The 72,089-nt window shown below is 39.0% G+C and overlaps 1 protein-coding gene and 1 pseudogene across 1 annotated transcript; both read left to right on the top strand.

Annotated features, from left to right (window-relative positions):
• Positions 1 to 34,600: 34,600 nt before the first annotated feature.
• LOC127121616 (uncharacterized) lies at positions 34,601 to 37,029 on the top strand (annotated as a pseudogene).
• Positions 37,030 to 42,467: 5,438 nt separating this feature from the next.
• Positions 42,468 to 43,397, top strand: LOC127121051 (uncharacterized). The gene has a single exon (XM_051051667.1). It carries the CDS (start codon positions 42,505 to 42,507, stop codon positions 43,276 to 43,278), a length of 774 nt encoding a protein of 257 aa, XP_050907624.1. The 5' UTR covers positions 42,468 to 42,504; the 3' UTR covers positions 43,279 to 43,397.
• Positions 43,398 to 72,089: the final 28,692 nt, after the last annotated feature.

Here is a 72,089-nt window from a genome sequence, read left to right as displayed (position 1 = left end):
ATTCACGGTCTGCCGGTAATGAATAATATATCTCATGCACTCTTCAGTCGAAGCCTTTTGCGTTTCCCCGGTCGAGTAAGATTCGTTATTTCCCTTTGTGGAGTCGAATATTCTTGTTGTCGGATAATTGCCGGATGCTTGCAATTTATCCTTTGAGTTGTCTTTCGTTTACCCGTATGCTTGGTATCGATTGTCTCTCTTTTTGGTTAGTCACCTATTATATACCCAGTAACCGGTATCTCTGGTGTCTTTTCCTTTCGAGTGTATTATTCACGGTCTGCCGGTAATGAATAATATTTCTCATGCGCTCTTTAGTTGGAATCCTTTGTTGATTTTCCCCAACTGAGCAAGATTCGTATTCTTTGTAGAATTGAATGTCCATCCTTTAACCAGTTTGTGTTTTGGATGATGAGTGTTTTGGAAGTGAAAACCAATTCACGTCTTCGGATTTTATCCTATAAACAACCCAGTAACCGGTTCAGGATAATTTTCCTTTCGAGTATATTATTCACGGTCTGCCGGTAATGAACAATATGTCTCATCTGAGTATTCTATCCACGTTCTGACGGTAATGGATATTATATCTCGTTCACTCTTGGGTCAATCTTTTGATTTGTTTTCCCCTCAGAGTAAGATTCGTATTCTTTGTAGAATCGAATATCCATCCTTTAAACAAGTTTGCTTTCGCTCACTTCAGGATGATGAGTGTTTTGGAACACACACCAATTCACGTCTTTGGTCGGTCACCTATTATATACCCAGTAACCGGTATCCTTGGTGTTCCCTCCTTTCTGCTCCCTATTATGACCTCGGTCCCCCTGTGGAGTCAGATTTTCCTGAGTTTGTTACCCGTATGCCTGGTAACATCTCATTTTCCTTGTTGCTTTCCCTCAGTGGAACTTTTTGTTGCTTCTCCCCAGGAGTCAGCTTGTGTCTTCCCAATGGATTTATTTTCCTTTGGAATTCTTTTCCCCAGTGTGAGTCCTTCACTCCCCAGTGAGTCCTCCAGTCTGTTTTTCTGTTTTCCTTAATCAGAGTCGTGTTTTAATCACGTTGTGTCAGTTTTGTTTTTTCCCCAGTTTAGAGTCGTGTCTTGTTCACACATTTCTTTTTCTTTTATTATCCCCATAGAGTCTTGTTAGAGTCTCTGTTCCTGGTGAGTGTATTACTCCGACGGATCGTCTTTTCTTCTGTGTGAATCATATTCCCCACAGAATTTGTGTCTTTTGCACGCATACATTTGCATCATGAGGTCTCTTAGGGACCAAAATTTGTCTCATTACTGTATTTAAGCCCATTCTACCGCGTCGAGATGAAGATTTCTAAACTTCACTTCTCCGGCTAGAATGACCTTAAATAGGGGCATCTGTAAGACCCCAATTTTGGGCCCTAAGATCCCTCATGGCCCATATCATTCATATCATGGCCTCAAGGATCAATGCATGCCTTTGTTTTCCTCTTAGTGGATAGATTGCCTTGTGGGTTTGTTTCTTGATCACCAAGCATACTTTGCATTTGTATATCTTTGTTTTCATATGTTTATCATTCAAAAAGTACAAAAATATTGTCAGTCTAACCTTTTTGCTTGCAGTTAAAGTAATCATCAGAAATTAGGTCAAAGTCAGTCATAGTCAGTCAAAGCAATGGATGGTGGCCATTCTTGCAGAATTTGGGCATCATGATCAATAATCAAGAGTTCATACAACTTGAGACATCATTTGAAAACAGGTTCTCAAGGAATTAGGGTTTGGAATTCATCAGAAGCGGTCCAGTCATTCAAAACCCTAGAAAAGTCAAACTTGGTCAACTGTGGATTTAATCAGTGATTTGATGGATAGAATTGATTTGAAGAAGTTCATTCATGCTTATATAAGTCTCATCTATCATGTTCAACCTCATCATGGAAGAAAATCAAGTCAATCAGAAATTTTCCAGAAATAGAAAGTGGACCTGTAATTTCAACTGCCAAAAATAGAAACTTCTTGATCCTCAGCTTACATCATGATACAAGCTCCAAATGAGTTTTTGCCCAACATGGAAGTTGAAGATCTTATCTTCCCATTTTCAAAAAGTCCAAGAACATCAAAATCCCATGTGTGGTTGTCAAGATATGATCAAATCATTTTCACCATTTTTTGAACTTCAACAAGCCATATCTCTCAAACCATAAGGCCAAATTTGGTGGGGTTTTTTCCTACAAACCACATTTTTCATCCTCTTTCCAAAAATATAAATTTCATGACCTAAAACCTTACCATTCAAAATGGCATTTTTGGACCTTTTGCATTTAAATTCAAAGTTTGACCAAACTTTGACTTTTTGAATTAAGATTTTTTTCATCAATTGGCCAATTGGGAAAGGTTTAAAATCACATTTGAAACTTGCCTCAAGTCCTAATTCATGCACATTCCATCATCATACCACAATTTTTGGACCAAAATGCAAAATTGACAAAATTGGCAAATGGCTTCATGTAGACAAAGCAAGGTACAGCCTTTCATGTGCAACCAAAAACAGCAAAACATGTTATCCTTCTGCAGCATTTCACAGGCCCAGCTCGGCCAGCTTGCACCTCCTTTTCACTTGTGCACACAATTAGCAAAATTGCAAATCATTCCATTAGAGCTAAACCAACTTACCATTTCTTAAACCAATTTAAAACAGACAATATAAAGTGCATTTTTCTGACATTTAGAAACCCTAGACACAGCAGCCATCACAGAAATATACACATTCTCTCATTCCCCATTCTGGCTCGATTGCCTTTTTTGTCAAAAAACTCCAAAATACTCGAGCAGCTTTTGATTGTTCCATGACCTAGACAATATCTTGAAACATTTTCCAAACACAACTCATCACCTGCAGCCATTTCTCACTCTGTTTTCTCATCAAGCTCAACAATGGCAGATGGTTATTTGTTTGTTTCCAAGCATCCTTGAGTCAAGAGAACTTCACCATCCAACATCTCCAAGCATAAGGGCCACCTGTTTTGAGCTTTGAAGGCCAAGGAAGCACTGCATCATCACTGAACTTCAGTTGTGGTAAAATTTCGATTCACACATTTTTCCAAATGATGCCATGCTTTAAGTAGTTTACATCTTGCTGATTCCAACAAACTATAGATTGCTTGATTTGGTTGACCATGTTGCAAGAAATCTGGAATTTCATTTTTCATGAGCAAATATATGTTTCTTCGATTTGGCTTGTTTACCAAGATTTAGTGAAAAGTGATGATATATTTGTGATGTTTGAAGTATGTTGATGCTATTGGTATGCATGATTTGGATTTCTGGACATTTCGAAATTTCCATGTTTGAACATTGAATGATGAATGCACTGTTGTATTGAACCCTACCCTGTCCAGGATTTTTTCCCATGTTTATGTGTGTTTTGCTGTTGATTAATGTTGCTTCATGGCCATGATTTTTGGTTGATGCTGTTGTTCATGTGTTGGGTGATTTAAATGATGAATATGATGATGAATGAATACTGCTGCTGTTGTTTGTTTTGATTGCATGAGCCACTACCACTTGCTATGCCATATGCCTTGCTGTTTATTTTTTCAATTAATGATGAGTTTTCAATGACAATGTGTATGCTGTTGTGATTGCTTAGATAAACTAGGTTTGAGTTTTGATGATGAACATAAGCTGCCATGCTAGTAGAAACCCTAAAGTATGCATGAGAACCCAGAAAAATTGTGAAGTTCATTGGCTGTTGTTGCTTGTATTTGTATGAACATATTGTTATTGCTGTGCTGTTGGTTATGCTGTAGACTGATAATGAATTGATACTACTGCTGTCCAAACTTATGCCCTGTCCAGAATTTTCTCAGGATTTTGTTTGGTTTGTTGCTAATGATGCATAATGATGTTCCATTGGCCATGCTGTTGATTGTGCCTGTTTGAAGTTGTCTGTGTGATGATGAACACTGTTGATGATGAATATGCTATGCTGTTATAATGGCTGGTCGATTTTTGTGTTGCTGTTGATTGCTAATGCCAATGCTGCTGTTATTTGAACCAAACATCATGACCAGAAAATCCATGTGAAATATATTGAATGCTGTTGTTTTGATGGTTACATGATGATGATGAATATGCCTGCTGCTGTGTTGCACCCCTTATACTTTCTTCCAGAAATCCATGTGAGTTGTGTTAGTTATGTTTGGTTTAGGGCTGCTTTGGACATTACATGAACTTTGTCAGTGCCTTGTTGATTGCCATTGCCTTTCGAATTTTTGGTTGAGGATGTATATTGATGATGAACTTGTATTGATTACATGATACCATGCTGTGGTGTGATTTGCTGTTGTTCTTGTTGTTCGAAACTGGTTTTATGATGTGTAAATCCTGCTGCAGTTTTGAAACCTCCTTGAACATTGCCCTAAAAATCCATTTGATTGTGCTGTATGTTGTTGATTGCCTGCTGCTACACATTGCCAAATGCTATGCTGCTATGTGCTGTTGTTTGTTTTGCTTGATCTGATGATTACATGATGATGATGGATATGCTTTGCTGCTGTTTTGAACTTGCTCATAAAATCCACATGCTGTTATTTGTTTGCTTGGTCGATTGTGTGATGTTGCTTGAAGCTTGCTCTTATGAGCTGAACATGATACCAATGCCATGCTGTTGTTTGTTTTGTTTCATGATGATGATAACATTGAGAATGCTGAGCCATGCTGCACATAAACCCTAGGGTTTTGTTAAACCCAGAAATTCATTCCATTGGGCAATTTACTGTTTCATTGGGCAACAGCCAATGAAAACATTTCATTTGCCTTGCCCAAAACGCAGCACTTCAATAAGTGACTGCAGAATTACCCAATTGCCACGGTTGACCTTGGTTTGACCCCATATGCCATGTCATCTTGTTCATACTTCATTCAATTATTCATCAAACTTCCATAATTCATTTCAAATTCATTTTAACTCCAAAAATTGTGGGATTTTTTGCATTAAACTCATGAAGGTGTCCTCTATTTTGTTGTGAATTTTAATTAATTTTCCATGTTCTGGATTTTAAATGATAACTATTTTCTTGACATGTATGCCAAAATGATACATTGTGCCATTTCAATTGTGAAATTCTCATGACATATCCTTTGAGCTTGAAATTTTTTGTGGTGAAACTAGACACATTGACCTTCATTTCCATATAAAGTTTGTGCATTTATCATTTGTGGATTGAGAGTTATGATTTTCTGAAGTTATGTGTTACATTTGGTGCTATACCATGATCATGTATTTTCCCAATTTTTGTTCACATGCTTCCTCTTATCCAATTGACCCCAAATTTTGCATGATTCATCCATTACATGTCTAGTTGGTGTATGAATTTTCTTGGAATTAATCTTGCTGTTTTCCATTTATGTGAGAATTTTCTTCCATGCTTAGTCATTTGTTGACTTTTTGTGATACACATTGCCAAATCTTTTGTGAAATTCTCACATCTTATTGTATGACCATGAAATTTCATATGTGATAACTAGACATCTCAAGCTTTGCATTGGTGTTAATCTCATTCATTTCTCTTCTGTTTTCAATTTGATATGATTTTTTGAAGTTGACCCATGTTTGTTGACTTTCACCATGCTTACTTGAATTTGATTTGACTTCATGATTTTACTTGAGTGCCCTCCTCTCATCCAAATGCCATGAAATTTGACATGTATACCATGTTAGATGTTAGGATTGAGTGTGATTTATTTCATAATTTTTGAAATTGTTTGAGTTGACTTTTGAATGAAGTCTTTGCTGTTGACTTTTGTATGCTTCTCTTGCCATGCTTTGCATCCTTTTGCATGTGAAATGACCATGATGCATGATATAATTATGAATCCAATTGAGAATGCTTCTTGAATGTTTAAACTTGGTTTGGGTTGACTTTTCCTTGCTGCCTTGACTTTTTCTTTCATCTTTGACCCTAGGCTAGTCCTAGTGGTCTTCTAAGCTTATGTTGAGTTCATCTGTTTCAGGTTAAGCACCAATGCCTTGAGGATCACTCAAATGTGTTTTAGTTTGATTGTTTAATGTGCTAACACTTGTTTTGTAGGTTGACTCATGTAACTTGAGTCTTTGTGCCTTGCACAATTGGTCCCTCTGTGGTTGACTTTTGGTTCATTTTCTTTTGATTTTGACTGTTGAGCTGTTTACTAATGAGTTTGACTTTTTCAGGTACTTTAGTTGCTTAAGTTCTCTGAACTTGCTTGCTTTGCTATTTAGCATTTGCTTTGAGGTATAATTACTTCTTCTTCATGTAGTCTGGAGACCCGGTCTGTTATTTGACCGGGCAAACTGTCTGAAGTCCTCCTTAAGAGGCAATGCCTGTGTTTGTTTAAAATTGTCCCAAGCAGGAAAAGTCCTTCAAGTAAGGCAATTGGTGGAAGGTAGGGATAAGCAATCTATCCCCCACTATTCAGTGTGTCCTCTCTTTGCTCCCATTACATGGTTGAGCATTGAGATAAATACCCAAGATCTAATCGAGTCAATAAAGGGGAAAGAGTTCCATCATTCTGAACTCCCCCACTTTCTATTCTTTGATGCTCTCTCTGATATGAGATTGAAGCAATGAGGCACACCCCTCATGTCCTATTCATCTGCTTCACCTTAGCCTCTCAATGGCAAGGTTAAGAGCGACCTTCACCTATTACAGTGGACTTTCAAAGTCAAACCCTCTTGTGTGAGCCCCCATTGTTTGGCTATAGAGTGTGCTGTTTGATATTCATTGATTGTTTGATTGCTTCATATGCACTTGCCTGCTTGTATGTTATGCATTTATCATCATCAATTGCCATTAGTGCATGATCATATCATTTGTCTGTGTGACTTTTATTGTGGTTTACCCATTGAGGACAATTGTAAGTCCATTGCTTTGGCATTTGCTCCTGTGATATGGAAGGATAGAGTGTAAGACCTCATTGGTCACTCATATCTTCTGTTTTATTTGTTTGTATGTGAGGATACAGTTATAAGTCCCTGTAAGTTGGCATCTGTTATCCTGTGATCATAATTTGATCTGTTTGATTTGTATGTGAGGTTGCAGTTATAAGTCCCTGTAAGTTGGCATCTGCTTTCCTGTGATCATAGTTTGTTTTATCTGTTTGTATGAGAGGTTGCAATTATAAGTCCCTGTAAGTTGGCATTTGCATTCCTGTGATCATATTGTTGCTTTTGTTCTTGTATGTGAGGATCCATTGTAAGTCCCTGTAACGTGGCATTGGTATTCCTATGAGCATATTTGTGGAGTTAACCTAAGTCCAGACAGATTGGCAGTTAGCTTCCGTTTCTCATCTTTGTTTTTCTTTTGAGGAGATTAGTGTAAGTCCATTGAGTGGCATCTGATATCCATTTCTGTTTTAGGAGACTGGTGTAAATCCATCTATTGGTATCCGGTATCCGCTTTTTATTTCTTTGCCTGTGGAGATTAGTGTAAGACCATTGAGTGGCATCTGACATCCCGTTTTGTTTTAGGAGATTGGTATAAGACCATTGATTGGCATCCGATATCCGCTTTTCTTTTGCTTTGCTTATTATTATTCATTGCTATTCCAAAGGACACACTTGAATCATCTCCCATATGATCTCAAGAAGTGAACCTTCTAAGAAGTTTTACTATCCATTTCATCCATTCATCATTCATTATGTCCTAAACCTTTTCACACTTTATCTTTCAAACTTGACATAAGTGTTGTGCAAACATCTTCATGTTTTCTAACTAAAAACCTGGACCCCAAGTCCTTGACTTTTTTTCAAACTTCATTTCATAATACTTCTCTGAATCAATCTTAATCATACTTTGACTTCATTTTCATAATCACAATCAATTAACTTCACTCATTCACTTGTTTTGGCTCTGTCCATTGTTAATCTTTTCATGCATTAGCCATAGGCTTCAATTATCTTTGTGGTTGATGTAAATCTTGCCTATCCTTAGTGAGTCGACAGTAAGATTTCCGTACTTCAAACAGGGCTAACCCCTCTAGTACGTCGAAGCTATCCTCGCATGGTGGATGTTGTTCTTGGTCGAGTGTTCTCCCATTGATAATGAAAAGCCTCAGTGCTTGTGTTTAAAACTGAATCCACCAACTTTTGGAAATCTTTTAGCCGAACTACGGCGTTCTGATCCTTACCTTTGATGGAAGGTACGTAGGCAACGGGTTCATCCGTTCGAACCCAATAATCCAATAAAAAATGCATATTCTTTTCTCATCATCCCAATCATGTTTGCACAATCTTTTTGTCATAACAAATAATAATTTTGCATAACAAGTGTGAAAAGGGCTCCCTAGGAGTACCTAGGACGTAGTGGGTGCCTAACACCTTCCCATTGCGTAATTTACCCCTTACCCAGAATCTCTGATCTTTTTATTAGTTTTCTACGTGTAAAACTTCTTAGGCTTTTGTTCGCTTTTTAGCCAATCCTTTGGATAAATAAAAGTGCGGTGGCGACTCGAAAATTTCAATGTATCTCTTAGCTTATGATTTAATCGATGGATCATATAGCGACGAATACACCGCTACAGAAAAGTGGCGACTCTGCTGGGGAAACCTCTCACCAGAATCTCTGGTTGTATTGCCTACTTTTCACCCTTGTTGTGCTATATTATTATTTGTCAGTTGACATATTTTTGTACGATTTGGGATGACTGTATTGATTGTAATGTGTGAATTGCTTGATATACATTGCTGTTTGCTTTGGTGATCTGTGAGATGAGTTCTATACCCGAACTCGAGTGCTCTCTAGGATAGGAGAATGGCATAGTCTTGTTGACTGGTGTGGAGTAGTCCTTAGCCAGTTGACTTGCGAGTCCATTCACTTGGTGGAGGTCATGTTGAACTAATAATGTCACACAAGTTATTTGTGGTTAGGCATTATTCTTTCAATCATGTTCCGCAGAAGCCAAGGACCTTAGTTTACCAAACCCATCTTGGCCTATTTTTAGGACCGTAGTGCGGAGGTCGTTCAGATGTCAGTTCTGATACGATTGTTACGCGATACTACACTCATAAGAGTTTCTCTTGAGAATATTCTTGGAATACGAGTATTCGTTCCTCCGATAATATTCGAAAGATGGAACGATGATTATGGGAACCTCTGATAGAACATGTCTGGCAGGTCTAAACCCTAGTACACTCCCTTTGGGTGGTTCTTAACCGAGACCCCATGCTCGTGACTCTCAACAAACCCGTGATTCGTGGTTGAGTCGTTCAAACATTGTTAATATCAATGGATCCCGGATCAGGTGAAAAACCTAAAATCCATCAAAGCGGCTGGTTGATATTAAGAATGTCTGAACCGGTTCATGTACCGTTAATATCAATGGAACTTGGGTGTCGATAAGGTGAAAACCTAAATCCACCAAAATGGATGATTGATATTAAGGATACATAGAGCTTTCCCACGACCTTTGTTTGGTGTGCTTTGTTTGATCCTTGAGTGTGTTTGTTGCATTCATGCATTCATGCATTCATCCGCATCCATATCATCAGAAAAAGAAAATTTTCAAGGAACTCAAAGGAGTTTATTTGCAAAAATTTTCAAAACATGAAAAAACCGGGAAAAATTTTTCACCTGATATATCTGATGAGATATTCTCATGTACGATCAAAATGCTTAAATATTTCAAAGTTTGCAAATAAAACCCTCGGGTTCCTTTGATAAAAAACAAGCATATGCACAAACACTTCATGCATCATTTGCATCAACAGGTGTTTTGTTCCGGTCTCCCGTCCTGTGGTTTGACCCTGCGATCTTCATTTATTTTGAAGACGCACGTTGCCGGTATTATACCAGAGCCGATTCTGCCAGATTGATGGATCATCCTGAGCAAGAGAATTGTGAATTCAGAGAGGATTTTGCCAGCCTAAGTGCTTTTGATGGATTTATTCCTGTTGATGGATTTATTCCTGTTGATGGATTTATTCCTGTTGATGGATTTATTCCTAGATAGCCGATCCCGGGCTGGCATTGGCTACTGTTCTGGGGCATTCAAGGAGCAAGGTTTGTTCGCAAGTGGAGGATTCATCCATGCTGATCAACCCAAAAGAGGCTGCTACTTTCTTAGAAGAAGACGCAGAAGACTTGAACAATTTTGTCATTCCTGGTGGTGTCTGCCACAATTGGGTCGCTGCGGATGTTCCTACGGTCATTCATAAGTCAGCGTGGTTTGTTCATTTTGTTTAAAACCCTTCTCCCATGCCAAAAGGAGAAGTGATGACATTGTTGGCAGCATTTAATACAATGATGTTTTCATTCAATTAATGCATTGCTTAAACATTTGTTTTTCCATTTGTTTTCACTTTTTGCTTTTGCATGAAATCAGTGATCACAAAAAACCCTGAAAAACAAAAACAGCATTTTTCATCTGCATAAATGATTTGCTTGTTTAAATTCAAAAGCTTTTCATTATCCAGAATCATTATGCAGGGATTTCTAAACCCATTGAACATAATGATCCAACGCCATCTCCCAATCTTGAAGTCCTTGTATCTGAGGCAGAGGAAGATGATATTGAAGGGGATTCCTGACGAGATTACCCGCCTTCTTGAGCACGAAAGAAGCTCATTCAGCTGTATCATGAGAATCAGTAGAACAGTCAAACTGGGGCATTGCAAATGCAATATATATAAAAAAAAAAAAAAGAAAAAAAAAAAAGAAAAAAAGAGAGGGTGAAAAAATAAAAAAAAATAAAAATCAAAAATCAGCAAAATTTTTCCAAAGGAAAAAAGAAAAATTATACCCTCAAGTCCCTAGTTGACTGATGCTGAATGGATTCAGAGTCGTTATGACCAACTGAATTTGATCGAAGAGAAGCGATTAACTGCCATGTGCCATGGTCAGTTATATCAGCAGAGAATGAAGAAAGCATTCGACAAGAAGGTCAAGCCTCGCGTGTTCCGAGAAGGTGACCTCGTGCTCAAGAAAGTTTTGTCTTTCGCGCCCGATTCCAGGGGCAAGTGGACTCCAAACTACGAGGGTCCATATGTTGTTAAGAGAGCCTTTTCAGGCGGAGCTTTGATGCTTACAACAATGGATGGGGAGGATTTCACTCGTCCTGTGAATTCAGATGCAGTTAAGAGATACTTTGCCTAGAAAAAAAAGTATATGCAAATGAAAAAAAAACAAATGAAAAAAAAACAGAATTGCTCGCTAAGTTGAAAACCCGAAAGGGCGGCTTAGGCAAAAATGAGCGTCTCGGTGGAGAACCCGCAAGGGTAATTCAGGCAAAAATTAGAGACTTGAAAAAAGAGATATATTTGCATCCCGCTAGATTGAGTACCTCACTCTGGGGCAATCTAGGCAAAAATTAGGGATTTGGCAAGTGACTGCATCCTGACAAGACTTTCTGTTTCACAGTCGTCATTTCGTCAGAAGATTCTCGATTCGTCGTCAACCGAAGCTTCGGATACATCGAGATTCAAATTGGTAGAGAAAGGATCATTATGTTCAATGTAGCCCTCTTCCAATATATATCACTGATTTCAAATTTGTACAGATCTATGGAGTCTTGCCATTTGCAGGCTACCATTCCATAAAATCAATTTGAGCTTTTTATCCAATTATTTGCACTCTTATTTGGTTCAATTCAACAAATGTTTTGCATGTTTTAAATTGATAAAATGTCATTGTTTTAAACAAATCAAATTTTTTCAAATTTTTTGTTTTAAACAAAGTGAACATTCACAAGATTGAAAGGATACTCAAGAATATCTCAGTGCTCTCCCGAGGGTGGCATGATTTCCAACAGATAAGACATTTGTTCATATTCCTGGTTTGGTGGTATCTTCTTTCTTCAGATCTTTGTTGAGGTTGTTCCTCAGACAGAATTTGGTGGGGCTGTTCCCCAGTACAGTCGTAAGCAGAGTGTTGTTGAAGACTTCGTTCTCTCCAGCAGCAGTTTCCCCTAGCATGGGTGTTTTCTTGTAGAAGTTTCGGTGATTGATGGTTTGTCATCCTGGTGCCCCGTCACTTTCTCCAGTGGGTCGTATCCCCAGACTTCATTTGTCTCCTCAGCACAGTCATGAGTGTAACTGATTGATTGATACTCCCCTCGGAGTCGCGAGTAGAACTGTCATTAATATCCCCACCAGGGTTGCAAGTGGAGTTGTTACCGCTTTTCCCCATGCAGTGTGCCAGCAGGATTTGTCTGTTTCCTCAGCACGTTTGTTTTCTTTTTGAAGACTTGGTAGGTCAGTGGTTTGATACCCGGTACTTTACCCTTTCCCCGGCGAAGTCGTCTGTGGAGTTATTGCTATCTCTCCGTCAGAGTTTTATCTCTTCAGCAGAGCAGGATTTATTTTCCTATGCCGTGGTTGATTGGGTTGGTATCCCAGTATTTCAATCATCTTTTCCTCAGCATAGTCTGCAGAGTGTTTGTTGTGGCAGTTTCTCCTGTTGAATACCCCTTCAATCCCCGGTATGGTCGGATGATGGCTTTGGCCTCCAGTAAACGGATTTGATTTCCTGACTGTTTGTGATCCCCAGTAGAGTGGCTTATATTGCAGAATCTACTTGTTGTGATCAGTTTGCTGTGTATTCTCCCCAAGTGGAGTGGTTCGTTGCAGAATATACTTGTTTGATCTGTCCTCCCTCAGTGGCATGTTCCCAAGAGAGTAGCCGACAGTTTTCCCCAGTAGAGTTGCTTATGCAGTTAGATTCTATTTGGATGATATCATTCTCCTTCAGTGGGTTGTCCCCCAGCGGAGTTGTGTGGATTTGCTTCTACAGCAGTTTGTGCAACGCACCATTCGTTTCTCAGTTAACACTGGGATCCCCTGCAGATATACTTTGGGACTTTTCTTGTTCCCCGACAGATTCGTCTTGGTGGCTGTTATGCCCGTTGTGACTTTCTGTACCTTGATTGGGTTGTGTCCTGATATCTCCGATTCTCTGCTTCTTCAGCAGTACTCGCAAATCTTTGCTTTACAGCATGTGGATCTCCGCAGAATGGCTCTCCAGCTGGTTTTTCCCCTGGAAGTATAATACCGGACGTTTTGGTTCCTGGACCTGTTTGTGTTAGAATTGTCTGTTTTGTCAGCATTCATCAAACATAAATCACGCATATTCATGCATATTCATAAACATTCAGATATTCATGTTGCATTTCTCGCCATGTATCTTTTGTTTGTCGTGTCTCCTGCTATGGTGATATAGATATCTTTACAGATCTCCCCAAGCAGATGTTGGGTGTTTAAAATCTCTCCATTTAGAGTCAACCCCATAAGCAGAAAACGTTTGTCTTTCCTTCTGCAGTTCCCCACTGAGATATATCCTCGTGGATGACGGTTTCTTCTGTTTCCTCCCAACACATATATTGGGATGGATTTTCCTATTTGAGTTACATCCTCATTAGGACGTGTCTTTATTCAGTTTGTCTTTTCGGATCATTCCCGAATTGGCTATTTGTCAGATATCTTGTGTTTCCCAGCGGGTTGTTCCCCAGCGGAATGTTTTTGGGCCTCTGCCTACAAACCAGCAGTTGTAAGTCCTACTTTTCCTGGCTTTCTTAACAGAATTTGTGGTTATACACCTTTTATTCTCCAGCCAGAGTTTTTGGTCTTCTACCTAGTACCCGGTAGTTGTAAACCCTATTTTCCTGCTCTTCAGCAGTTTGTGGTTTGTTATAAACCCTATTTTGGTTTCCCGTGCGGATTTGTGATTTGTTCTATCCCCACGCGGAGTTTTTGGTCTTCTACCCCGTATTCGGTAGATGTAAACCCTAATTTTGTGGTTATCTTCATTCAATATTTGATGATGATTTTCCTTTGCTGGTATAAGTTGCTCAGATCAGCACTTATATCCCTAGCAAGTCTTTTGTGGATAATTGCCGTATGCTAGCAATTTTATCCCCAGTGGGTCTTTTCACCGTATGCTAGTGATTTGTTCCCCGGATCATTGGTTGTATACCAATGCATCCCCAGCTAATCCCTGTCGATAATTGCCGGATGCTTGCAATTTATCCTCAGCAGATCGCCTTTCATTTACCCTTTTGTCGGTAATGTCTGTTGCCCTTTTGATTGGTTATCATTATATACCTAGTTTGGTATCCCGATGCCTTTCTGTTCGGTTGATTTATCCTTTATTAACCCAGTAACCGGTTGTGGATAATCTTCCATGCGAGTATGTTATTCACGGTCTGCCGGTAATGAATAATATATCTCATGCACTCTTCAGTCGAAGCCTTTTGCGTTTCCCCGGTCGAGTAAGATTCGTTATTTCCCTTTGTGGAGTCGAATATTCTTGTTGTCGGATAATTGCCGGATGCTTGCAATTTATCCTTTGAGTTGTCTTTCGTTTACCCGTATGCTTGGTATCGATTGTCTCTCTTTTTGGTTAGTCACCTATTATATACCCAGTAACCGGTATCTCTGGTGTCTTTTCCTTTCGAGTGTATTATTCACGGTCTGCCGGTAATGAATAATATTTCTCATGCGCTCTTTAGTTGGAATCCTTTGTTGATTTTCCCCAACTGAGCAAGATTCGTATTCTTTGTAGAATTGAATGTCCATCCTTTAACCAGTTTGTGTTTTGGATGATGAGTGTTTTGGAAGTGAAAACCAATTCACGTCTTCGGATTTTATCCTATAAACAACCCAGTAACCGGTTCAGGATAATTTTCCTTTCGAGTATATTATTCACGGTCTGCCGGTAATGAACAATATGTCTCATCTGAGTATTCTATCCACGTTCTGACGGTAATGGATATTATATCTCGTTCACTCTTGGGTCAATCTTTTGATTTGTTTTCCCCTCAGAGTAAGATTCGTATTCTTTGTAGAATCGAATATCCATCCTTTAAACAAGTTTGCTTTCGCTCACTTCAGGATGATGAGTGTTTTGGAACACACACCAATTCACGTCTTTGGTCGGTCACCTATTATATACCCAGTAACCGGTATCCTTGGTGTTCCCTCCTTTCTGCTCCCTATTATGACCTCGGTCCCCCTGTGGAGTCAGATTTTCCTGAGTTTGTTACCCGTATGCCTGGTAACATCTCATTTTCCTTGTTGCTTTCCCTCAGTGGAACTTTTTGTTGCTTCTCCCCAGGAGTCAGCTTGTGTCTTCCCAATGGATTTATTTTCCTTTGGAATTCTTTTCCCCAGTGTGAGTCCTTCACTCCCCAGTGAGTCCTCCAGTCTGTTTTTCTGTTTTCCTTAATCAGAGTCGTGTTTTAATCACGTTGTGTCAGTTTTGTTTTTTCCCCAGTTTAGAGTCGTGTCTTGTTCACACATTTCTTTTTCTTTTATTATCCCCATAGAGTCTTGTTAGAGTCTCTGTTCCTGGTGAGTGTATTACTCCGACGGATCGTCTTTTCTTCTGTGTGAATCATATTCCCCACAGAATTTGTGTCTTTTGCACGCATACATTTGCATCATGAGGTCTCTTAGGGACCAAAATTTGTCTCATTACTGTATTTAAGCCCATTCTACCGCGTCGAGATGAAGATTTCTAAACTTCACTTCTCCGGCTAGAATGACCTTAAATAGGGGCATCTGTAAGACCCCAATTTTGGGCCCTAAGATCCCTCATGGCCCATATCATTCATATCATGGCCTCAAGGATCAATGCATGCCTTTGTTTTCCTCTTAGTGGATAGATTGCCTTGTGGGTTTGTTTCTTGATCACCAAGCATACTTTGCATTTGTATATCTTTGTTTTCATATGTTTATCATTCAAAAAGTACAAAAATATTGTCAGTCTAACCTTTTTGCTTGCAGTTAAAGTAATCATCAGAAATTAGGTCAAAGTCAGTCATAGTCAGTCAAAGCAATGGATGGTGGCCATTCTTGCAGAATTTGGGCATCATGATCAATAATCAAGAGTTCATACAACTTGAGACATCATTTGAAAACAGGTTCTCAAGGAATTAGGGTTTGGAATTCATCAGAAGCGGTCCAGTCATTCAAAACCCTAGAAAAGTCAAACTTGGTCAACTGTGGATTTAATCAGTGATTTGATGGATAGAATTGATTTGAAGAAGTTCATTCATGCTTATATAAGTCTCATCTATCATGTTCAACCTCATCATGGAAGAAAATCAAGTCAATCAGAAATTTTCTAGAAATAGAAAGTGGACCTGTAATTTCAACTGCCAAAAATAGAAACTTCTTGATCCTCAGCTTACATCATGATACAAGCTCCAAATGAGTTTTTGCCCAACATGGAAGTTGAAGATCTTGTCTTCCCATTTTCAAAAAGTCCAAGAACATCAAAATCCCATGTGTGGTTGTCAAGATATGATCAAATCATTTTCACCATTTTTTGAACTTCAACAAGCCATATCTCTCAAACCATAAGGCCAAATTTGGTGGGGTTTTTTCCTACAAACCACATTTTTCATCCTCTTTCCAAAAATATAAATTTCATGACCTAAAACCTTACCATTCAAAATGGCATTTTTGGACCTTTTGCATTTAAATTCAAAGTTTGACCAAACTTTGACTTTTTGAATTAAGATATTTTTCATCAATTGGCCAATTGGGAAAGGTTTAAAATCACATTTGAAACTTGCCTCAAGTCCTAATTCATGCACATTCCATCATCATACCACAATTTTTGGACCAAAATGCAAAATTGACAAAATTGGCAAATGGCTTCATGTAGACAAAGCAAGGTACAGCCTTTCATGTGCAACCAAAAACAGCAAAACATGTTGTCCTTCTGCAGCATTTCACAGGCCCAGCTCGGCCAGCTTGCACCTCCTTTTCACTTGTGCACACAATTAGCAAAATTGCAAATCATTCCATTAGAGCTAAACCAACTTACCATTTCTTAAACCAATTTAAAACAGACAATATAAAGTGCATTTTTCTGACATTTAGAAACCCTAGACACAGCAGCCATCACAGAAATATACACATTCTCTCATTCCCCATTCTGGCTCGATTGCCTTTTTTGTCAAAAAACTCCAAAATACTCGAGCAGCTTTTGATTGTTCCATGACCTAGACAATATCTTGAAACATTTTCCAAACACAACTCATCACCTGCAGCCATTTCTCACTCTGTTTTCTCATCAAGCTCAACAATGGCAGATGGTTATTTGTTTGTTTCCAAGCATCCTTGAGTCAAGAGAACTTCACCATCCAACATCTCCAAGCATAAGGGCCACCTGTTTTGAGCTTTGAAGGCCAAGGAAGCACTGCATCATCACTGAACTTCAGTTGTGGTAAAATTTCGATTCACACATTTTTCCAAATGATGCCATGCTTTAAGTAGTTTACATCTTGCTGATTCCAACAAACTATAGATTGCTTGATTTGGTTGACCATGTTGCAAGAAATCTGGAATTTCATTTTTCATGAGCAAATATATGTTTCTTCGATTTGGCTTGTTTACCAAGATTTAGTGAAAAGTGATGATATATTTGTGATGTTTGAAGTATGTTGATGCTATTGGTATGCATGATTTGGATTTCTGGACATTTCGAAATTTCCATGTTTGAACATTGAATGATGAATGCACTGTTGTATTGAACCCTACCCTGTCCAGGATTTTTTCCCATGTTTATGTGTGTTTTGCTGTTGATTAATGTTGCTTCATGGCCATGATTTTTGGTTGATGCTGTTGTTCATGTGTTGGGTGATTTAAATGATGAATATGATGATGAATGAATACTGCTGCTGTTGTTTGTTTTGATTGCATGAGCCACTACCACTTGCTATGCCATATGCCTTGCTGTTTATTTTTTCAATTAATGATGAGTTTTCAATGACAATGTGTATGCTGTTGTGATTGCTTAGATAAACTAGGTTTGAGTTTTGATGATGAACATAAGCTGCCATGCTAGTAGAAACCCTAAAGTATGCATGAGAACCCAGAAAAATTGTGAAGTTCATTGGCTGTTGTTGCTTGTATTTGTATGAACATATTGTTATTGCTGTGCTGTTGGTTATGCTGTAGACTGATAATGAATTGATACTACTGCTGTCCAAACTTATGCCCTGTCCAGAATTTTCTCAGGATTTTGTTTGGTTTGTTGCTAATGATGCATAATGATGTTCCATTGGCCATGCTGTTGATTGTGCCTGTTTGAAGTTGTCTGTGTGATGATGAACACTGTTGATGATGAATATGCTATGCTGTTATAATGGCTGGTCGATTTTTGTGTTGCTGTTGATTGCTAATGCCAATGCTGCTGTTATTTGAACCAAACATCATGACCAGAAAATCCATGTGAAATATATTGAATGCTGTTGTTTTGATGGTTACATGATGATGATGAATATGCCTGCTGCTGTGTTGCACCCCTTATACTTTCTTCCAGAAATCCATGTGAGTTGTGTTAGTTATGTTTGGTTTAGGGCTGCTTTGGACATTACATGAACTTTGTCAGTGCCTTGTTGATTGCCATTGCCTTTCGAATTTTTGGTTGAGGATGTATATTGATGATGAACTTGTATTGATTACATGATACCATGCTGTGGTGTGATTTGCTGTTGTTCTTGTTGTTCGAAACTGGTTTTATGATGTGTAAATCCTGCTGCAGTTTTGAAACCTCCTTGAACATTGCCCTAAAAATCCATTTGATTGTGCTGTATGCTGTTGATTGCCTGCTGCTACACATTGCCAAATGCTATGCTGCTATGTGCTGTTGTTTGTTTTGCTTGATCTGATGATTACATGATGATGATGGATATGCTTTGCTGCTGTTTTGAACTTGCTCATAAAATCCACATGCTGTTATTTGTTTGCTTGGTCGATTGTGTGATGTTGCTTGAAGCTTGCTCTTATGAGCTGAACATGATACCAATGCCATGCTGTTGTTTGTTTTGTTTCATGATGATGATAACATTGAGAATGCTGAGCCATGCTGCACATAAACCCTAGGGTTTTGTTAAACCCAGAAATTCATTCCATTGGGCAATTTACTGTTTCATTGGGCAACAGCCAATGAAAACATTTCATTTGCCTTGCCCAAAACGCAGCACTTCAATAAGTGACTGCAGAATTACCCAATTGCCACGGTTGACCTTGGTTTGACCCCATATGCCATGTCATCTTGTTCATACTTCATTCAATTATTCATCAAACTTCCATAATTCATTTCAAATTCATTTTAACTCCAAAAATTGTGGGATTTTTTGCATTAAACTCATGAAGGTGTCCTCTATTTTGTTGTGAATTTTAATTAATTTTCCATGTTCTGGATTTTAAATGATAACTATTTTCTTGACATGTATGCCAAAATGATACATTGTGCCATTTCAATTGTGAAATTCTCATGACATATCCTTTGAGCTTGAAATTTTTTGTGGTGAAACTAGACACATTGACCTTCATTTCCATATAAAGTTTGTGCATTTATCATTTGTGGATTGAGAGTTATGATTTTCTGAAGTTATGTGTTACATTTGGTGCTATACCATGATCATGTATTTTCCCAATTTTTGTTCACATGCTTCCTCTTATCCAATTGACCCCAAATTTTGCATGATTCATCCATTACATGTCTAGTTGGTGTATGAATTTTCTTGGAATTAATCTTGCTGTTTTCCATTTATGTGAGAATTTTCTTCCATGCTTAGTCATTTGTTGACTTTTTGTGATACACATTGCCAAATCTTTTGTGAAATTCTCACATCTTATTGTATGACCATGAAATTTCATATGTGATAACTAGACATCTCAAGCTTTGCATTGGTGTTAATCTCATTCATTTCTCTTCTGTTTTCAATTTGATATGATTTTTTGAAGTTGACCCATGTTTGTTGACTTTCACCATGCTTACTTGAATTTGATTTGACTTCATGATTTTACTTGAGTGCCCTCCTCTCATCCAAATGCCATGAAATTTGACATGTATACCATGTTAGATGTTAGGATTGAGTGTGATTTATTTCATAATTTTTGAAATTGTTTGAGTTGACTTTTGAATGAAGTCTTTGCTGTTGACTTTTGTATGCTTCTCTTGCCATGCTTTGCATCCTTTTGCATGTGAAATGACCATGATGCATGATATAATTATGAATCCAATTGAGAATGCTTCTTGAATGTTTAAACTTGGTTTGGGTTGACTTTTCCTTGCTGCCTTGACTTTTTCTTTCATCTTTGACCCTAGGCTAGTCCTAGTGGTCTTCTAAGCTTATGTTGAGTTCATCTGTTTCAGGTTAAGCACCAATGCCTTGAGGATCACTCAAATGTGTTTTAGTTTGATTGTTTAATGTGCTAACACTTGTTTTGTAGGTTGACTCATGTAACTTGAGTCTTTGTGCCTTGCACAATTGGTCCCTCTGTGGTTGACTTTTGGTTCATTTTCTTTTGATTTTGACTGTTGAGCTGTTTACTAATGAGTTTGACTTTTTCAGGTACTTTAGTTGCTTAAGTTCTCTGAACTTGCTTGCTTTGCTATTTAGCATTTGCTTTGAGGTATAATTACTTCTTCTTCATGTAGTCTGGAGACCCGGTCTGTTATTTGACCGGGCAAACTGTCTGAAGTCCTCCTTAAGAGGCAATGCCTGTGTTTGTTTAAAATTGTCCCAAGCAGGAAAAGTCCTTCAAGTAAGGCAATTGGTGGAAGGTAGGGATAAGCAATCTATCCCCCACTATTCAGTGTGTCCTCTCTTTGCTCCCATTACATGGTTGAGCATTGAGATAAATACCCAAGATCTAATCGAGTCAATAAAGGGGAAAGAGTTCCATCATTCTGAACTCCCCCACTTTCTATTCTTTGATGCTCTCTCTGATATGAGATTGAAGCAATGAGGCACACCCCTCATGTCCTATTCATCTGCTTCACCTTAGCCTCTCAATGGCAAGGTTAAGAGCGACCTTCACCTATTACAGTGGACTTTCAAAGTCAAACCCTCTTGTGTGAGCCCCCATTGTTTGGCTATAGAGTGTGCTGTTTGATATTCATTGATTGTTTGATTGCTTCATATGCACTTGCCTGCTTGTATGTTATGCATTTATCATCATCAATTGCCATTAGTGCATGATCATATCATTTGTCTGTGTGACTTTTATTGTGGTTTACCCATTGAGGACAATTGTAAGTCCATTGCTTTGGCATTTGCTCCTGTGATATGGAAGGATAGAGTGTAAGACCTCATTGGTCACTCATATCTTCTGTTTTATCTGTTTGTATGTGAGGATACAGTTATAAGTCCCTGTAAGTTGGCATCTGTTATCCTGTGATCATAATTTGATCTGTTTGATTTGTATGTGAGGTTGCAGTTATAAGTCCCTGTAAGTTGGCATCTGCTTTCCTGTGATCATAGTTTGTTTTATCTGTTTGTATGAGAGGTTGCAATTATAAGTCCCTGTAAGTTGGCATTTGCATTCCTGTGATCATATTGTTGCTTTTGTTCTTGTATGTGAGGATCCATTGTAAGTCCCTGTAACGTGGCATTGGTATTCCTATGAGCATATTTGTGGAGTTAACCTAAGTCCAGACAGATTGGCAGTTAGCTTCCGTTTCTCATCTTTGTTTTTCTTTTGAGGAGATTAGTGTAAGTCCATTGAGTGGCATCTGATATCCATTTCTGTTTTAGGAGACTGGTGTAAATCCATCTATTGGTATCCGGTATCCGCTTTTTATTTCTTTGCCTGTGGAGATTAGTGTAAGACCATTGAGTGGCATCTGACATCCCGTTTTGTTTTAGGAGATTGGTATAAGACCATTGATTGGCATCCGATATCCGCTTTTCTTTTGCTTTGCTTATTATTATTCATTGCTATTCCAAAGGACACACTTGAATCATCTCCCATATGATCTCAAGAAGTGAACCTTCTAAGAAGTTTTACTATCCATTTCATCCATTCATCATTCATTATGTCCTAAACCTTTTCACACTTTATCTTTCAAACTTGACATAAGTGTTGTGCAAACATCTTCATGTTTTCTAACTAAAAACCTGGACCCCAAGTCCTTGACTTTTTTTCAAACTTCATTTCATAATACTTCTCTGAATCAATCTTAATCATACTTTGACTTCATTTTCATAATCACAATCAATTAACTTCACTCATTCACTTGTTTTGGCTCTGTCCATTGTTAATCTTTTCATGCATTAGCCATAGGCTTCAATTATCTTTGTGGTTGATGTAAATCTTGCCTATCCTTAGTGAGTCGACAGTAAGATTTCCGTACTTCAAACAGGGCTAACCCCTCTAGTACGTCGAAGCTATCCTCGCATGGTGGATGTTGTTCTTGGTCGAGTGTTCTCCCATTGATAATGAAAAGCCTCAGTGCTTGTGTTTAAAACTGAATCCACCAACTTTTGGAAATCTTTTAGCCGAACTACGGCGTTCTGATCCTTACCTTTGATGGAAGGTACGTAGGCAACGGGTTCATCCGTTCGAACCCAATAATCCAATAAAAAATGCATATTCTTTTCTCATCATCCCAATCATGTTTGCACAATCTTTTTGTCATAACAAATAATAATTTTGCATAACAAGTGTGAAAAGGGCTCCCTAGGAGTACCTAGGACGTAGTGGGTGCCTAACACCTTCCCATTGCGTAATTTACCCCTTACCCAGAATCTCTGATCTTTTTATTAGTTTTCTACGTGTAAAACTTCTTAGGCTTTTGTTCGCTTTTTAGCCAATCCTTTGGATAAATAAAAGTGCGGTGGCGACTCGAAAATTTCAATGTATCTCTTAGCTTATGATTTAATCGATGGATCATATAGCGACGAATACACCGTCACACCCAAACATCAAATAATTCCACTTCAAGCATGCCTTTTTGAGGCATCTGATTCTTTCTAGAAATATTTCCTGTCCATTGGCATCTGTCACATTCCTTCACCACGACTTGGGCATCCTTAAACAACGTGGGCCAGTACAACCCGGATTGGAGGACTTTTGCAGTTGCCCTGTCTCCACTAAAGTGTCCCCCATAATCTGAGTCATGACAAGCCTTTAAGACTTCATTTTGTTCTTCCTCAGGGACACATCGACGAATTAGCCCGTCTACCCCTTTCTTGTACAAGAATGGTTCGTCCCACAAATAAAACCTGCAATCATGAAGAAACTTTTTCTTTTTGTTATAATCAAAGTCGTCAGGAATTATACCACCTACCAGGTAGTTTGCATAGTCTGCAAACCAAGGAACACCCACCACCGCGAGGATTCTTTCATCTATAAACTTGTCCTTTATGGGATGTTCCTCTTCCGTCTCTTCAATCGGAGACATTCGGGACAGATGGTCAGCAATGGTGTTTTCACACCCCTTTTTATCTCGAATTTCAAGGTCAAATTCTTGCAACAACAAGATCCATCTGAGCAGCCTTGGCTTCGAGTCCTGTTTAGAAAAAAGATATTTCAATGCAGCATGGTCAGTATAAACAATTACCTTTGTTCCCAACAAGTATTGCCGAAATTTGTCAAAGGCATAAACCACAGCCAGTAACTCCTTCTCTGTGGTTGCATAATTCATCTGGGTTGGATTCAACACATGGCTAGCATAGTAGATGACGTGGAGGCGTTTGTCTTTTCTTTGCCCCAAGACTGCCCCTACTGCTATATCGCTCGCATCGCACATTATCTCAAAGGGTAGAGACCAGTCAGGCGAGATTACTATAGGAGCAGACACCAATTTATTTTTCAGAGTCTCGAAGGCTTCGTTGCACTTTTTGTCAAACAGAAACGGAGTATCCTTCACAAGCAGGCTAGTCAACGGTTTTGCGATCTTGGAGAAATCTTTGATGAACCTACGATAGAATCCTGCATATCCCAAGAAACTCCGTATACCTTTCTCATTCACAGGGTGAGGGAGATTGGCGATCACTTCCACTTTTGCCTTGTCAACTTCTATCCCTTGATGGGAAATTTTATGACCTAGTACTATCCCTTCTCTCACCATGAAGTGACACTTTTCCCAATTCAGAATTAGATTGGTTTGTTGACACCTTTCCAGCACAAGTGACAGGTTATACAAACAATTTTCGAAAGAAGATCCAAAAACCGAAAAATCATCCATAAACACTTCCATGTGCTTTTCAAGCATATCAGAAAATATGGATGTCATGCACCTCTGAAATGTTGCAGGTGCGTTGCATAAACCAAATGGCATTCTTCTATAAGCAAAGATTCCGTATGGGCATGTGAATGCTGTTTTTTCTTGATCCTCAGGAGCCACCGCAATTTGGTTGTACCCTGAGTACCCATCCAGAAAACAGTAGAAATCATGACCTACCAATCTTTCCAACATCTGATCGATAAAAGGTAAAGGAAAATGGTCCTTCCTTGTAGCGGTGTTCAGTCTTCTATAGTCTATGCAAACTCTCCATCCTGTAACAGTACGGGTGGGGATCAACTCATTTTTCTCATTTTTTATCACAGTTGTCCCTCCCTTCTTTGGTACCACATGAACTGGGCTCACCCACGAACTGTCAGATATTGGGTAAATTAACCCCGTATCTAAAAGTTTCACAACCTCCTTGCGAACAACTTCTTTCATAGCTGGATTCAGTCTTCTTTGAGGTTGGACGATCGGTTTCTGATCATCCTCCATCAAAACCTTGTGCATACACATTGTCGGGCTGATTCCTTTCAAATCGTCCATCGCCCACCCAATAGCACCCTTGTATTTCTTTAGGACTTTGATTAGCTCTCTTTCTTGGGTCTCTGTTTTTCTTCTCCTCTCTTGCCCTGCCTGACCAACAACACGGGCAGTGTTGTGGCACACGGGTGCCCGTGTTGACCTGCTGTTTCTTCATATTTTTGCCTTTCAGAGTGTCCATAACTTCACCATTCTTGCTTTTAAACCCGTGCAATGGCCTGTAACAATGACACTACCAAACGAAGCATAAACGAGATCGTTTTGACATAAACTTGTAATTGAATGCAATGCGATACCAAATCAACAAAACATGATAATTGACTCCAAAGCAACTAAAAACAAACATAAATCTTACCAAAGTGATGAAAAGATGTCGGATTAACGGCGGGAATTCAATGGAAATGGTGGCCGGTCAGCTTCCTAATGCTAAGTTACACTCATAATAGTCAATTATCAATTGTAGAGAGGTTTACGATGACTTGTTTGATTAATTAGTGAATCGTTACATTGAATGTGGTGATGTGTTATTGTTTTTGGGTGGAGTGATATGATTGATTATCGTTGAATCATGTATGATGACTTGCTGCTATTTGTCGATGTTATGGACATTATAACCTGATATGATGGTTGCATGATGAATGATGTGATGCGTAAATGACGAGATGTGTGTGTGGATCCTTTTGGTGAACCTTGATGTGTTAATGCATGTTAAATGAGAGTCATGCATCATGGTGTATGAACTTCGGTCCATTTTTGGTGAGCCTCGATCCTATGGTGATGGATCGGGTGCAGGTAGCTAATTCCTATTATGGGGGATTAGTGAAGCGTTACGTATGATGATGGTAGTGATTGGGTGTGCTCCGGTTCCAAGAGGGAATATGATCCTATGGTGGGGATCGGGGAGTGAGATGAACATGAGCGTTCATATTTGGTACCACATGCATGTTGATTCGATGTTAAGTATATTTCATAAGTGTTGAATTTGTGTTAATTGTTGGTTGATATGTTGTTCGATGAGAATACTTAGTATGTTGGTATTGATTGAGCAATGTGTATGATAATTTTATGCGATAATTTACTTCTGCTTGTTTGCATCGTTAATGATTGAAGTGTATTCTCACCCTTTCTATTTGAATGTTACCTTTACATGGATATTGTGCATATACTCAAGAGTAACTTGCTGCAGTAAGTGGAAGGTAGCTCTTGGAGTGGCTTCCTATTAGTTGTCGTTCTTTTAGTAGGGTCTTTCTTTGGTAAATCTAACATCGGGCTGGGAACGTTTGTTCTAATTTCCTTTGTCTTGTTGAAATTGTTATTTGTGTTTGATGAGGTTTTAAATGGTGATGGGTTGAACATTACAACTCTGGTTAATATGTTATGAAGTTTGACGTTATGAGTTTTAATTTCCATAGCATACGTTTTTGGCACATAAGGGAGTGTTTTCAAGCTTGGTGTAGTGGAGAAATAGAGTGTCGTAAATGGAAGAAGATGTTTGGAGGTAGAAGATGAAGTTTGTCTAAGTTGGAAGTTCATCTAAGTTTTAGGTTTCACGCGGATCAATAATGGTAGTGTCTTGAGCGTTGATACTCACTAAATGGACGACAAAGATTTGTTTAAGAACGGTGAAGAAACTCAATAAATACGCTTACTTTAATATAAAAAAATTGTAAATATTACAATGATTACTTTAAACAATCGTTGTTGTATGTCTCACCATATCACAACAGTTACTTTAAACGACCATTGTTGTATATCTTTTAATAAATAAATAAAAACAAAACGGTAGGTGCTAGGATTCGAACTCATGACCATACGCCACTTTTCACGACGGTTGGAAGATCCAACCATGGTGAAAAATGGATTAAAAATAAATAAAAATAAAACTATAGGTGCTAGGATTCGAAATCATGACCAAACGCCACTTTTCACCATGGTTGGTACCTCTGACCGTTGTGAAATGTCTTTTAGTAAATACAAAAAGAAAATCTCCCAAAAAAATTATTACCACGGTTAACATGAAGACCATTGTAAAATGGATGTTACGAAAGGTCTATTTTGTAGTAGCGCCACCACCTTCCATTTCTCTTGGTTTGGGGCCCTTTGGATCATATGTTTCATCCATTCTCCCTTGGGTAAATTGTTGGGGGAACTTAAGTCTTCTAGTAATTTCTAGAATTCCTTCGGAAGCTTTGGTTCCTTTGTGGAACTCCTATTTTGTCAAAAACGAATCTTAATGTCGATCCACCCTTGTTACTCCTCATTAGGTATGAAGGTCTGGAAGTTTAGACCTCCTTCATAGCTTTATCGTCGAAGACTACGATGTACCTAGGGCATATCATAACCTTTGAGTTGCTCAATTTGCAGAGATTCATAAAGTCGACAAGTTCCTCTTTAGCTTTGGGTAGCACCACTTTCATCTTTTCGACCATGCCTTATGCAGTTTCCTACTCCACTTTTTCGACCTCCATGTCCAAGCCATTAACAGCTTCGACCATCAGGATGTTGATAGGTTCAGCAAAGTTCGCCACTTCGATCTGAAGAGGATCCGAGTCCACTTGCATTGAGGCTTTCAGATTCTCTCCAAATTAAAGTCATCCTTCCTTGAGTGCTTTTTGTACCAAATCCCTGAAAAGCACACATTATGAGGTTTTATGACCCAAAAAGTTATGGTACCTACAAAACCCTCTCTTTTTTCCTTTTTTTCTAATGGGGGAGTTTTAAGGCCTAGAGGCACTATAATATGCCCATCATTAACTAACAAATAAAATATTTCGTCACATTTTGTTATGTCAAAACTATATGTCTTAGTAACGAATTTATCATTCTTGTTGGGTTCAACGAGATTTTTCCCACGTAATTGTTTTAACAATTTGTAAACATAATGGGGTATTGGCTTTAATTCTACCACATGGACCACACTCTCTTCGACGTATTCGTCGAATGAGTCAGACTCCAAACAAACATTTGTTTCTACATAGGCAATCTTTTCTTTCTTATTATACTTATTCGACCTAGCCTTCTCGGCTTTCAACCGCTCAAACTGGAGAACTCGATCTACATATTAGGCCGTGGCCCTTAGGTATTGAGTGTCTAACTTCTTCCTGATGGAATAGTATAAAACACCCACGACCATTTCGACCAACTCATGTTCCATGACTTGCATAAAGAATATTGCTTTGAGAAGCATAAACCTGTTCAAGTAATCATCTATTGACTCATGCATCTTACGCCTAACACTGGCCAGTTCCTTAAGACTAATTTTGAATTGACCCATGTATAATTGGTCATGGAACACTCTTTCTATCCGACTTCAAGTATGTATTGAACAAGGAGTGAGTGTGATGGACCATGTCAAGGAATTTTTCTTTAGAGAATTTGGAAAATACTTCATTTTCAAATCTCATTATTGGTTATGTCCCTTGCCTCAGTTTGGTATCTGGCTACATGTCCGACTGTAGACTTATTTGTCTCCTTGACAAATTTGGTGAATTTGGAGACTTTCCATCCCTTGGGAAGTTCTATCTGTTGAACGTACTCTGATAGAGGTGACACAAAGTTAGGTCTGTGGAGGTCAACATTTAGTCCATTTTAGATAAGGATCTGTTCGACCATATTTGCTATATTGTTTTATCCTGCAAAGTTATTCTGTTGGGCATTTATGAGTATTTCTTCTGCATCTTGGTTTCGATTCACCATTATGGGCCTTGGGCTATTTTTACCTATATATTCCCCATCCTCTCATTTTAAGGGAGGTTCTATATGTCTAAGTCATCCTTGTTGATGACCTTGGTTAACAGGGGCTTGCCCATTGTTAGACGTTTCTACTTACCTAACATTTGAGATTTGAGGAGTAGGTCTCGGTTGGACCTGAGGAGCACCGAAGAAATCGGTTATTCGCCCTATTTTATTTTCTAATATTTCATAACTTTGATTAGTGTTTTGAATCAAGGGATTAAACATTGTGCCTATTTTTTGGGTCAACATGTTAACCATTTTGTGGTTACTCTCGTCCACTTTCCTCCTCATCGACATAAGAGATGTCATATTCAACATCGATACCATTTGGGGAACATAGTCTGATCCCCCTAGTAAATGCATTATTCGACTAAGATTATTCGTTGTCGAACTTGAGACAGGGTATGGATTATAGGGTGGCATGTTCGCCATTGTGTTATTTGCATAAGTTGACACATTAGACTAAAGGCCTCCCATCGTTGTTGTTCGCATACCATATGGGTATTCTCTATTTCCCATATGGAGCATAAAACTTGTAAGGAATGACATCCTAGGGTCTCACAAAGTTGGTCTTGCGATAGCAAGGTTAAATGGTAGACTCTCTAATTGTGGTGGGGGAATAACCCCTTGTGTAGATATCGACGAAACTGACATTGAGGATGCCACAAGAGCGGTTGTTCTAACAAGCATTGAAATAACTACATCTTCAACCGTCGATCTGACTAGTTAGTTTACTACATTTTGAGGATTTCTCATTAGATTAGGTTATCCATAGGAGGACGCGCCATTTTTGGTAAAACGTTTCCACTTCTTAAACGCATACAAATATCAAATACATTTCATGTATGAAGAACAATTTGTAAAAGCAAACTACACTATTTAAAATGGAATTTATTTAGCACAAGGTCCCACTAGGCGTGCCAATTAGTTTACCCCTAAATTTGGTAAACAAACGCTAGTCTCTTTGAAAAAAGTTTACTTAAAGGCTCAACTAGTGAATCATATGACATAATGCTTAAATTATCCATAAAAGATGTTTGATTGTGTTGTAACTGTAAAAGAACTTCTAAATTTGCAGAAAGGTAAAAAATTAACTTGTAAAAAGTAAGGAAGTAAAGGGATTTTGACGGGGTTAAATCCTTGCTAAAAATGAAGACGAAAAGTAAGTGACTTTCTGGGTAATAAAGGTAAAGAACAAGAAACATAATAAATTGCATCAAATATGTAAGTGGTGTATGCAAAATCATACATTCTCTCAGTGACTTGTTTCTCTCTATCACTTAGGTACTTTGAGTGGTCGAGTATTTGTATAATAAAATTTACACCCAGAACCCTAACACTAGAATCCTTATTTATAGTAATACATGAATAACTGCCTATAACGGCTATAATCCTACTAATTGACACATGGATCAATTTGCTTGATTTCAACCTCACCAGCCTGTCTCCATGTGTCTTCGTTGCATGGATAAGATTCTCAAACAATTACACGATCATATTGCAACGTTTTACTTTGAACGGTCTTCGTCGAATCTTCTGAGAGCTAACTCAAAAAAATGTTCTAAATCTTCAGCTTTAAACCAATATAGACATTTTGACACCCTTGGGCTAAAAAATTCTAACTGTCAAAATGCTAGCGTTTAGCTCCATTTTTTTGAAGTACTTTGCTGGATCTTTAATGTTGAACCTATGATGTCGAAATTCCATGCCAACACATGCACCAAACAGAAATAGACCTCCTAGTGTCTGGAGAACCCTTCCAATCCATATCACAATAGGCCAATAAATTAACAGACGAATTGGAAGGTAAAAATAAGCCTCAATCAGAGGTACCTTTCATGTAATGGATGATACGACGAATAATAGTCAAGTGAAGGTGGCGAGGAGTGTGCTTGAATTGACTAACTTGTTGTATTGTAAAACTAATATCTAGACTTGTAATAGTCAAATAGTTAAGACTACCCTCCAATTGGTGACACTTTAAAGCATCATGCAAGATATCACCTTCGTCACGATGGTATTTAACATTTACTTCAAGAGGAGTATCCATTAGGGTAGTAGAGTGAAGGCCAACCATAAATATTAAAATTTTAATATATTTGTGTTGATTGACAAAAATCCCTTTGGAGTTAGAGTAAAAATCCAATCCTAAGAAGTAATGAAGAAAACCTAGATATTTCGTAAGAAATGCAACATGGAGTTGCTCTTTAAGTCTTTGAAAAAATGCTTGATCAGATCCTGTAATGACCATGTCATCAACATAAATAAAAAGAAGAGCAATGACACCATCAGTGTGATGAATAAATAAAGAAGTATCATAATGAATATGGGTAAAAGAGAATCCAATAAGAGTTGATTGAAATTTCCCAAACCATTCTCGAGGAGCTTGTCGTAAACCATATAAGGAATGATTTAGTTTGCACACACCATAAGAAGGGGAGAATAAGCTTGGAAGAGGATTCATATAGATATGTTTTGCCAAGTCACCATGAAGGAAGGAGTTCTTCACATACATTTATTAAAGAGAACATCCTTTAGAAGCTGAAATAGAAAGGATAGTTCTAACTGTAGTCATATTTAGCTACAGGTGTGAAGGTCTCATCATAATCCACTACTTATTCTTGTTTATTGCCTAAGGCAGCAAGTTGAGCTTTGAAATGATCAAGGGAGCCATATGAATTGAATTTCACATAATACACCCATTTTTAACCAATGAGTTTAGTAGTAGGTAGGCAGGGAACAACATCATAAGTATAATTCTCTTGAAGTGCTTGCAACTCTTCTTGTATTGCCTTTACCCACTGTGAGTCTTTAGATACATGTAAATAACATGTAGGAATAAATATACTAGATAAAGTGGCACTAAGAGAAGTATATTAATCATCTTACCTTTTTGGTGGATGATATATAATACTGGATCTTCGTGGTTCCATTGGTGGAGGATCAGGAAACGATTCACTGTCGAGAGGAGCCAGAGGAAGCTTCCGTCTGACAAAGACATGCCCTAGCTTAAAATGTTCTATGAGGCGAGGGACCTCCAAAATACTAGGGAGTGAAACAAAACCAGGAGAGTCTGAAGACATAGAAGGAAAAAATTTAATATTCAAAGAAAACCACATTCCTAGAGATGCAGAATCGCTGGAAAGTTGCATCATAACAAAGGAAACCTTTATGAGTAGAAGCATAACCCATAAAGGCACACCTTAAATATTGAGCACCCAAATTGTAATGTTCCGAAGGTGGTAAGTGAACAAAATACACACACCCAAAAGTGCAAAGATCATGATAATCTAGTTCTATTTTACTTTGAAGAAAGAAAGTGGAATCAAAATCAAGAAACTGAAAAGGAATGCGATTGATCAAGTACACCTCCGTGGACAAGGCTTCAACCTAAAACTGAGATGGAACAAAAGCTTGAAGAAGGAATGTGTGGGTGACATCAAGTAAATGTTGATTCTTCGGTTCAACAACTCCATTTTGTTGAGGCGTTTAAGGACAATAATGTTGGGAAATAATACCTTTTGCTTGCAAGGCCTCTTGAAATTGTTTAGAAATGTATTCCCCACCAGAAGTTTTACATAAACATTTGATGCTTGTATGGAATTGATTCTCAATATAAGCCAAAAATTTCTTAAACATGCTAAAAACCTCAGATTTAGAGCGGAGAAAATATATCCATGTAAATCTATTCAATCATTAATAAATGTGACAAAGTATTTATATTTTGAATGAGATAAGATTGGTGATATTCCCCCAAACGACACTATAAATAAGATCAAAATACCTATGAGCATGATGCACATTAGATGGAAATTTTAATTTTGGCAAGTTTGCACACAAAACAATCAAAATAGGAATTAGAAATTGAACTTTTATTATTTAATAGTTTATTTTTCAATAAATGAGACAAAATAGTAAATTTTGGATGGACTAACTTTCTATGTCGATCCATAAACTTATTTGGTTCACTACTACAAGCAGAAGATAAAACTTTAGGAATGGGAAATTAGATTGGAAATAATCTGCCCATTTTAAGCCCCCTCGCAATCACTTTCCTTGAAGCCTGATCCTTCATAGAACAACCATCACGAGAAAAATTAACATTATAATTATCATCAACCAATTTCCCAATCGGAGTTAAATTCAAAACAAGTCAAGGAGAAATAAACACGTATCGGAATGAGGAACTAATGTCTACGACAAAAAAAATAGATAGAGTATTTCCATAGGAAATTTTAATGTTTTGGGCTCCGTTGTAAGTGTGAACATTATGCAAAATTTTCAAGGACCCAGTCATATGATTAGAAGCTCCAAAATCAACAAACCAAGGTTAAGCAACAACATTACTCTTACCTTGAACGCCCTAGGCAAAAAGAGAAGACAATACCCTTTGTGAGGAAGTGGACTTCGATTCAAAAAAGATGTTGTTTATTAACTCGAGGGGCCATGTCACATGACAACAACCTAGATTTATAGTAGGAAGTGGACTTCGATTCAAAAAAGATGCATGCACTACTATAAATCCAGGTTGAAGTTTCATAAGAAATTGATCTCGCTCGTTAACCTTATAAATGTTTTGAACACCATCGAGTGAGTCTTAAATCGAAAGATTTCCTTGACGTTAATTCATAATTTCAAGTCCAACTAAAACCATTTATGAGGCATTTTCTTGATTATAAACGCGCTTCAGATAGTTCCACATTTCCTTAGCAATAAGAAAGGAACACATATTATTAAACATTTGAGGATCAATCGAAGTTATAATCCAAGTTATGATTTAAGTGTCCCTTGTTTTCCATGATGTCAGAGTAGCATCGACACTTAGTGTAAAGGAGGTTCCATCTATATGGTCCCACAAGCCTTTACCTTTCACAAACATCTTGAATTGAAACTCGCACACTGCATAATTTTTGTTAGTAAAATGAACATAAAAAATCTCTTTTTCTTTTACTGTCAACAAGATGAACGCCTCAACAAACCACAAAAAACAGAGAATCCAATAATAGCAAGAACTAGACAAAAACAAAAGATCGAGATGGCGAAACAAGGGTGAGCGAAAACGAACAAGACAAGAAAAAAAACATGAACCCAAACAAGTGTTTAAACAAACCTTGAGCCAAGAACACGGAAGACCAAGATTGTTACAGACTTGTGATACCATGCTAATAAATTCTAACTTCTTATTATTTCTTTCATTATATTCACTTGTATATATAATACAATCATCATTACAACTATTAGTGACTAATATCACCTAATGCCTAATTTATACGGGTTAAATAGAAATTACAAATATATACAATTATTGTTAGACATGGCCGATTCTTTTCATGTGCAAGTTGTGCAGTAGTACAGGGCCTCACTTTTTGTGGGGCCTCAAATTAACTATTATTAGTGAATATAAAAAAGTTAATAAATAAAAATATTTTTGTATCACATATAATAAATAAAATATTAAATACTGAAAAAATAGGATATTTGGAAACCAAACGTTTTTTTCTCCTTTCTCACACGTTCTCACTTCTCTCTCCTCTCAAACGTTATTCTCTTCTCTCTTTCTCTGTTAGAGTTGTTTGAAACCAGAAAAAAAATCTTATTTTTCCTTTTCAATCCTCTCTTTTATCAGGTTAGTTTATTCAATTAGTTACTTTCCATTTATTTTTATTGTGATTATTTGCTTTTGAAGGTAGAAAAAATAGTAATTTTAGATTTATTTTAAATTTTAGGGTGAAATCCTATTTTAGTTCCTGTATCAATATTGATTTTAGATTTTAGATTTTAGATTTTATGGTGGAAATGAAGGTAACTTGTGTTCTTTATAAAATTATAATATATAAATAAATAAAATTTTAGGGTGAAATGGGATACTAATATACTGTATATACTACTCAGTAGTATCAAAATTCAAAACAAGAATACTGTTGGTGTTGGTGACGATTTTTATACCTACTTTTTCTCATAAGACCAAATTGCAATTTGGAATCTTTCAAAGCAAAATTAGTATGTATTAGTATTGATATTTTTTATGATTAATTTATAATTTATTTAATTAAATGTAATTTATTTTCTTACTATTAACTTATAATTTGCTTTTAATTTATAATTATTAATTTTTTATGGTACTATATTAGAGAAGAACACAACATAATAAAATATAATTGAATATTAATTAAAGTCTTTTCTCCATGATTTAATTATTAATATTTTTTGATGATTAATTTATAATTTTTTTTATTTAATGTAATTGATTTTTTTTGTTATTGATGTAGGAACACAATTTCACAACAGGATAATTAGTAGATCATCGACGGGCACAAAAGACATTGTGAGAAATTTCAGATTTTTCTTATTATGCCTCCTAAGATGCCTCCTAAGAATAGAAAATTTGAATATGGAAATGATAAACGTAAGAAAAAGAAAAAAATTGAAGAGTTAATTCAATCTCAAGTAGGAGCTCTTGATAAATTTTTAATCAAAGAACCACAAGTTTCAAATGAAAGTCGTTATGTTGATAATATTGATAGTTTGCCTATTGAAAAATGATAATCTTGATAGTGTGCCTATTGAAAATGATAATCTTGATAGTGTGCCCATTGAAAACGATAATCTTGATAGCGTGCCCATTGAAAATGATAATCTTAATAGTGTGCCCATTGAAAATGATAATCTTGATAGTGTGCCAATTGTTGATGAAGTTAATAATGATGATGATGCCGATGATGATGATGATGATAATGTTGATTATGATGTATTTGATCCAAGAAATTGGGATCGTCTTCAACCTAAACTGATTGATTTATTAGTTGTGAAAGGTCCTAAAAGAGATAATTCTATTGTGAAGGGTTCTAGAGATAGTTTGAATAGACGTTTTACGGCTAATTTGTATACTAGAGCTTTAGCAAATGGAGAGGTGTGTGATAGAGATTGACTCGTTTATTCGAAAGAGCTTGATAGAGTATTTTATTTTTGTTGTAAAGTTTTTAAAAATGGGATTGTTAGGGGACAATTAGCAAATGAGGGTTAGAGTGATTGGGTACATGTTGGTGAAAGAATTAAATAGCACGAGTTAGGCATGGAACATGTTAAAAATATGACTACTTGGTATGAGTATCGCAAAAGGCTGCAAAAAAATTTAAACTATTGATAAAACAACTCAAAGATTAATTGAGAAAGAAAAGGATCACTGGAAAAATATTTTAAAAAGAGTTATTTCAATAGTGAAATTTCTTGCTAAACATAATTTAGCCTTTCATGGTTCTAAGGAGAAATTGTACGAAGATAGTAAAGGAAACTTTTTGGGTTTGATTGAAATATTAGCTGAATTTGACCCAATCATCCAAGAACATGTTAGACGTGTTACAACTCAAAAAGTTCATATTCATTATCTTGGGCATAACATACAGAATGAGTTGATTTCATTGCTTGGTTCTACGATTAAAATTGAAATCATTAGAAAAATCAAACAGGCAAAGTATTTTTCAGTGATACTTGATTGTACTCCTGATGTTAGTCACCAAGAGCAGATGTCTTTGATAATAAGATATGTGGATATTTCTTCAGCTTCTGTTAGTATTGAGGAATCATTTTTAGGATTTTTGAATGTGAATGATACAAGTGGTCAGGGGCTTTTTGATGTTTTACAAAATGAATTGAAAGAACTTGGTCTCGACCTATTTGACGTGAGAGGGCAAGGTTATGATAATGGGTCCAATATGAAAGGAAAACACCAAGGTGCGCAAAAGAGATTTTTAGACATAAATCCGAGAGCCTTTTATACTCCTTGTGGTTGTCATAGTCTTAATTTGGCATTGTGTGATATGGCTAACTCTTGTATTAAAGCTAGGAATTTTTTTGGAGTTGTTCAACGCATTTATACAATTTTTGCCAATTCTACTAAGAGATGACAAATTTTGAAAGATAATGTAAAAGGGTTGACTCCAAAATCATTGTCATCCACTCGTTGGGAGAGTCGTGTAGAAAGTGTCAAAGCTATAAGAACTAAAATGTTAGAATTTACAGAAGCTTTGCTTGAAGTGTCAGAAAATGATCTTGATTCTAAAATACAAAATGAAGCTAAATCCTTAGCAACAAATGAGCTTCGTGATTTTGAGTTTTTGATGGCTATAATTATTTGGTTTAAAATATTATCTGCAATTAATTCTGTTAGCAAGCTTTTACAGGAAAAGGATATGCTTATTGATGTTGCTATGCAAAATATTAAGGGGTTGATTTCATATTTTGAGGGATATAGAGAAACAGGTTTTTATAAGGTATTGATTAATGCTAAGGAAATTGCGGGGGAATTGAATATTGTCCCAATATTTCCTCAAAGGCGTATAATTAAAAGAAAAAGGCAACTTGATGAGAATTTGAATATCCCATCAGTCGAGCTATCAGAAGAAGAATCATTCAGGGTTAATTATTTTTTTTACCTTGTTGATCAAGTCGTTGTTTCTCTTAATAAGAGGTTTGAGTAATACCAAGAGTATGAAAGTATTTTTGGTTTCTTGTTTACTTCTCACAAGTTACAATCATTAGATGATGCAACTTTGAAGTCTTGTTGTACTAACTTTGAGCAGGCATTGAAACATAATGAGCAATCTGATATTGATGGGAATGAATTTTTTGCAGAGTTGAAGTTACTAAGAGAAATGTTGCCTGAAGAAACCATAAGACCTACTGATATATTATTATTTTTAAAAGGCTTGGATTGCTTTCCTAATACAGTTATTGCATATAGAATCTTATTGACTATTCCTGTGACAGTTGCTTTTGCATAAAGAAGTTTTTCAAAATTGAAGTTGTTAAAGACTTACTTGCAGTCTACCATATCACAAGAAAGGCGTAATGGATTGGCATTAATAGCTATTAAAAATGATATTTTAGAGACAATAAAATATGAAGACTTAGTTGACGATTTTGTTTCAAAAAGTGTTCGTAGGAAGACACTTTTTATGTAGTTAGATAATTTAAGTTGTAAGAAATGGTGTTAGTAGTTTAAACAATACCTTTGAACTTTTTGGTACTTCATTTGGTTAATATATAATTTTATCTTTTGTTTGTCATTTTTAATCATTAAAATTATATATATATATATATATATATATATATATATATATTTAGACCCATTTTTAAAATTAGTACAGGGCCTCTGAATTGATTGGATCGACCCTGTTGTTAGACTAACAATATCTATATTGTTATTAACTCAAAATTTCATGGCTAATTGTACCCACCCTCATTATACATCCATTATTATTATTAAGCTTAAATGCACTTTTGACCCCCTATTTTGAAGTTTTTTAAAATTTAGTCCCCTTATTTTAAAAATAAGTTTTTTTGTCCATGAACTAGATTTGGTTGGTCCCCCTTTACTTTTGATTAGGTTTAATTACGTGGCATTGATGATTAAGTTATTTTATTATTTAATTCTTAAATTAATTAATTATTTAAAATTTTAATTATATTTTTTAACACAATTAATCAACAAATTTAAGCGGCCATTTTGTACCGCCTTTCATGGCCCATATTTCATGTAGTAACTTTTTAATTTAAAAATATTAAAACTCAATCTAAAAGAACGATGTGGGACAAACAAATAAATTTCATTCTTCACGTTGACCCAACAAGCACTAGATGTGATCAATATCATTTTTCAGATTCCTAATTGTTCTAGCAGAAGACATTCTGTGAGTGGTAGTGAGTGGTTTTGTTGCTCTTGTTGTGTTTCCAAACTCTCCATTTCAAACAAATCTTAGAGAGAGAAAATTCACACTTGTTTACAAATTCTCCTACTATAGTTTACAATGCAGTGAATATTCACACTTGTTTACATTAAAAATTGTAAGCTCCCGAATTCTCCATATATAACAGTTCATCGTGAAAATAGTAGAGCTTGAGTTTGTGTGTTTGTGATGTTATGACTGATGAGATCACTTTGAAATGGGAAGAAAAGTATATCTGGTAAACAATGTTTCCACTGATAAGATCATTTATTTCTTCTACGTCGTTTTTGCAAAGAGAACTTTAACGTTTATATAGACTAAACAAACAGAGTTAGTAAAAATTTGTGGGCTTGTGTGGATAGACTTTACACAGTTTGTCTAGAAGCCCAAACTTATTGTTTTAAAATTTTCTTTAAATAATTATAATATATAATTTTACCAACCAATAATTAATAAATATATTTAATAATTAAATAATATTCAATAATAAGATAATCTAGTCATCAATGTCACATAATTAAAAATATTTTTTTATCTCAATCATCACTATCACTTAATCAAAAGTAAAGGGGAATCAATCAAATCTCAAGTGATGTAAAGTTTGACTGATTATTAAAATGGAGACTACATTTTAAAAAACTTTAAAATAGAGGGACCAAAAATATATTTAAATTTAAATCTTATTATTATCAACCAAGATCGATATTTTATTTTTAAAATAACCATTTTTTTCAAAAAAAAAATCTAAAATAACCAATATTTTAAAAAAATTACCGAAATAACCACGTTTCAGAACAGATGCACCAGTCCATTTTGAACCAAGAGGAGACTCCAACACCATTGGCGCATGCTTTAAAAGCAATGCATGATGGCGCCAAGGGGGTTGGCGCATGCATGTGCTTGCGCCCATGCTTCTCGCGCCTACATGTGTTAACATGTGTGACGCCTAGCCCTTTGACGCATGCATTTTCATACTTCTCTACAAATACCTCGCCCTTCAACCATATTTTTCACACAACTTTTACCCTACAACCACATTTTCTTTCATTCAACTTCAATCTCCTTCAAGTTTTTGAGTTTTAACCATGTCTGAATACATAAGCGAAATACCGAGTTAATCTTTTTCGTCGTTGCGTCTCCGACAAAGATTCGACTTTGGAATATAGATTCGTTTGAACGTCTTAATCGGACGTTGAACAACCGGTTAGATGGAGAAATTAGAGATGGTGAAAGGATTAGAAGAATTCAATGACTTGTGTCCACGTTCAACCAAAATGGAGAAGTGCGTGAATGGGTGAATATTAAGACTGACAGAGACGTTCATAGGATGATGCATTACATGTTCAAAATTGTTTTGATGGTTGTAATCACTTAGTTGTTGTAATGGTATTTTAATTGTTTTAGTTGTTTGTGTTATTGTTTATGTAATGGTATTTCCTCACAAACTTATAATATGAAATAAAATTAGTTTTTTATATATTACAACAAAGGTACATGTGAATTTATCTTGTTGCGCTCGTTCCAACACTAAGACAGTTAGTACAATTGTGACTTGGCTGATGGCATGAACTACATAGTCTAACCATTTTGTTCGCCGTATCCATTTCGGTTCAAATACGGATGCTGTTTGGGTGACCTTTTTTCTTCCTTCGCATAACTTTGTTGTGCCAGACAATGTTCCCTTGATATTCTGGCCAGTAATCCTCTTTTGCCACTACGGAAAAACTAATTTTGTAAACATTTGATAGACCGATGACTTTGTAAACGTCAGATAATAAGTAGGATGGATCCCTTCGAATCTTTGAACATGCCGCAATAACATGGGAGCAGGGCGTACGAAAGGCTTGGAACTTTCCGCAGTCGCACCAACCTCTATCTAGTTCCACTCTGTATTGTCTCATCGACATGCCCTCATTGTGATCCATGGACTCAGCAATACTATACCAACCTTTAGTATGACCAAACAACGTGACGACGTGTGTGTTTCCTTTGACAACTTCATGTCTAATGAATTTCATTGAAGCATCACTGAACAACTGCCCAGATTGCAACCCTGAACTCCATTTGGAACGTCTGGTCTCAAACAGTGCCCCTAGCCTGAAATATGTTGTTTGCACCAGAGCGGTTATAGGTAGGTTTCAGATGCCTTTGAAGGCCGAGTTCATTGATTCCACAAGATTTATTGTCATGTGGCCTCAACGTTGACCGTTGTCGTATGCCCTAGTCCACTTCTTCAATGGAATATTGTTGATCCACCGTACTACATCTGCATTTAACAATCTTATTTCTTCGCGGTAGTGTTTGAAAGAAGGTTTTGATAATGCGTAACCTACATTCACAACCTTCTTCCGCACCATTTTGTCTTTGATCTCCCACATAAAATTCTGAGCAATATGTCTAATACAGAAGACATACGTCGAATGAGGATCCTGCCAGCCGTTATCAATGTTATTATATGCACTGATAATTGAAGGGTGTTTGTCGGAGATCAAACATAAGTTAGGTTGGGGTGCAACGCGCAATCGGAGATTTCTTAGGAAAAAACTTCATCCTTCAGCAGTCTCCCCTTCAACAAGGGCAAAGGCGATTGGAAAAATATTAATGTTGCAATTTTGTGTCACTGCCATCAGTAACGTTCCTTTGTATTTTTCATACAACCATGTACCATCAATTTGTATAATAGATTTACAAAAAGAAAAACCTTTGATGCAGGATTGATAGGCCCAGAAGAGACGGTGGAATATTCCATTTCCAATAGCACACGTCCCGTCTGGTGTATACACGGGCAACATTTCCAACTTGACAATAGTCCCTGAAGCATACTGTTTAAGAGCTAACAAGTATTTTGAAAGTTGTTTGTAAGACTCCTCCCAATTGCCATACACTTTTTCAACAATATTTGTCCTAGCTATCTAACCTTACACCATCAACCTAACACATACACCCAACAACCAAACACCCAACTTCGCAACCCATTCATACCACTCACCTAACAATCAAACACCCAACCCCGCAATCCATTCATGCCACCCCCCTAACCACAAAACCAAGAATCAAACCCTACCTACCAACAATCATACGCATCAACCACAACCGTCTATAGCCCATATGATTCATATGAGTCACGTCATCGTAGCCCCCCACCAATGACCACCCAAGCATCCCATCACCAAAACACCCAACCATTGTTTAACTATAGTACACCCCAAGAACCATTGCTTCATTTCCAAAACGATTCAATGTCCCAATTCGAACAACTATACCGTCCACAATTCACCCAATTACATCGACCGAACTACGACAACATAGGCACCTAACTACATTATGGAAGCGTCGTTGGCCAGAGTCCCCCGACTATTGGAAACAAATGATGACACATCTATCAAATACCGTTGGAACTTCCGTCGGACCTTCACACCATCCATCATTGGATCAGGTCAGCACACAAAGACCCCAAACACCTCAGAAAAATCGTGGGAGACCTCGAAGACAAACTAACACACCTGAATGTGGAACAAGGAGACGTTTCGATCGGACCGGTCATTAAATTTTTATCAATCGCATGTAACTTTTATTATATCATGAATAAATATTTTTAATATTATATTTCATTATTTATTTTAAAAAAATTAAAAAAAAATACAATGTTGTATGCGCCAGATGAATTAGCGCATACACCAAAGTCCAAGCATAGGCTCCATGGTTGCTGGCGCCTCCCTGCAATGCTTTGAAAGCATGCGCCAGCACCAGTGACATCTCCTCTTATTTCAAAATGGATGCGTCAGTTCATCTGACGCATCTGTTTCAACTGACGCATCTGTTTTGAAACATGACTATTTCTGTAATTTTTTTAAAATATTGATTATTTTAGAATTTTTTTTTTAAATAATTATTTTAAAAAAAATCCACCAAGATCATTATGCCTGGCCGTTGTTATTAATTTTGAATATTGTTTGTTTTGCCGCATCACCCCCTCAATTTGAATAGCCTGAATGCTACTTGACAATCAAACCTCAATTTGTTCAATACGAAGAAGATAAAAGTTGCAAATTTCTATGACAAATAATACATGACAACTCAATACTACTACTTACCCTTCAAGTACCTATCAGGTACAGGACAAAAAATATCTTCATGAATAGATGTAATCTTTGTCATACTGCCTAACATGCCATCTGCCAAATGATAATTTTGCAACTATTCACATTTATATGAACAAAATACGGACTATTAATTTTAAGGTATAAGTCATATATATTTTTATGCACCTATTAACAATAAAATTCAACTTGGAATTCATATTATACCATATATACTTTGAATTAATTCTATAAATTAGAGTTTGAAACATCTATTTTATGAGATACTATGATTTTATGGGTCTAGATTTTGTTGCACAGTCTTTAAATTCTTTTCAGAAACCAACAAAAGTAATAATAGAGACACCCTCTCCACACACCATCCACCACTATATATAATGAGTCCTTCATGCCTTTAATTCACCAAACCATCTCTCATTTCTTCAACACTATGGAAACTTGTTGTCAACTCAAAGACCAAAATATATCAATCCTGATTCACGGAATGAAAGCTAATTCCAATTTAATTAAATTGACACAATTATTCATTTCAATATCAGTGTTCTCCTTCATCTTTTCACCTTCTTCCTTATTTGTTTTCCTTCATTACTTCAAATTCTATTTCTCTACTTTACCTTTTCAACTCTATACTCACAACATAGACAAGAACAGCATGTTTCTTCTTTGTAATGGTCTCCTTGTTTTTGTTGGTTTAACCAAATCTTTCTCAGGTTCATCTTGTGATGCTGATGATGATAAAACTTCAAATAACGCCGAAGTTTTATCATCATCACAGTATATTGAAGAGGAAGAAGAAGATTGTTCACAATCTCATATCTTTGATGTTGAGGTCAATGAGCCAATGTTGGAGAGAGAAGCTGAGAAGAGAACTAGTGAACCAGATGAACAAAGTGCTGAAGAAGAGGAAGAAAGAGTAGAAGAAGAAAATATAGAAAAGATAATTTTGATAGGTGAAGAAGAAGAAGAAGATGTTGAACTATTTGATGAAGATGACGAAGAGGAAGATGTTGAACTATTTGATGAAGATGACGAAGAAGAAGAAGATGTTGAACTATTAGAAGAAGTGGAAGAAGATTATGTAGAAGAAGAAGAAGAAAGTAGTATATTAAGTACAGAAGAGTTAAACAAAAAGTTTGAAGATTTCATTAGAAAAATGAAGGAAGATCTAAGAATTGATGCTAGACGGCATTTAGTAATGGTCTGATTTAGTTAAAACAAGGATCATCTTATTTCATTTGACCATGCTTCTTGTGAGGCTAGTAATTATTCCCCTATGTCACCAAAGGACAAGATTACATGAGAATAATAATATGATTACCATGATACCATGCAAACAGAAAGATTTGAATATCTTTCAATTCAACTGTAAAAATGAAACAGCTTTAAAACTCTTAAGCGAGAGTTTTATTGTCAATTAATCTATGTTGCGCATAAAAAATTAGTAGTTTTTAAAAAGACAGTTTTATTTATATGAGGGTGACAATTTGCTCTAATCATGATTAATCAGAGGATCCACTAACTAAACTAAAAGGAATGTATCATTTCACAAGAAATGATAGATGATGGCTTGCTATAGCTGTTGTATATCATTATATATATATATATATATATATATATATATATATATATATATATATATATATATATATATATATATATATATATATATATATATATATATATATATATATATATATATATATATATGTAAGTACCTAATCAGATTGTGATGTTTCTTAACGTTCAAGTCACGTAAAGACTTTTATGATTTTGGTTGGTACACGTTACGATATTAATTGCAACGGTCGCTCTATAAAATTAATGATAATATGACCTATATCATAAAAACAATAAATAATGATATCGGTATCGACCATTCTATTGCGGTCATTTACGGGATAATAGATCATTTTTAAAATCTTACTTAGCTAATAGCATAGCTAAGAATATTACCCAGCCTAGCTTATTCAGTGTACACGCTTATATTTTTGTTTAGAAAATATTAGGAACTAGTAATTCATATTCATATTCAGTAATGTATAGGCTATCAAGCACATATACTAGTGTGTAACGGTGTCTGATATACATCGGTTTCTGACATTTGTATGACACTCGTACAAAATAGGTTTGAAAAGTTAAAGAAATATAGAAAAGTCAAACATATGCCCCCAGAAAAATGGTATTTTTCTATGATTCGACACTTTAAGAATCAATGTCTCATACTCGTATGACACTCGTAAAATATGTGTCTGACAATTCAGACATGTGTTTCATAAAAAAATATATATTTATTCTCTTTGCTTCAATACACCAGGTACATTTCTTGAACAAATATCACACATTTAAAAAGGTTAAATATGTATTGAAGAAATATTATCAATGAAAAATTAAAAACATTTAAATAGAATATTTTCAACTATTTAAATAATATAGGAATAAATGAAACCCAAATACTATTATATATGTAGCGGCGTTGGTGTCCTATATTTTTTATATTATAGGTGTGAGAGCATTTGTGTTTGTGTCGTGTCCTAGTGTATGTGTCGAGTTTGTGTTTCATAGTGTATAGGACTCAAAAAGGGTATGATTTAGGGTGCGTTTTTTTTCTTTTTAGTTCGACTCTTTTTGATAAATGGGTATGGAGGGCTTTGATTGTAGGGGCTTCAATTAGGCCCTTCTCTCTGGCGCGTGATGTTATTGATGTGAGATATTGTGGTGAGATTTCTTTTTGACCAATAGGGGCTTATCATGGGATTAGAATTAGAATTCTCGTATAGGTTGGCCCAACCAAGTCTTTCATGGAACCTGAATTAGGTGTAAGATGGTGATGAGAAAACTTGAACCGACAGTGTTGTTCTCTGATATACTGGTGCAAGGATGGACCTGCAAGGTTAGCACTCCAACACCTAATTCAATTCAGAATTCAAGATGACCCGAGTGAAAAGAGAAGATAAAAAAGTGTACCTTGAATAACTCGTGTGAGGGGATTTCACTACTACAAAGAACATGTCTCACGTCGGACGCGAAATGGCTTTTACCTCAGTTACACATGCGGGGTAACGAAGGTCGTCATGAAAAGTAACCACTTAGCACCTCGGTTATAGAAAACCCGAAGGGTAAAGATATTTGTGCATGATTTTGAACCCTAGCATTTGTACTATTGTTATTTACAAAAACAACACCTCATACCTCTCGATTTATCCACAAAGCCGAGGGGTAAGATATATTGTTTGTTTTAATTAAAACTCGTTTCATTGTTTACACAGAATATTAATAAAATAATTTGTTTACAAACTACAATGTTTATCTAGAATATTACAGTGTTTGCACAAAATATTAAAATAAAAATTAATTAGTCCATGAAATCATATGTTAGATCTTCAAATCCTTGATATTTGGACAAGATCAATGTTGGGTGCGACTATATTCTCAATGACTTTACCTCGCATGGATTTGTTTTTGATATAAAAAAAGATTGATAAAAAAGATTAGATAAATAAATGATTTTTACTCAAATAAATATTTAAGAACATAAACTTTAAACCCAAAAAATTTACTGCTCTTGCAATCAATCTTAGTGATCTTTTCATGGCAAATAATCTTGTAAACCTTAAAGAGGTGGATGTAGATAGTTTCAAGCGCTATTATGTTTCATGCAAATCACTAATAGTAGTATCTTGAGCGTTGATAGTCATGAAATGAGCGACAAATATTTGATCAATAGAATCACTAACGATTTTTAAAGTTTAGATAAAATACTTTAACCCTCGTTTTAATAGAAAAACGAGGTAAATAACCTTTATTTTTTAACATTTCATTTATTACAAAGAATATTAACAATATATGATTATTTTATAGTAAAATCTGATTATTTTATCTCCAGTTTATTAGGGCAACCGACGAGATAGATCATTTAGTTTACAAATAAAAAAATATAATAAAAAAGAAAGGTTCCTGGATTTTTTGTAATTTGTGGTTTTTCCCTTCGGTAATATGAAAAAATCGAGGTAATATGTGGTTTTTATATTTTTAAAAAATAAAACAGCGCACCTTGTAATCATATCACTAGAATAGTAATGATCATCCTTATTCAAAGCGTAATGTATCTTTTGGATTTTCAAGGAGGCGTTTGAGCTTCTCTGATTGTTTCACTTTCTCTTTTCCAATTTATTTATATTATCCATGTCTCATTTCATTTCCATCTCTTTGTGTTTTCAAATATAGTTTAAAAGTCTTTTCTTTTTATTCAAAAAATGTCTACAAAAACCATCAACGGAGATGAAAATCTTTTGTTCGCTATCAATGATTTCGATGAGTTGAAATACAAAGATTTTGATCTAATGAAAACTATTTCCAAACAAAAGTTGAAAGGTTACTTTGACATGTTTCATGGACCCATTGTCGCATCACGCGAAAAACCGGCGGGAAAAGAAAGAAACAACAGAGCCGCCACCGTGCGTTATTTATCCCACAAGAGGGAAAGGAAACGCTCAGAGTAAACCTAGGAAAGAACATGGTCTCGCGACCAAAGAGAATGGGTTCGGGAGTCGGTTATGCGAAGGGAAGGTATTAGCATCCCTACACATCCGTAGTACTCTACGGGATCCACGCACAATAGGAAAGAATATTGGTTGCTAAACACTGCTCAAACTCACACACACTGGCTGAAAAGAGACAAAAGAAACTGACTGAGACTGACTCGGCAGGATATCGAATCCTGGGCCTACTTAGTCTATCAGGCATAGACATCAGAGTCGAAGTAGTTCGGACTGGGGAAACGACACATGCTCGCTAGGATATCGCATCCTATGCATACGTATCTTCTCGGACGAGAGAAGAATCAGAGCATTCGTAGCTCGGCTGACACGCACACAAACAAAAGCAGGCAAAGGCAAACGTGGAGCCCGAATGCCAATCACTGGACTTACATCAGCATCCGAACCAACAAACACACGCAAGGATGGTTAAGACACAAAGGGTTGAGAAAGAAAAAGGGCGCCCGGAGAGATCAGCTCAATCTCCTGCCTACATACTTCATCTGGTGTGAAGATCAGGGCGATGTAGTTCCCCTTCAAAGGGAAAAAGGACTAGCCTAACCAGATAACAGAGGGAGACACAACACTAGGGAGACTACGACTCGAGCCTAGATGTTGTCATGCAAAGTCAACCCTAAGTTAAGGTTTCTAGCTAACTGGCACAAGGGCCAACCTATCCTAAACATGACTTGCACAGGAAGCAAGGGTCTCGATTGCAACTAGGGCAAGAGAAAGGGGAGGTCTCAATCGCAACGAGGGCGAGAGAAAAGAATTAGTGTTAGTGGTTAGTCAAACTCGACAAGAAATCGCATCTCGTGCCTACGTATCTCATCTGGACATGAGAATCAGAGTTGTCGTAGTTCGGAAAAACAATTACTGTTGGTTTGTGTTTTTTAAGTGGACAACGTCACTGCACAATCTACCTGATGCTCGACCTTTGGAGACTTACTCATCTGTAGTAGAAGGAGTTAACGCATCCTTAAGAGGGAATGGTGTTTGTTTGTGTTTTAAAGAAGCAACAAGCAAGAAAGGAAGTCCTATACGAAGGAACCGTGCTACCTTAATTGACATGCAAACGAGACTACGCGGAGTCTAACAACCTAGGGGATATGACCACACCACATAAGCACACACAAATGCATACAGCATAAAGTAAACACACCAACAAGGGGGGCTCAAACATGGGTTAGGTTTTAGTCGAGGGGTCGTATCAACCTCAACAAACAAACCTCTGGAACTGGGTAAGTGTGCTCCTAACCTTGACATTGAGAGCTAAGGTGAAGCAGATGAAAGGAGATGAGGGGTGTGCCTCATTGCTTCTATCCCTGGCCTGGGAGAGCACTTGACAAGAATGTGTGGGTTCAGAAAGTGGGAACCCTTCTACACATTAGATACTGACTCAACTGCGCAATTGCACAAGATCTTGGGTTTTTATCTGTAATGCATCAACACAATGGTGTGAGCAAAACAGAAGACACACTGAATAGCAGGGGATAGGTTGCTTATCCCTTGGGTTCTGCCAATTGCCTCTTCACTTAGGAGGTCTTTGACTCTATACAAGGACAATTTAAACATACACAAGCATTGCCTCTTAAGGAGGACTTCAGACAGTTTGCCCGGCCAAATAACAGGCCGGGTCTCCAGACTACATGAAGAAAAAGGAATTATACCTCAAGAAAGTTGCTAAATAGCAAAGCAAAGCAAGTTCAAAGAACTTAAGCAACTAAGGGTACCTGAAATAGTCAAACTAATCAGTATACAGCTCAACAGTTTAAAGCAAAAGGAATTGGTAAACAAAAGTCAACACAGAGGAACCAATGTGCAAAGCACAAACTCAAGTCAAATGAGTCAAGCCACCTACAAAACAAGGGTTAGCACATGATATGTAATCAAACTCAACCAAATTTGTATGATCTTTGAGGCATTGTTGCTTAACCTGAAATATAAACTCAATCATAAGCCCAAAAGACCACTAGGACAAGCCTAGGGTCAAAAACAAATGAAAAAAGTCAAAGCAACAAATGAAAGTCAACCAAAGTCAAGTTCAAACATTTAAGAAGCAAGCACAATTGGGTTCATGTTCATATCATGCATCATCATTAATTCACAAGCAAAGGAAGTCAAAAACATGGCAAATGAAAGCACAAGGAAGTCAACAGAATGACTTGCATCAAAAGTCAACTCAAACAATTTCAAAAATCATCAAATAAATCATACTCAATCCTAACATCTAGCATGGTAAGCATGTCAAATTTCATTGCATTTGGACAAGTGGAAGGCAGTCAATGAAAATCATAAAGTCAAAGCAAATTCAAACATGCACAAAGAAGTCAAACAAACATGGGTCAACTTCAAAAAATCACAACTAAATGAAAACAGATGAGAAATGAATGGGGTCAACACCAATGCAAAGCTCAAGATGTCTAGTATGCCCATGCAAAATTTCATGATCATACAATAAGGCATGAGAATTTCCCAAATGAAATGGCCAGATGTGTCACACAAGGTCAACAATTGACTAGGCAGGAAGGAAAAATCTCAAACAAATGGAAAATAGCTCAATTAAATCCCAGAAAATTCACACATAAACTAGACATACGAGAGAAGGCTCATGCAAAAATTTGGATCATTTGGAGGTCATGGAGCATGTAAACTAAAATCAGCAAATGGCACATTCATGGTGTGACACAAGTTGTCACACCCTACTTCAAAAATTCAAAGCTCTCAATCCACATATGATAAAATCATGATATTTACACCAAAACAAACAGGGATGAGTGTAGAATAACCACAAAAAATTTCAGATCAAATGGATGCAACAACATGATTTCACAAAAGAATTGGCAACATGTACAATTTTTGGTCACATGATATAAACCCTAAGGCCATTTAAAAACCAATGATCAGAAAATTCATTAAAAATCATGACAAAAAACTAGACATCAAACAGGACATGATGCAAAAATTCCCACTGAATTTGGAATTAAAATGAGCAAGAAATGATTTTTGCAAGTTGAGTGATTAAATGAAATAATTATTTGAAATTAAAATGAAATAATATTGAATTAAATGGTCCGAGTGGCATTGTTGTAATTTGGGACCTCATTAATCAAAACGACAGCGTGTTGGGACGGCCAAGGGAATGTTGTGATTGGTCAGTATGGAATGGCACAGTAACAGGGCAAGGGATACACGTGAGAAATCAAGTTTTTCTGGAAAAATGGTTAGGGTTTGCTACAGTAACACTACACATTCATCTTCTCCAACAATCAAGTTTCATGAAAATTCCCAGGATTACAAGATGAATACACAGAAACATTCAGCATGGCATGGCAAACAACAATCTATCATCAATTTCCATTTAAACAACACACATACTCTGAATCGAGCAGAAGAAGATTCAATGTCAAACTTGGCTCATGAACAAACATTTTCAGAAATGAATAAATAGCATACATATAGGTTCATTCAAGCATGGTAAAGACATATCCATCATCATTTTTCATGGGAACACACTATTGAAAGAGAATCGAGCAGAAGTGCATATGAACATCAATTTTAATTTTCAGATTCCTTGCAAACCACTTGACCATTTCACACGAGACAAAGTGCATGATGATCAGCATGTTAGGATCTATACTAAACATGGCATGGCTTAGCAAAATAAGTAAATCGAAAACCTACCAAATTGGAGAGCAGATGGAGATTCAACAGCTTTCTGCTTGCAAATGCTTGAGACAGTGGTTCTTTATGCTTCCAATGGTTGAAAGGTGAAGAAAGCTTAGCTTGAAACACAACAATTCAACTCTGAATCAAATCTGCCATGGGAGATGCTTGAAGAGGACAGTCGGATCAGGGCTGCTTACAGCTGAGTTTTGATGCCCCAAATCTCTTCCAAGTGATGGCCTAGTGATGATTCAATGAAGGGAGACTCGAGTCTTTTTGGAGTTTGAGCAGAATTTTCAAAATGTCAAAAATGGACAATGAGAGAAATGAGAGGATTCTGTATGTTTGCAGCTGCTAGGGTTGCTTCAATTGACAGAAAATAGCATATATACCATCTGTTTAAGCAATGCTAATTGAATGCTAAACTTGTTTTGCTCATTTTAATCCATTTGCTAATTTTGCACTTTTGGCCAAAATGGTGGTATGTGATAGCATGTGCACGAATTTTTGGGCCTTGGAAAGTCTCAAATGACATTCTAAATCAATTCCAAATGGCCAAATGTGCTGAAAACAATTAATTCAAAAAGTCAACCTTTGGTCCACTTGAATTTTAAATGAGACAAGTCAAAAAATGCCATTTTGATTGGCAAGGTTTTGGTGTATGAAATTTATATTTTTGGAAAGAGGAGATGAAATATGGTTTGTAGGAAAAAACCCCACTAAATTTGGCCTTTTGGTTCATGAGATATGGCTTGTTGAAGTTCAAAAAAAAGTGAAAGTGAAATGATCATATCTTGCAAACCATTCATGGGATTTGGGAGTTCTTGGACTTTTTGAAAATGGGAGAACAAAATCTTCAACTTTCATGTTGGGCAAAAATTCATTTGAAGCTTGTATCATGATGTAAGTTGAGGATCAAGAAGTTTCCATTTTTGGCAGTTAAAATTACAGGTCCAGTTTCTATTTTTGGAAATTTTCTGTTTGGCTTCAAATTCTTCAATGATGTTGATTGCCATGATATATGAGGCCTATTGGGACATGAATAAACTCTCTCAAACCATTTCCATCCATCAAAACCATAAAAATCAAACACAGTTGACCAACTTTGACTTTCTAGGGTTTCTGACTGTCTGTGCATGAATTGATGGCTTCTGAACATCCAACCCTTGACTTAAACACTTCAAATGGACCTCCAAGTCATGTGAACTTGTTGGACAAACCCTAGGGCCTTTGGCTCTTTGAGAAACACCCTTGCTTGCTTGGTTGACTGATCTCCTGATCAGTTTGACCTAATTTCTTGCTTGCTTGCTCTTGAGGCAACTGGGGACAATGCAATGCTATGCAATGGATCATGATATGCTATTACCTAATATGAGATGGTATGTACAATGATAGGTGCAAATTTGAGGTGCTACAGCTGCCCCTATTCAATCAACTGGGGACCCGAATGGATGATAGCAATGGCTGTCAGACTTTCAGGGTAAACAGGGATTGAATACCAAAGAACCGTAGAAATTTGCACCGACTGGATATGATACAAAGGAACCACGTCATTTACCGATGACAAACTGCATGACAGCTTCAGAAAAACAAAACCATTTACCGATGATTGGAGAACTGGAACCTTGATATTTACCGATATCAACTTCAGCGAGACCATTTACCGATGGCTGCTGGGAAAACAAACTTCTGAAAAAATGAAACCATTTACCGATGGTTAAAACTTGATATTTACCGATATCAACTTCAGCACGACCATTTACCGATGGCTGCTGGGAAACAAATGATGTTGAAAGGAAGCAAGACCATTTACCGATGGTGGCTTCAAAGAAACTGGACATTTACCGATGTCAACTTCAACTTGGCCATTTACCGATGGCTGCTGCAACTGGGAATTCGATATTTACCGATATCGAAGAAACTGGGCCATTTACCGATGGCATCTCTGCTTGGGGAGGAACAAAATCTTTGTGGTGATACCAGACAAGACGTTTACTGACGACTTCTGGGGATTTCTGATTTTATTAGCGAAAGAACAAAGAATGACCAGACATTTACCGATGACTGGGATGAAACTCGATGTTTACCGGCATCGAAAGATGATGTTTACCGACATCAAAAGAAATGACCAGACATTTACCGATGACTGGGGATGGGAAATTTATTGGGAAGGGACAAACAAATATTTGCAACTGAAAACCAGGTAGGACATTTACCGATGACTCTACTGGGGATTTATCAGACATTTACCGATGACTGAAAAGAGGACTCGATGTTTACCGACACCGAAGCAATAGCGTTTACCGACACCAAAAATGACCAGACATTTACCGATGACTGGGTGAGACTCGATGTTTACCGACATCGAAAGATGATGTTTACCGACATCAAAAGGAATGACCAGACATTTACCGATGACTGGGTGGGACTCGATGTTTACCGACACCGAAACAATGGCGTTTACCGACACCAAACAATAGAACACACGCGGGTGCTGACATGACACTTACTGGTATCACATGAACAATATCTGGGACATGTTGAGGCAAGGCTGAACACTTGTTGGGGGTCTCACTGGGGAGAAACAAGCTTTCTGTCACCCTCGGGTGAGGAAATAAACCTCTGTCACCATCGGGCGAGGAAATAAACCTCTGTCACCATCGGGTGAGGAAATAAACCTCTGTGGGGATAGTCAATTCTGAATGCTGTCGAAGCAACGGTAGCAGACTTGGTGCTGATGTCGAACAAAAATGATCCACCTCTGCCGGGGGATACGGTCTGATGTGGTTTCGAACACATGAATGCATATGTTTGAATTTTTCTATGGCGTAATGCTCCATATGGGATGGAAATGCTACGCAGTTTGAGGATGCAATGATTACTATATGCAATGCAATATGATAAGAACTCTGCGGGAGAAATACACAGGACGACTGTACTGAGGAGTCTTCAATACAAATCCGCTGGGGGAGTAGGACAAGGCAACTGCTGGGGAACCAACCATACGAATCCACTAGGGGAAGACAAGGCAACTCGCTGGGGAGTAAAAGCAACTCTGCTAGGGGAAAGCAACGGTAAACTGCTGGGGAATAGCCCAATCAATCCACAAAAATTCCGCTTTGGGGAAATAAATGCTCCGCTGGGGGGAGATAATCCAGGCAACTCTCTGGGGATAAGGCCCCTACAAACCTCAGATAAAAATAGGCTCTGCTTTTGAGGAAAAACTGCTACTCCGCCGGGGACGACCCGCAATATTCACAAGTAGGATCAACTCAGCTGGGGATGCGGGTATCGATCTGCTATGATAACTCGTCCAATCCACTGGTAGGATGAACTCTGCTGGAGAGATAACTGCTTCGCTGGGGAAGGCTTAAACAATCCATAGTCAGGAAATAACTCTGTCTGGCGACCTTACTGGGGAAAATACTCATAGGTGACGACCTGTACAACGGAATAACAGATGCCCCGGGGAGTACATGGACAAGATAGGCTCAAGTGTCCTCAACATTCAAAATGATTTTCGAATGTTTTAATCTTTCTGCACGTCATTGTTTAGCCTTCATGTTTTTATATGCAATGTTTATCAAAAATTCGGACGTTTTTGCAAACAAAACAGTAAAAATAAAAACGAGAGAGCAATTTATCTGAATAACGACTTTTATTGATTGAAAGTGTGCCTGAAAAGGCAAATACATTAGGAAGCAATTCCTAGGAAGAGGTAATTGCGCACAAAAGGAAAAATAAACTATCCTAATGGCAATGTGAACACGGCATCCACTGTTTCCCAACTCTGTTATAACTCATAGATCATCAGTTTCCTCCCAATTCCTTGCTTTCCGAGAAGACTGACTGGACCGATCACATCCTTTGAGATGGCAGCTGACGAAGCATGATGAAGTACAGATAACTCAGACTGTAGTCTTCGCTCTAATCCCTCTTTTGGCTGGATCGCCCTTTCGGGTTTTCAATCCACCGGGATACCCATTTTTGCCTAAGCCTCCCTTGCGGGTTTTCAACTTACCGGGTGTACAATTTTTCATTTTTATCCCTAACTTTTGCCCGAACCTTTCTTTCTGTTTTTGGTTCGCCGGGATGCCCATTTTTGCCTGGACTCTTTTATTCTTTTTGTCCAGCGGGTCTATTTATGCGAAGTATTTTTTTACTACATCTGAGTTGACAGGGGAAGGAAAATCTTCACCATCCATAGTTGTAAGCATCAAGGCTCCACCGGAGAAAACCTTCTTCACAACATATGGTCCTTCATAATTAGGAGTCCACTTGCCCCTGTTGTCTGTACCGGGAGGAAGGATCCTCTTCAGAACTAGATCGCCAGTTTGAAATGTCCGAGGACGCACTTTCTGATCAAAGGCTCGCTTCATCCTTCTCTGGTATAACTGCCCATGGTAAATAGCTGCCAACCGTCTCTCTTCGATAAGGCTTAACTCATTAAACCTTGTTCGAATCCACTCGGCTTCGTCCAGCTTGACATCCAATAATACCCTCAGAGAAGGGATCTCCACCTCCACTGGTAGGACTGCTTCCATACCATACACAAGGGAGTAGGGGGTTGCCCCGGTCGACGTACGTACTGAGGTACGGTACCCATGCAAAGCGAAAGGCAACATCTCATGCCAATCTTTGTACGTAACGACCATTTTCTGCACAATCTTCTTGATATTCTTGTTAGCTGCCTCTACAACACCATTCATCTTCGGTCTGTAAGGAGAAGAATTGTGATGTTCGATTTTGAAATCTCTGCACAAGTCTTTCATCATCTTGTTATTGAGATTCGAACCATTGTCAGTGATGATTCTCTCAGGGACTCCATAACGGCAGATAATTTCTTTCTTGATGAACCGGGCAACCACTTGTTTGGTGACGTTAGCATAGGAAGCTGCTTCCACCCACTTGGTGAAGTAATCGATCGCAACCAGGATGAAGCGATGTCCATTCGAAGCAGTTGGCTCAATCTTCCCAATCATATCGATGCCCCACATGGCGAACGGCCAAGGCGAGTTCATGACATTCAACGGGTTTGGTGGTACATGCACCTTATCAGCATAAATTTGACACTTATGGCATTTCCGAGCGTATTTGAAGCAATCGGATTCCATAGTCATCCAGTAATATCCGGCTCTCAGCAATTTCTTCGACATTGCATGACCACCAGCGTGGGTACCAAACGAACCCTCGTGCACTTCTTGCATTAACATGTCTGCTTCGTGTCTATCCACGCATCTGAGCAAGACCATGTCAAAGTTCCTTTTGTACAACACATCATCCTGATTCAAGTAAAAGCTTCCAGCCAGCCTTCTCAGGGTCTTCTTATCATTCTTTGACGCACCCTCAGGATACTCTTGAGTCTTGAGGAAATTCTTGATGTCATAATACCACGGCTTTTCATCAATAGTAACAACAGACTCGGCTACAAACACATATGCAGGCCTCTCGAGTCGATTTACCGCAACATGCGGCACATGATTCCGCCAATGAACTTTTATCATGGAAGATAAAGTAGCCAATGCATCAGCCATCTGATTCTCATCCCGAGGGACATGATACAACTTCACCTTCTTGAAGAACGTCAGTATTCTTCTGGTGTAATCTCTATACGGAATCAAATGTGGCTGGTTTGTATTCCAATCTCCATTGACCTGATTGATCACTAGAGCAGAATCTCCAAAAATGTCAAGTGTTTTGATCCTCAGATCAATGGCTTCTTCTATCCCCATGATACAAGCCTCATACTCAGCTTCATTGTTGGTGACGTCGAATGTCAATCTGGCAGAAAAAGGTATATGAGCACCTTTGGGATTGATCAGCACTGCACCAACACCGTTACCGTTCATATTCACAGCCCCATCAAACATCAGTGTCCACTTGTCATCAGGATCCGGTCCTTCCTCGACAAGCGGCTCTTCACAGTCTTTCATCTTCAAATACATGATGTCTTCATCAGGGAATTCAAACATCATAGGCTGATAGTCATCAATTGGTTGTTCGGCAAGATAGTCTGACAGAATACTACCTTTGATGGCCTTTTGCGACGTGTACTGAATGTCATATTCCGTTAAGATCATCTGCCAACGGGCAACACGTCCGGTGAGAGCTGGCTTCTCAAAGATGTATTTCACAGGATCCATCTTAGAAATCAACAGAGTAGTATGGTTCAACATATACTGCCTTAGTCGGCGAGCAGCCCAGGCCAAAGCACAGCAAGTTTTCTCGAGCAGTGAATATCTTGTTTCACAGTCGGTAAACTTTTTGCTTAGGTAGTATATGGCATGCTCTTTTCGACCAGACTCGTCATGCTGACCCAATACACACCCCATCGAAGTCTCGGTGACTGATAGGTACATTATCAATGGTCTCCCTGGAACTGGAGGAATCAGGATTGGAGGTTTCTGTAAATACTCCTTGATTTTGTCAAATGCCTTCTGACAGTCATCATTCCATTTGATCGCCTGATTTTTTCTGAGTAGTTTGAAAATTGGTTCACATGTGGCAGTTAGATGAGATATGAACCTTGCAATGTAGTTCAACCTCCCTAAAAACCCACGGACTTGCTTTTCCGTCTTCGGTTCAGGCATCTCTTGAATAGCTTTGACTTTTGCTGGGTCGACCTCAATCCCTTTCTCACTGACAATGAAGCCTAAGAGCTTCCCAGATCTCACTCCAAACGTACACTTGTTCGGATTCAGCCTCAGTTTGAACTTGACCAGTTTGTCAAACAACTTCTGCAAATTTACCAGGTGCTCCTCTTCCGTCTGCGACTTCGCAATCATATCATCCACGTACACTTCGATTTCTTTGTGCATCATGTCATGAAAGAGAGTCGTCATTGCCCTCTGATAGGTAGCACCGACATTCTTCAGCCCAAATGGCATCACTTTGTAGCAGAACGTGCCCCAAGGTGTAATGAATGTCGTCTTTTCCATGTCCTCTGGCGCCATCTTGATCTGGTTATAGCCTGAGAAACCGTCCATGAAAGAGAATACCGAGGACTGAGCCGTATTATCCACCAATACATCAATGTGAGGTAATGGGAAATCATCTTTCGGACTCGCCCTATTCAGATCTCGGTAATCGACACACATCCTGACTTTGCCATCCTTCTTTGGCACGGGAACAATGTTGGCAACCCACGGCGGGTAACTGGTAACAGCCAGGAAACCTGCGTCCCACTGCTTCTGAACCTCTTCCTTGATCTTGACTGCCATATCAGGACTTGTTCTGCGAAGCTTCTGCTTGACTGGCGGACACTCTTCTCTAAGAGGCAACCGATGCACCACAATGTCTGTATCCAACCCGGGCATATCTTGGTATGACCAGGCGAATATTTCCACATATTCTCTTAGCATCTCAATTAACCTCCTCTTGACAGAGTCTTCTAAAGCGGCCCCAATCTTGATTTCTCTTCTGGCGTCCTCAGTACCCAGATTAACAATTTCCAACTCCTCCTGATGAGGTTGGATGACCCTTTCCTCTTGCTTCAGTAGTCTGACCAATTCTGCAGGGAGCTCACAGTCTTCCTCACTCTCCTCTTCAGCTTGGTAGATGGGATTGTTGAAATCATACTGAGCCATAACAGAGTCGTTCACAGTGGATGCCAAAAGATCACTTCTGCATGTTTAATGTTTTGTTTTTAGAAAAAGATTTCAATAAAGTCACAGAAAACAAAAAACATTGCCATTTTTATTGTTTTGAAAAAAAATGAGAAAACACAAAATAGAAAGACAAAGATCTCAAAATTTGATTGCAAAACGTCCTTTATTTATAAACATTGAAACATGATGAGGCCCTACAATGAACCACTTACGTCTTGGGCAGAACGTAGGGTTTTCATGCAAAAATGAAAAAACAAAAGAAAATTACTCTGTCAGTAGAGTAACTTGGACCACTTCTTCAGCCGTCCAGTTGTTGATAACCTCGCCTGGTGCACAAGGGCGGACCCAGACATCCAAATCACTGCCACAGTCTTCACCATCAGTAGCAAAGACGTCTCCATGGTTCATCAGCCCAGCGCTGGTGAAGGTGCTCGGACCTGCTTGTACATGCTGCTCTGCTCGTAGAGGCTCGTACCCAATGCCGAATTTGTCTTCCTTAATTGGCAAGTCAACCATCTTGCCCCAGCCTTCTGCCTTCCCAGAGTCGACCACCTCTTTGGCCTGCTTGTACGACGATATCGAAGCGCCCGGCTTCCTCTGCTCTGCACAAGCTACCCCTTCTAAGGCCACGGTCTCAAATGCCTGGCACAGGGTTTCGTGGATCTCGCCATCCACCTCAACATATTTGAATGAGGAGAGATGACTCACCAGAATTTCCTCTTCGCCACACACGGTCACAATCTGACCGTTCCAGACATACTTGAGCTTTTGGTGGAGAGTTGACGAAACTGCTCCAGCGGCGTGTATCCAAGGACGCCCTAACAAACAGCTATAAGCAGGCTGGATGTCCATCACGTAGAATACGATGTCGAATACCTCTGGACCTATCTTTACCGGCAAGGTGACTTCACCAAACACAGACCGTTTGGATCCGTCGAATGCACGCACAATCAGGTCACTGGGAGTGAGCACAACTCCCTCGACATCGATCTTCTTCAATATCTGCTTTGGCAGGACATTCAGGGACGACCCGGTGTCCACTAGCACGTGAGATAATACAGCACCCTTACACTCCATAGTGATGTGCAAGGCCTTGTTATGATTACGTCCCTCAGGCGTTAGGTCTAGGTCAGTGAAACCTACACCGTGCCTGGTACTCACGTTGGCTAGCACACCCTCCAACTGGTTGACGGATATCTCTTGCGGGACGTATGCCATGTTCAGCATCTTAAGCAAAGCGTCCCGATGTGCCTCAGAACACATCAGCAAAGAGAGTATTGAAATTTTTGACGGAGTTTGATTGAGCTGATCTACAATCTTGTAGTCACTCTTTTTGATTATCTTCATGAACTCCTCAACGTCTTTTTGAAAAGAAACCTCAGCCTCCTTCTGAGCCGGTTCCTCGTCAACCACAGCTTGTTTGCCCTTAGCCCTTGCAGATGCCTCAGCAGTAGCATCTCTCAAAGGTTGAGGAGCAAACATTCGTCCACTCCTAGTGAAACCTCCTGGCCCTCCAACATTGTCCACCACCGGACTTGTAACCGCAGGAGTCCTCACTGGAGCACTGATTGTAACAGGCGCTTGCACAGCTGGTCTTGTTTGATTACCAGCCCTTCTATCTCGGCGATAGGCGTTGTCATAACTCCAGGGAACAGCTCTACTATTTTCAACTTGCCTTCTGCCAGGCGTAACAATAGTAGCTGGTGCACGGATGGTTACCGGAGCAGGGATGGTAACCGGAGTATTGCTTGTTGTGGGTGCACTGACAGTCCCTCTTCCTCGTCCCTCAGACGGCTTGAAATAAATAGTGACAGTAGACACTGCCCCATTCTCTTTAACAGCCCGGCTGAACTGGAGACAGCCCTCATCAATCAGTCTTTGAATACCAGCCTTCAGCTGGTCACAACCATTGGTAGTTTCTGAACAAACCAAACAATCTTCTTTACAGCCCGGGTCAACACCCCCCTTCAGCAAACGGCCCTTTACTATCATCAGAGAAGTCTGAACATCTTCCACATTGTCAATCAAATCTTCAACCTCTCCTTCTTCGACATTGTTAACCCTATGCCCACCATGCTGAGGCATAGGATTGTTCACTACATTCGGCACTGGAGCGAAATTGATTGCTTTAGCATCAATCAAGTCTTGAACTTTATGTTGCAAAGCCCGACATCTTTCAGTATGGTGGCCTGGTGCCCCAGAGTGAAAATCACAACGGACATTTGCATCATAACCCGGAGGCAGTACTGTTGGAGTAGCCATCGTACGCAGCTCTACAAACCCTAACCGGAGTAGTTCGGGCAATAATTCTGCGTACGTCATCAGCAGAGGATCAAATCTTCTATCAGCCTGCAATCTCTGCCTAGGCTGGAAAGGACGTTGCTGTTGTTGTTGTTGTTGTTGCGGTTGTTGTTGAACTCTCTGTTGTTGTGGACGAGGTTGAGGTGCAGGAATGGTCACTGCAGCCACTGGACGATACTGGTCCCTGTTTACATTGGCTCTGTACGCACCCCCTCTGTGCTGTACAGCATTAGTTTCTCCTTCTCTACGGCGAGGTGCCCCAGAGAAGGGTTTCTTGGACGAAGATGAGGAACCTGCATCATGGATCCTCCCAGCCTTGATTAGACTCTCTGTTCTTTCGCCGCAGATAACGACGTCAGAAAAACTTCCGAATGGGCAGCTCCCCATCCGGTCCATGTACACACCCTGAAGAGTACTGATGAACATGTCAGTCAACTCCCTTTCCAGCATAGGGGGTTGAACTCTCGCAGCTAGCTCACGCCACCTCTGGGCGTACTCCTTAAAGCTTTCATTGTTCTTCTGACAAAGACTCTGCAGCTGAGTCCTGGTAGGAGCCATGTCCATATTATGCTTATACTGTCTGAGGAACGCTTCACCCAGATCTCTCCAGCATCTGATGGAATCCCGCTTCAACTCCATATACCAATCCAAAGACGCCCCAGATAGGCTGTCTTGGAAGAAATACATCCACATCTTCTCATCATCAGTGTATGCGGATATCTTTCTATAGTATGCCTGCACATGGGTGCGAGGGCAGGAGGTACCGTTGTATTTATCAAATGACGGCGCCTTGAATTTGTGCGGGATTCTCAGTCCTTCAACTAATCCCATGTTTGTAACATCAAAACCGAGGGAGTTTTGACATTCTATTGCCCGGATCTTCTCAGCAAGGGCCTCGACTTTACGATCTCTCGCATCATTTCTGCCCAAAATGTCGTCGTCTTCGCTGAGCATAGTGAATAAATCCTCTTGTCTGTCAACAATCGGAATTCTGTTACGGGCTGGCACATGAATGACTCTGGCACTAGCAGCATCTGGAGCAATCGGTTGACCGTCAACTCGGATACCCCTCAACTCTTCGCCTACAGCATAGTTGTTGACGGGAATAGCAGCAGCAGGAATGTCAGGAACTGGATTTCCTTCTTGCAGAGGCTGATTGGGCGGTGGAATAACAGCTTCTTGCCTCTGAACCAGTGCTCGGAGTTCTTCTTGTCCCTGCGCCACCCCTTGCATCATGTGCATGAATTGGGCCATGTTAGCCCTCATCTCAGCTAACTCGGCTTGAACCTGGTCCATATTGCGTTGATGGTTGAGCCTCGTTGAGTAGCGGTGTGGTCTTTGATCAGCTATCCTGCCTCAACACAGGAACCCACAGTAAGAAGACGGCACAAGAACACCTGTTATGCAAATGATATGATTATGATGTTTTAATGATATGCATGATGCACATGAGATGCTCATTTCTCAGGCATTCAAAGAGCCCGACTCATCTTCAAAAGATGGCAACCTGCAGCAACAAGAGAATGATACAAATACAGGGAAAAAGAGAGCAACAAAGAAATACTGACAACCTTATACATACATAAGGGTAAGAAGGTCATACAGCCAAGTCAACACAAAATCCGAATAATCAGAGTACAAAGAAAAAGAATCCCATCCAACAAGCCTGGAGGTGATTCTCAACAAAAAGATCCAAGAGATGGATTACACACAAATGAATCTCACCCAACAAGCCTGGAGGTGATTCTCAACAAAATACAAACAGAGATACAGTCTACGGCAGACGGCCTTCTGGAATGAGGGTCTTCAAGTAATGACACTGGTCTATCAACAGTGAGCATTCTGAACAATCTGGTAAAGGAGTGATCTTCTCTTTCAACTGTCTCCTCAGCTCCAAGACTTCTCCTCCAAGATAAACCTCTGACTTCTGTCTCAACTCCATCTCTTTCTTCAACTGAACGTCTTTGTCTTTGAGTTGCTTCTCCAAGTCTCTGATCTTCTTCTGATAGTTGACCTCTGCTCTCTGCAGTCTCAGACATTCCCTGTGCTCTGCATCTAACATGGACTCCATCTCATCATATGATCTCTTCTTACTCCTTGCTTTGCTAGCATCCTCTCCTTGCGCTTCCCTGAGTTGATGGGCCAAGTGCAGCTTATCAGCCTTAGCTTTGTACAGCTCCATCTGAGTGTCTTGCTCTTTCTCTCTCAGACGGCGACTCTCCATCAACGCTTGCTTATAGTGCTCAGCAGGTACACTATCAGCAAGTACCAAAGGTGGTTGCTCTTGCAACGGCTCCATCCTATCATAGGGTAGCAGCAAAGTTTCCACTCTCTTCTTTACCCAATCTGTGTAATCGGGCATTGCAATGGCAAACTTCTTCCCTAAGACGGATCCATCCTTCACCCCAAGAGATCTCCAGGCTTTCCCTATCTGTTCCAACCTAACAGGGTCATCCTTCTTCTCAAAACACACACTCTCAGCTATCTCAGCTTCAAATGGTCTTCTACTCATAACAAACCCTAGCTGGCGAAGGGAGAGAACTGGGTTGTAGTTGATGCAACCCTTGGTCCCCACAAGTGGCACGTTCCGGAATTCACCACAACTCATGATAACGTCTTTCACATCCATCCGGTATGACTGCCATCTGATGTCGTAGGAGGTGAGCGACATGACCCTCTGAGTCCACTTAAGAGTGCTCTGGGTATCCACAAATGGTCCACTAGCTGGCAGAAGAGACATGAACCATTTGAACAGGAGAGGTAGGCAACACCTGATGGCTCCACCCTTACCATGCCTACTGTGGATGGCATAGTAAGTATCAGCTAAAAGAGTTGGGACTGGATTCCCTCTGATGAAAATGCTGATGGCAGTATAATCAATGAAATTTGGCATACTGGGAAATAGGATGATCCCATAGATCATGGTAGCAAGCTGTGCGTGAAAAACTTCCCAATTCCCCTTTTCTGCTTCATCTCTGGCAATCCTCAACAGAAACTTCAATGGCAGACCCACTACTTCCCCACAGGGCTTCCAATTCTCACCAACCTCCTTAACACTCAACCGGAGAGCTCTGGCAACTAATCTGAAATCAACCTCCTTTGGGACGTCCAAGAAAGGTGTCTGATGCTGAATAGGGACATTCAACAGGATAGCATACTCCTCGAGAGTAGGTGCTAGCTGATAATCTTGAAATGTGAAGCATCTGAGCTCTGGATCATAGAACTGTAGTAGTGTCTGCAGAGGCACCGGATCCACTACTGTCTTCAGCACTGTCAAGATATCTCCATACTGTCCAACAAATCTCTTCAGTCGATCATCTGTCATGAGACTACCCAACTCGACTAGTGGAGTCAACGGCTCACGATGGAAACTGTAGGAACAGGTCTTCCGCTTCGGCTCTGAGACTGTTGCCATCTCTATCAGTAGTCAAGCTCGGGAATGTACCTGAGAAATGATATGCATGCAGAGATTAGTTTTTTCTTTCTTTTTTCTTTTTTTCTTTTTTTTATATATTTTTTTTCAATGCGTTTCTTTTGAAAAATAAATATGCTATGATGCACATGATGCAGACTGGACTGGCTGGTTGTGCAAACTCTGATACTAGGTCGAAGCTTCAGTCAAAATCAGAACATAAATCCAACTTATGGTCAAACTGATCACACTGTTGTCTGAACTAGAGTCACCAACAGAACCAAGTCACCAACGGTACCTGTAATGAATAACCCTTCCCCACTCACGGGTGTAGTCTAGGCCAGGGTAAAGTGCCGCATCCTGCGAAAAATCAACCGGCGAAGCTCGAATAAAAAAAACACACAGAGCCGCCACTGCGCGTTATTTATCCCAAGATAGGGAAAGGAAACGCTCAGAGAAACCTGGAAAGGAAATGGTCTTGCGACCAAAGAGAAAGGGTAAGGGAGTCGGTTACGCAAGGGGAAGGTATTAGCACCCCTCACGTCCGTCGTACTCGACGGGATCCACGTCCTAGAATAAAGAAAAGGTTGTTAAACATCACACACACACACAGGGAACGCAGGTGGGGTTAAGAGGAACGAGCTCGATAAGGTATCGCACCTTATGCCTACATATCTTGTCTGGAACAAGAATCAGAGCCTCTGTAGTTCGGCTTACACACGCCAAACAACACAAAACATACAAACACACAAGGGTGGCAAACATGGAGCCCGACAACCACTGGATGGAATTACGTCGGCATCCGAACCAAAACACACTCAAAAGGGCAAACGTGGAGCCCGACAGCCAATCACTGGGCTTACGTCGGCATCCGAACCAAAACACACAGTCAGATAACAAGTAAACACACGCAAAAAAGAAAAAGGTTGCCCGGAGTGGTCTCGCACGACCACCTGCCTACATACCTCGTCTGGAACGAGGATCAGGGCGATGTAGTTCCCCTAAACAGGGGCTGAATTGCTAACCAGAAACCAGGGAAAGACACACTACTAGGGAGCTGGACTCGAGCCTAGTGTTGTCATGCATCGTTACCCTAAGTTCGGTTTTCTATCCTACTTGCATAAGCAAACTACTCCTATCCAGGAAAGAAGCAAGCATACAAGCATACAAAACAATTCAAGCATACATCAAATGAGAACAAGCATCTCAAACAGATATCCACATAGCACGCACTATAACCAAACAAGTGGGCTCACACAATAGGTTTGACTGCGTCAGCAAGTCATCTGTACGGGCTGTGTTTGCTCTTAACCTTGCCATTACGAGGATAAGGTGAAGCAGATGAAAGGATGAAGTGAGGATGAGACCTCACAGCTCTTATCCCTGACCAGGGAGAGCTTCTGACAAATGAGCATGGGTCCAGAATAGGGGAACCCTTCTATACTCAGAGACTCTGACACAATGTGCACTGCACAAGATTTTGGGCTTGGATCTCAATGCTACAACCATGTAATGGGAGCAAGGAGAAGACTCACAGAATAGTGGGGGATAGATTGCTTATCCCTACCTTCCACCAATTGCCTTATTTAAAGGACTTTCACCTGCTTGGCACGAAAAATAAACAACCACAATCATTGCCTCTTAAGGAGGACTTCAGACATTTATTTGCCCGGCCAAATAACAAACCGGGTCTCCAGACTACATGAAGTCAGGAAGTTATACCTCAATGCAAGTTGCTTAAGCAAAGCAAAGCAAAAGTTCACAAGGAACTGAGCAACTAAAAGTACCTGTAATGGCAGCGGTGATTTCGTTGTTCTTGAAGCTCAATTTGGTGAAACAGATGGCGTATAGGCTTGTGGAAGATGAGTAGGATCCTTGAATTCAGTTCATGTCGCTCCTAGTGCATCAAATCGCCATTCACCATTGATGGATGCATTTGCAACAGTCGCGGATCAATGCTTTTTTCTCTTCAGTTTCAAAAAACAGTTGATGCTGATGATTAGAGGAGTTGAATGCAAAAGGAAAATCGAGGATTGGTTGAGGAATGAAGAAGATTGATGAATTTGGATCCAATGTGCTCTTGAGCAAACTTGAGAGAATCAAGAGTTTTTTTGATCCAACTTTGGTAAATGTGTAAATCAGTTATGATTAGAAGGAGATTAAGTTTATATATCATGCACTAATCCAAGCTTAACCAAGTTAATTAGCCAAATTGAATTGTTAATGAAAATGATAATTTCCAAGTGAGGGCAAAAATGGAATTTCCATAGGACAGCTCATGCCACCTCAATGACAGCTCACACAACATCCAAATGCCATGTGTGAGCTGTAGAAACTTGTCTCACTCTCATTGGTTGTGTAATTTGCAAAATCACCATGTGGATGGTTTATGTCCAATTTTGCCATTCCATTTTTCAAGCCAAATTCCAAACCACAAGGCCTAGGCATGAAATGATGATTCCAACAAGTTTCAAATACCATTTGTGAGGTGTAGCAAAAATCCCCACTCAAAAATTCCAATTATTTTGAAAGTTGGACAATTTTGCCCTTGGTCCATTTTAACTGTCCAGTTGAAAATTGACTTTTTGCATTGACCACTTTTGATAAAATCCAATTATGCACCATGAAAGTACATGTCAAATGGAGTTTGTGCATATAAAGAACTTGCAATTTGGACAAACCATGTGGAAATTATGGCCTCCTGATTATGGGTCATTTTTGAAATTCACTGAGCCATAATTTCCCAACCATACATGGGATTTTCAAGTTCTTGGACATTTTGGAAAGGTGAGAACAAGATCTACAACTTTCATGTTGAACAAATTTTCATTTGAAGCTTCTTTGGACACGTGGTCTTGAGGTCAAAAACTTTCCATTTTTGGAAACTTCAATTACAAGTCACTTTCTATTTTTGGCAGTTTTTGTTCTGACTTGATTTTCTTCATTCTTAAGCTTTGAGATGTCCAATAACACTTGTTCCAACATGAATGAAGTGTATCCAACTCATTTCCACCTCCAAATCCATCAGATTATGTACAGTTGACCACAGTTGACTTTTCATCTGACAGATGAATCTGGCAATGCATAGATCAAACTGAGCTCCAATCTTCAACTGAAATGGCTCAAGGGTGAAACCCTAGCCTCAATTATCTCCATAAAATCACATAATGAACCCCATAACCATCACAGACCCCATCTCCTGATTAAGCCCTGATTGGCCCAATACAACTGATTAGGGTTGACCAGTGGTCAAAACCCTAATCTCAAGGAATCTTCTTCAATCTCCTGATGATACCCAACCATGATGATGATGATGTATCATTGCAATCAAGATGAAGATCAATATCCTTTGAGAATCACAAAACCCTAATTCACAGCCCAATCCTCAGATGGCCAATGATCAGTCAGTAAACCCTAGGCTTGCACTTTGACTTCCTCATCTCCTGGTCAAGACTTGTGGGGATGACTTGCACAATGTAACCACATGATATGCAAATATGCAATGCCTAATGACCTAAAAATGATATGCAATATGATTAGCTAGTCCCAAGAGAGGAGGGCAAATTTTGAGGTGTTACAGCTGCCCCTATTCAATCCACTGTGAACCTGTCGATACGAAATAGCCTCGGCTTTCGGATGACCAGGATGAAGAGTGATTGAATACCAAGAACAGACGAACAATTTGCACTCTGATGGGATGATAATTAACAACGCCTGTCAGCATTGGCGAAGAAACAAACTCTAAAAACGTCGACCTGGATACCAAAATAAATGGTAACTCAGGGATAACCATGGTTTGAACACCACACATCCACTCGGGATTATTATTCTCCTTTTTCTATGCTTTTCTTGAACCCCGAAATTTTCTTCTTTGCGCAAATGATCCCAGATCACTGCATTTGAACCCCGAAATCTTCTTTCCTTGTGATAACTCCGCTGGCAATCGTCGGAAATAACACCAATCACCACTCTGATGGCGACATATCAGGGGGTACACCTTCAACCAGACACTGACAGATGACCGGGAAGAAACTCGATGTTTACAGGCATCGAACGATGATGTTTTACAGGACACCAAAGAAAACTCGACCAAACATTAAACAATGACTGGGAGAAAACTCGATGTTTACAGGCATCGGACAATGATGTTTACAGGACATCGAACAATGATGTTGACAGGACATCGAACAATGATGTTGACAGGACATCAAACAATGATGTTTACAGGCATCAAACAATGATGTTTACAGGCATCAAACAATGATGTGGACAGGCATCAAATAAGGATGTTGACAGGACATCAAACAATGATGTTTACAGGCATCAAACAGTGATGTTGACAGGACATCAAACAATGATGTTGACAGGACATCAAACAATGATGTTGACAGGACATCAAACAATGATGTTGACAGGACATCAAACAATGATGTTGACAGGCATCAAACAATGATGTTTACAGGCATCAGACAATGATGTTTACAGGCATCAAACAAGGATGTTGACAGGACATCAAATAAGGATGTTGACAGGACATCGAACAATGATGTTGACAGGACATCGAACTATGATGTTTACAGGCATCACACAATGATGTTGACAGGACATCAAACAATGATCGACCAGACATTAAACAATGACTGGGAAATAACTCGACGTTTACTGGACATCGAACGATGATGTTTTACAGGACATCAAAGAAAACTCGACCAGACACTTACTGATGACTGGGAAATACTGTTGCTCACAATGCTGAACTCCTCGGAGTATCGTCTTCACTGTCCGGCAAAATCAATCCTCAAGCGGTAACCACGGCTTGAATCGCGCTGATCGCGTAACGTCCTCTGATTCTATTTCCATCTCTGTCCGACGGAAACATTTCCTCCAATATCGCACTACTGGGGAACATTGCTGATCTGACGTCATGATGCTAAACTCCACAGAGTAACATCTTCGCTTTCTGGCACAACCACCTCTCAAACGGTAACCACGACTTGAGACTAGCTCTATGCTTGCAACAATGATGCATGATCTTTTTCTGCGTAATGCTCCATAATTATGGAAATGCTACGCGATTTATTATTTTTCTATGCAATATGCTATGCTTATTTACATGATGAATGCATAAAAAAAGTATCCCCCTCAAGGGACTCTTCTGGGAAGCACGAGACACTCTGCTGAGGAACTCGCCATTGCTCCAACTCCACCCTGCTGGGGAATAGCACTGCTGCTGGGAAAAGGTAACCCTTGCTGGGGAAGAACCTCCTTTGCACCCAATCCTCTCGAGAAACTGCTGGGGATAAGCACCACCAACACTCTGTGGGGATACAACAGTTTTTGACTTGCTGGGGATATCAATCCCAACTCTGCTTTGAGAAAACCCTCACAGATACCTGACGACTTTACTGGGGAAGTGCTCACAGAGACTCTGCTAGGGAAATAGCAATCTCCAGGCTCAACTGGGGAAGCATCAATCTAATCACCTGCTGGGGATAACCACCTTGACCATGCTAGGGAAACGCATACTACTCCGCTGGGGACAACCCATGCAATCCATAGGTAGCATCAACTCAGCTAGGGATGCAAAAATCCGTCCGCTACGGGAACTTGTTCAACCCACTGGTAGGATGAACACTGCTGGAGATATATTTCATTGAAACCCGCTCCACTCGGGGATCTGCTGGAGATATATTTCTTTGAAAAAGACCCGCTCCACTCGGGGATCTGCTGGAGATATATTTCTTTGAACCCGCTCCACTCGGGGAGTAGCAACCTTCAGGCCTGGTTGCTGAGGAAGCATCAATCTATCACCTGCTGAGGATAATCATCCTGACTCGGCTGTGGAAGTCCACGGACCTTGGATCTGCTGGGGAGTTAGTCCTCATAACTCTGCTTGGGGACCTCGCTGGGAAATGAGAAAAGTAGGTACAAAACACCAGTCGACTCGTCGAACCCTGGTATCCACCTCCCAAACTCGTATCAGCTTTCCACTTTCGAGCACTCCCAGACTCGTCTGGACCTTTTCTGCTCCATCATCTTATATTCCAAGTCGCTCCGCGCTCGACGAGAGAGCGTACTCCTGGGACGTATACAGAAATTTCAATTTTCCGACTTTGAAGAGTCTTCTTGGTTAATTCCAAAGGTCGTCGGACGTCTCGACGTCTCTCACTGCTTCTCTACCCATCCATTCGTTTCTGGTCAAACTCTACGGGGAATTTCTACAGACTACCAAATCTTCCGACTTTGAAGAGTCTTCTGGATTACCATCAAGGATCGTCGTACGTCTCAACGTCTTCGTCATTCTCATTCCTTCGTCCCTGAGCGAACTCTCTGGGGATCTGTTACAACGCTTCCACACCACAACCTGCAAGTGAGTGAAAATATCTAACAGTACCTGCAAAACAGACCGTCAGATAAAACCGTGCCCCAGGCGTGTCAAGATTTCAACACTTGGGTCACTCGACCTTCCAAATAAGATTTCAAGCTTTCAATCTCATAAACATGCATTGGAAGGTACTTGTATGTCTTAAAATGCAAAATTCTTTATCAAAAATATCTGGATGTTTTTGCAATCAAAGCGGTAATGAAAAACAAAAACAAAATTATTTGACTGAATATGCATTTTATTGATTGGAAAAGCGTGGCTCAAATTGAGCAATACAAAAGGAAGCAATTCCTGAAAAGAGGTAATTGCGCTCAAAAGGAAAAATCTATCCTAATGGCAATGTGAAACCCGTGATCTCATCGAGTTCCAACTCGGTTACACCCCATATGTCCTCAGACTCTCCGTGCTTTCCGCCTTCTGAACAAGACGATTCTGACTGATCCCTACCGGGTATTATCCATGATGCTTTAACCAAAGCGTAAACGATCATGCTGGACGCAGTTGTTCGTTTCAATCCCTCTTTTGCCTGGACCGCCCTTTCGGGTTTTCAGTCCACCGGGATACCCATTTTTGCCCAAGTCGCCTTCTCAGGTTTTCGACTTGCCGGGTGTACATTTTTCATTTTTATATCCCTAATTTTTGCCCGAACCTTTCTTTCTGTTTTTGGTTCGCCGGGATGCCCATTTTTGCCTGAACTATTTTGTTCTTTTCGTCCAGCGGGTCTCCTTACACGAAGTATTTTTTAACTGCGTCCGCATTCACAGGGGATGGAAAATCTTCGCCATCCACGGTCATTAACAACAAGGCTCCACTAGAGAAAACCTTCTTGACCACGAACGGACCTTCATAATTCGGTGTCCACTTGCCCCTTCTATCGTTTTGAGGAGGAAGGATCCTTTTCAGCACCGTATCACCCATGTGATACACCCGAGGTCGTACTTTCTCGTCAAAAGCCCGTTTCATCCTCTGCTGGTATAACTGCCCATGACAAATGGCTGCTAGCCTCTTTTCCTCCATCAGGCTCAACTCTTCGTACCGGGTCCTTACCCATTCAGCCTCTTGCAATTTCACGTCCATCAGGACTCTCAAAGAAGGAATCTGAACCTCAACAGGTAACACGGCTTCCATCCCATATACCAATGAGAATGGAGTTGCCCCAGTAGATGTTCGTACTGACGTTCGACATCCAGGATACAAGCTTCATACTCAGCCACCATTGTTGGTGCATTCAAATGTTATCCAGGCAACAAAAGCTTATTCACCTTAACCTCCCCATCAGACATCAGAATCCGTTCGGATTCAGGGTCAGGCCCCTCCTCCGGGATCGGTTACTCTCAATCTTTCGATTGGAGCACCTCGAGATGTCCTCATCAGGGAACTCAAACTTCATTGGTTGATAACCCACCATGGGTTGCGGAGCGATGTAATCAGACAATACACCCCTTGATTGCTTTCTGAGAGTATCACAAATCAGTCAACATTCCTTTACTTTCCTCGCAGCCCGTCTGGTCAATGCTGGATTCTCGAACCCATACTTGATCGGATCCATCTTGAAATCCACAAAGTGGTATGAATCAACATATACTGTCTCAGTCGGCGAGCAGCCTATGCCAAAGTACAGCAAGTTTTTTCGAATAGTGAATGTATTGTTTCACAGTCGGTAAACTTTTTGCCAAGGTAAATTGCATGCTCTTTTCGACAAGACGCGTCATGCTGACCCACTTCACCTCGTAGACCCCTCGAAGGCCGTCAAGTACCAGATTAACAATTGCTCCTTCCACAAGAGGTATCAGAATCAGAGGTTCCTGCAACTTATTCTTTTATTTTTCACTGCCTCTTGGCAATCATTATTTCACCTGACCGTTTGATCTTTTTTTTTTTCAACATCTTGAATATAGGTTCGCACGTGGCTGTTAGATGAGATGTGAACCATGACAGGTAGTTCAATCTATCTATGAAACCACGAACCTCTCTTTTTCTTTCTCGGTTCAGGCGTTTTTCTTCTTTTTTTTTTTTTTTTTTTTTTTTTTTTTTTTTTTTTAGCAGGATCAACCTCGATTCCTCTCTTATAATGAACCCCCAACAGCTTACCGGCCTGCACTCTGATAG

This window comes from Lathyrus oleraceus, chromosome 2 (genome assembly GCF_024323335.1).
Source record: "Lathyrus oleraceus cultivar Zhongwan6 chromosome 2, CAAS_Psat_ZW6_1.0, whole genome shotgun sequence".
In the NCBI taxonomy this organism is placed as follows: domain Eukaryota; kingdom Viridiplantae; phylum Streptophyta; class Magnoliopsida; order Fabales; family Fabaceae; genus Lathyrus; species Lathyrus oleraceus.
The sequence above is the reverse complement of the archived record's forward strand: the minus strand, read 5'-3'. Positions and strand labels throughout refer to the sequence as shown.

Bases quoted from the DNA above. Each gene is read 5' to 3' on its own strand.
- LOC127121051 (XM_051051667.1), top strand. From the start codon at position 42,505: ATGGAAACTTGTTGTCAACTCAAAGACCAAAATATATCAATCCTGATT.